This window comes from Eptatretus burgeri, chromosome 9, assembly GCF_056783735.1.
Source record: "Eptatretus burgeri isolate ZD-2024b chromosome 9, Ebu_testis_v1, whole genome shotgun sequence".
Taxonomy (NCBI): Eukaryota; Metazoa; Chordata; class Myxini; order Myxiniformes; family Myxinidae; genus Eptatretus; species Eptatretus burgeri.
This window is the reverse complement of record NC_140969.1, coordinates 27,708,971-27,781,059: the sequence shown is the minus strand read 5'-3', so window position 1 is coordinate 27,781,059 and position 72,089 is coordinate 27,708,971. Positions and strand designations below refer to the sequence as shown.

The following is a 72,089-nucleotide window of genomic DNA, read 5'->3' as shown; positions in this document are numbered from 1 at the left end:
TATATATATTATTATTACACATATTATTATTACATTACATTATATTATTATATATATATACATACATATACATATATTATCAGCCATTACGTCATTACATATCAATATCATATACATATGACATATATACATATTATTATATATATATATATATACATATATATACATATATATATATAACACACACACACACATTACTATATACACACACAATATCATATACACACACATATATATATTATTATATATATATATATACATATACGTATATATTATATTGGTATATCATACATATACTATATAATATATATATATATACACACATATATATATTATTATACATATATATTACGATTACACAACACACACATTGCATGACATCAACATATACATATATATATATCAACATCATATATACATACATTATTGACACACACACAACATCAATATTATTAATACCGTCATACATTATTGTTATACATACATACATTATTACTACATATATATATACATATAATATTATTATTACATATAATATACAACATCATTATGCCAATTATTATACACACAACATCATATATTGCCATCATCATTATACACAACATCATATACATATATCATATACACATATATATATATTCACACAACACCACACACATATACATATATATTGATATATACACATACTATATATATATATATCATATATATATACATATATACACACACACACATATATACATATATACCATATATTGACACACACACACACACACACATTATTACAACACACATACACGTCATCATTACATATACATATCACACATATATATTATTATCATTGCCACGCACACACACACACACGCACGTTATTATACATATATCATTATATTATTATTACATATACACACACACGCACGCACACACGCACACACACACACACGCACGCACACACACACACACACGCCATCATATAATACGCACACACACATATATATATATATATATATATATATAACACATATATCATATATATATATATATATATACTATATATATATATACATACACATATATATACACATATATATACTATATATACGTCAATATATATATCCATACATACACACACACATATATATAACACACACATAACACATATATGTATTACCATATATATGTATATGTATGTATATATGTATTACACATATATGTATGTAATATCAATACATATATCATATATCAACATCATATATAACACATATACGACACACACACATGTATATATATATATATTATCATATATCGATATACATCGATATATACATTATATATATATTTATCATATATCATATACATATCATACATTATATATATACAACATCATATATATATATGACACACATATATACATTATATATACATTAATATACATATATATATCATATATATGACATACACACACATATATTACTATTATTATTATTATTATTGACGTAATATCATTACACACACACACACACACACACACACACACATTAATATCATCATTATCATACATCGGTCATCAATATATACATATTATTACCATTAATATCACATATCATTGTTATATTACCATCATACATATACATATTACACACATACATCATTATTATTACATATCATCATATTACACATACATTACCACACACATATATTAATATCATCATCATTATAATATATAATATCATACATTACCACACACACATATATTATCACATACATATTATTATTACACACACACATACATTACATATATTGATACGTCATATGATATATACATATATACATACATATTATATAATGTTATGATTATTATATATATCATCACATTACGTCAATATTACATATTATACCATTAATACGGTCATCAATACATTACACATATTATTATATATTATACATTACATATATATTATTACATACACATATTACACACACAATAATATTATATATATAACATTACACACATTATTATCATCATTATTATATACTATATACATATACCAATATATATTACATTACCATTATTGACACACAATATTGGTTGTTATATATATATACATATTATACATTACATATATATATATATATATGACATATCATATATACATATATACCATATATATATATTATTATTAATAATACATATACATACATCAATATCATTACTGACACACACATATACCACACAATATACTATACAACATCATATATTATTATATACATTATAATATCAACACACATATATATATGACAATATCATATACATATTGACAACACATATACATTACCGACATTACCACATATATATAACACACACACATACACACATTATCATCAACACCATATACACACACGACACATATATACACACACAATATCATATATATATATCATATATATATCAACACACATTATCATATATATATATAATATTATTACACATATCATTATATATATAACATATACACACATACACATATTATTACCATTATTATATATCATCAACATATATTATTATATATATATTGAGTCGGTCATACATACACACACATATACACACATTACACACACACATTATCATCATCATTAATACATACACATTATTATACCGTCACATATATATACACATACACACACACACACACACACACAACAATATTATATACATTATTACCACACATCATTAATATATACATACACAACACACACACACACATATTATTATCATCATTACGACACACACACATTACACACATTATATATTATCAACATCATTACATTATCAATTATTACACATTACACATTACATATACATACATTATTATTATCATTATATATATTAATAACATATTATTATATATATATATATTGACACACACACATTATTATTACTATTATTATTAATATTATTATCATTACATTATTATTACCATTATTATTGATATCATCAATATTATTACAATACATATATATATCATATACATTATTACATATATATATACACACATTACATACATATTACACAACACATATTATTACATATACCATCATTACATATTATTATTATCATACATTATACACATACACATCATACATATACATATTACATATTATTATCATCATCATTACATTATTACTACAACACATATTATTATATTATCATATATTATTACATTACATAATACATTATTATATACGATTATTATATATTATTATTACGTCATATGATACATATTATTATTATTATTATATATTATTACCACATATTATTAATTATTGACATTGGTACATTACACATTATTATATATTACATAATATTGACATATATTACACATATATATATATATCATACACATATATATCAATATTACATACACACATATACAACATTGTACATCATGTCAATACCACACACATTATATATATATATATACAATATCATCTATCATTACGATTACCATCGACATTATATATATATAATATTATATTACATTATATATATTATATACTGGTCATTATCATATATATACATATGATGATACATCATCATATAGCTATATAATACCATATATATATCAACATCATATACATATACATTGATATACATACACACATTATTATTATTGATTATTACACACTATATATACGTCATCATACACACATATACACACATATATCATTACTATTATTATATATATATCATATATATAACATTATTACGTCATTGCATGATATATATTATTATATACATTACACACATTACATCAACTTATTACTATATATATATACACACACGTATCAATACATACACATATCATTATTAATATCATATTGAATACATTACACACACACACACATATTATCATTAATAATACATATTGCACAAATACACATTACATACACACACATTAATACACACACACACACATATTATTATTACATATCATACATATATATATACTACACACACATTACATTATTATTATTATACATATTAACACATACATTATATAATATCATATATATATCATTATTATTATTAATACACATATACATTATCATTAATTATTATTATTACCATACACATATTATATATATACTACATTATTATATATATATTACGCAACATCATTTTCACATTACACATATTATTATCAATACACATATTGATATACACATATGATATTACATTGTTGACACACGATATGATATACATTATTATCATTGATTATTACATATTATTATTATTAACACATACATTATTATTATTATACATACACATTACATATTACATATACGCTGATACACACGTATATTACATATACGTTGACATATATATATATATGCACATTATTATTATTATTATTATTATTACACACATACACATTATTACGCCACATTATTATTATTATTAAGTTATATATCATCATCATTATATATATTATTATTATACCACATTATACATACACACATACACACATTACATATATAAAAAAAAAAGATATATACATATATATATATTGACATATAATACACACACATTATTAATATCATTACCACATTGATATATTACATCATCATCATTGTCATATATCATTATTATATATTAATATATACGTCAATACATATTATTATTACGTCATTACGTCATACATATACATATATACATTATTACATTACATTACATATTATTGTTATATATATACTACATATTATTATTATTATTATTATCATATTACGATATTATTATTATTACCATATATTATATATATAATAACACACACATTAATACCATTACATATATAACACATTACACAACACATTACATTATCAATATTATTGTTATATATCGGTACATATATATATTGATTGACACACATACACAATACGTACATTATCATTATTATTACCACATTATTAACATAATATTACACACATATTATTATTACATTAATATGCACATACAATATCACACATATTATTATTATTACACACACACACATACACACACACACATATATTACATTATGTATACATATCATCATTATTATTAATATCATCACATTATATATATATAATACACACATACACATACACACACATTATTATTATTACATCAACGACATTAATATTATTATATATTAATATATATACATCATACACATACATTAATACCATTATTACATTATTATCCACACACATTACCACACACACATTATTATTATATACACGTACATCATTATTACACAACACACACACATTATATATACGTATACACATATATATATTATATATCATATATACACACATATATTATATACATATATATATTATTACATTATACATGACATTATATATCATATATCATCATACATTATCATTATATATATGATATAATAATACATATATATATTACTACACATATATATACACACACACATTAATATTATCATTATTACTGATATTACCACATTACACATCATTATATATATATATATCGTACAATATATATATATTATTACCACATTAGCTATTGATTGTAGTCATTATTATTATATAATAATATCATTACTATTATCAACACACACATATATCATATATACATATATATATATCATATATATACATCAATATTACACACACACACACACTACACACACACAATATCACACACATACCACGAATATATACATATATATACATATATACATTATTATTATTGACATATTACGTCATCATTATTGATAATATATATTATTACATACACATACATACCATACACAATATATATATACACGTCATCATATATATATACATATTATTAATTACACACACACATATATTAATATCATTAATATATATATATATATATATATATATATATATATTACCGACACATATACATACATATATATATACCATATACATATACATTATTACACACACACATATACATATAATATAACATATACGTTGATGTTGAGATATTACCATATACATATATATTACAATATTATTAGCCAACATATATATATTTACAACATATACGATTACACATTACACATTACACATATTACATACACACATACACATTATATACATTATCATACACATACATTATTATACACACATACACATATACATACATTACACATTACATACACATTACATATTACATATCACATTACTACACACATTACACACATATTGACACACATTACGTACAATATTATTACACACATATCATCATCATTACACATTGATACATTAATATTACATATACATATATTAATATTACACATAATATCATCATTATTAATACAATTACACAATACACAATACATACCACATTAACATATCATTATTACCACATACATATTATTACACATATATACTACATTATTACATACATACACATACATATATACACATATATATTACGTACATACATTATACATATCATATGATACATATATTACCACATTATTACATACACACACACATATATTATACATATATACATATTATCATTATCATACATATTATTATTATTGACAACACACACACACACAACAATATTACACATACACATATATATACATACATACATATACATATTACATATATATCACACATTATCATATTATATACATATTGATATATATCGGTCATCAATGTTATTACTATCATACACACATATATATATATATATATTATATATATATATATATACGGCCATTATTACATATATACATATTATAGTGTTGTATCACAATATCACATATATATATATAATAACATATATATATTATTACCATATACCACATTACATTACATTACACACACACACATATATTATCGTCATTACACATTACATATATAATATTACGTCATTACATTGAGCCATTATTATTATTATTATTATCATATTACATAATATTATATATCATTACATATATATCATTATTAATATTATTACCATTATCATACATTAATATATATATACATATACATCATTAATATTACACATACATATATCATTATTGACAATTATTATTATTATAATATCAACACACACATACATATGGATATATATATAACATCAATATTATTATACATATACATATTATATTAATACCACATACATATTATTATTATTATTATTACCACACATGACACACAACACATTATTATCATTACACAACACACACATACACACACACATACATACATACATTATCATCATCATTATTACAACATTACATATTATTACACATACATACATAACACACATACACATACACATTATTATCATTACTATTATTGTCATCATTACACAATACCACATATTACGTTATCATTATTAATTATACACACATACATATACATCATTGATTATATATATATACATATAATATTACACACATTATTATTATATACATTATTATATATTACCATTACATACATAATATATTATTATTATTACGTCATTAATATGTTGACAATATACATTACATACATATACACACATTATATATATACATTACACATCATTATTACATTATCATCAATATTATACATATTACATTATTATTATTATTACATTACATATATACATTGAAAGACATAACACATATATACATATATATATATCAACACACATATATACATATATATTAAAATACATTATTAATACACACATATATACACACACACATATACACACATATATTAATATCGGTCATATCATATATACGCACATATCATTACATGTATTATATATTATTACATTATCATCATTACACATTGGCTTATTATTAAGTTGATACATATATATATTATATATTATTATCAACACACAACACACATATATGACATATTATTATGTCATCAATCATTATATACATATTAATATTACACATACATACATTATTATTATCATTAATTCATCATCAATACATTACATATTATTACTACACATTACCATACATTACATATATACATATATATATATATATACCACACATATATATGATATATACCATATACACACATATACATATATTATATATATATATATATACGATATTATCATATATACATACATATACATACATATTATATATATATATACATACACACACATATATATATATATATATCATGATACACACATTACTGTATCATCATTATATATACATATACACATATTATATATATATATACATACACATTACGTCATCACATATTATATATATACATACACATATTACATTATTACACAATATTATAACACATCGACACACATATACACATATACATATTATTATATATCGACACATATTATCATCTATTATTATTACGACATTATTATTATATACATATATATATACACATTAATATCATTATCAATATATATCATATGTCATCATCATCAATAATATATACCACAAATACATTATTATTACGACACACATTGAATATCATTACATAATATCATTATCAATATTGACATACAACACACATATATATATTATTTCACACACATATTATTACCACACATTACACACATATATCATTACATATTATTATATATTATTGATACAATTATCATTATTATCATATATATATATATATATTATTATTATATATTACACACGTCATCAATATTAATACGACACACATTAATACACATATTATCATTAATACATACGTCATCAATACCATATATACATATATACATATACACACACAATGGTTATCATCATCATTACACACACATTAATTATTACGCCACACATTACATATATACATAATACAATATATACATATATTATATATACATACATATACACACACATACGTACACATAATATATATATACTATATACATATATATATATACATATATTACACACACACATTATTACTGACACACATATATATACACACACATTATATACATATACATATACATATATAACATATACACATACACATACACACACATACACACAACATTGATCCCACATATATACATATACTACATATTAATATTATTATACATTATTATATATTGTCATCGACATACATATTACATACATACATATATATATATATATATATCATCATATACATATATATATTACATATTACTACACACATATATATATATATACATATATACATACATATATATCATATATCATATATCAACATTCACACATATATATATATATATATATATACATATACATATACACACATATATATATATATATATATATATATATACATATACACATATATATATATATATACACATATACACATTATTACACATACATTATTATTATTATTGATTACATCATCATTATTATATATATATACACATATACACATACACATATATATTATTACATACATACATACGCATGCATTGCCGATATTATCAATATCATTATTACACATTACATATATATACATTATTATTACATTACATACCATTACATTATTATATATTATTACATATTATTATTACACACATGTTATCATACATATACATTATACATTATTATTACACACACATTAATGCTAATACATATATATTATTATTATTATCAATTACTTCATACATATTAATATTACACACACATTATTATTATTGATCAACACACATACACATTAATATTATATATTATTATCACATATTTATCATCATTTATATATATAATATTGACACACACACACACACACACGTCAATTATTCATATACATACATTATACATATTAATATTACATATTATTATATATATATATATATATATATTTACTATACACACACATACATCATATACCATCATTGAGCCATATATTATTGATTACGACATTATTACATTATTATCATTATCATCATCAACACACACACACACACACACACACACCATTATTACCACATATATACCATTATATACACAATATCATACGATATTACTGACACACACACATATATTATCACGAGCCACCATCATATCATTACATATTTCACATTACACACACACATATACCATCATACATTATTATATACATACACATTGATTATTACCACATTATTGGCCACATATATCATATATACATATACATCATTGATATTACACATACATATTATATATATATATATCATCATCAATACATATTATATATATATATGGCCACATATACACACATTACCAGAAACATCATCATATAATATTAGACACACACACATTATTACATCATTGTTGTTGCCACACACACATATATTATCATACACACATATATATATTATATATATATACCATTGACATTATTACGACATTACGTCATCATTGATATAGTATGATATATACATATATTATATACATATATATATATATATACGATACGATGATACGCATATATATCATATATACACACACACATATATATATATATCGGTCATCATTATATGATATATATATATATCATCATATATCATATACTACTATTATATATATATATATATATACTATATATATATATATACACATATATCATCATATATATCATATACAATATTACTATCAATATTACATACAATATATACATATATACCACACACACACAACATACGTCATCAATATATGACACATATATATACAATAACATATACATATATTATATACATATATACATATTATATACAATATTACGGATACATATACGCGCATTATCGGTCATATATATATATATATATATATATATATACAACATATACATATTATATATACATAATACCACACATACACACACAATAAACATATATTACACACATACACATATACATACAATATTGCCACATATATATATACATACACATATACATATATATACATACATACATATATACATACATATACATACATATATACATGTATATATATATATATACACATATACATGTACACACATATTACAGCTATATATTTCATATATATATATATATACATATATATATATATATATACACACACACACACACACACACACACACACACACACACACACACACACACACACACACAAATAATAACACACACAGATACACACACAGAGACACACACACGTGTATATGTATGTGTAATATATGGACATTGTATGTCGCTCCACGGGACTTTGAACAGTCCCGCCTAACCTAGGGATCATGGAGCCGAAACGATGGAGGCGGTTTATTTATTTATAACCCAAACATGGCGGTTCGATTCGGCTCTTCCTTCCGCAAAACGGGACGAGGAAGGTGGCACGAGTCACTTTTCACTGAGTTGATGATGTTTATTTGTTTTTATTATTACCAGAAATAACAAGACTCGCAAGAAGAGGGATCCGGGGCCATTTTTCCGACGGGGATGGTGTGGGATCGGGCGTGGGGAAAAACACAGACAATTCCAATGAATATACAGTTCTCAATCCCCTCTAAGGCGCTGGCAAGCACACACACACACACACACGCACACACACACACACACACACACACACACACACACACACACACACACACACACACACACACACACACACACACACACACACACACACACACACACAACGTAGCTATTTCTGGTGGTCAGGCTGGACCGTGGTGTGGACGTAACTGTCCCTGGATCGGCGACGGACGAGCTGGCCTTGCTCTCGTCAGGGGGGGCAGGAGAAACCGTGGTGCTGTCGACCTCCTGGTCTTGGCCCAAGTCCGCTCACAGCCGCCAGGGAACCAGTTCTGGCACCAAGTTGCGAGCAGGAGAGGGAGGCAGGTCCGCCCGCCGTTCGACCCCGTACTCCGAGTCAGCAGAACCCCAGAGCCAACCAAGGTGAGGCACGAGGCTCAGCAAGGCTCCAAGACACGATCAAGAACACGATCGAATCAGCACAACAAGGATGCTCCCCGCGCAACATGCTCCCCGCGCAACAGCCTCCCCACCAAAAAAACACGATATTTTCGGTTGTAATCTTCTTCCTCTTCCTTTTCGACCCCGAACAGAACCTTTTTATCCTCCTGCCCTCGTCACCTCCAATCGAGCCGTTTATTGGCCCACCGCCGTTGCCTTCTGCCAATCGTGATCACGGGGCGGAGCCATCCGCTGCACTGTCCTGTGACGTCACGGCCAGTCTCCAGAGAATACCAAAAAGGGGTTTACGCAGACACACTTACCCTATCCCGTGTCCCTATCTAATTACGTTACAATTATCATTTCCCCCCTTGAAGAAATGAACATTTACTAGACAACTTATCACCACTGAATTTCTACTTATTACATTGAGATCCTGGTAAACTCGAACAGCATGGCATACCTAATTAAACATCCTAATTACCCTTTGAATGCATACCCCCCCTCAAACGTAACACTGCCCCCTCCTCTGGTACCGCAGCTCCTGCAAGGTATATCACAGGCGCTACCGTACCAGCCTTAACACTTACTGACTCACACCTAATTAACCTCACGAAATAAAGTAGGAGGGGCAATGGGCAGCAAGTCGCAGCTAACTTACCTATCCTGATTAATGTACTACCCCCTCATGGCCTTATCCTCGCCTGAACAATCATTCGTTTTTTTATTTTTATTTTATCACATGAGAGCACTGAGCGAAGTTGCACTCCATCTTCTGGGTCATCGCTCTTGCCCAACACTCTCCAGTGATCTGGGGAGGGGAAACAAAAGGTTCCACAAAACACAACACTTATACTTTACATTCCTACTCTAAGCCTTAACGACACTATTCACAGGATATTTACACTTGACCGCCTCCCCCAGTGGATGCTAATAGACCCAGCGTTACCTGGGGAGCCAATTTTCAAATTTGCTTGCCCCAAAATTATGCGGACATCATGCCCTTGCTGCACCTGTCAAGTTGTGCGGGATCGGGTGGGACTCACACATCTTCACAACACTCACACCATGGTCATCATCACATTTCTAGGTCATGGTCCTCATTTTAATCATGCAGGCTGAATCCCGTCGTGGCCGTGGGGTGGGTTACCACAAGATGATGGGGGCATCTCAGGTGCAACCATGCCCACAGGTAAGCTTTAGTCCAACCCGGACGCTTCTCCGCCCTGCTCCCTTTGATTCCCTCCCCCCTGGTAGCCATCAGCTCTAATCCCGTACAACACTCTGGAAGAGGTCTCACTGGCTCCTCTGGCCTTGCTGGGTCGCCAAGGTCCTACCCGCCTTGGTCGCCCAACCAGACCCTCTCCCAGTTGCCTCCAGACACTGTCACCATTAGCCACCAGGTGGTGAATCTCCTTGAAGGGGGTCGCAATTCACGCTCACCGTGAGCCTCAGCAATCCCTGTGGACAAGCACATCATCCCCACCCACAAAACCCACATGACTCCCCCACCCCATCGGCCTTACATGTGACACCTGCATTTCAAACACTTCACCAACCATGACCTTCCCTGTCACCACACCATGCCCAATAAAAAAACAATGTGTGCAACATACATTTCACTTCTTCACTTCAAACAACTCACACAGCACTTCTCACACGATCCACGCACCAGCCATTGGACAGCCACTCGTGCCCGCTTTGTTTCCAATTACCCACTGTCCCGATTGTCACTCTAAAACCCAGCAGAACTTACAAACCCATGCCAATTTTCCCACAATTCATTTTTTTCCACCAAAGGAGGGCACTTCGCCACAATCTCAGCAGCCGAGCATGGCCGTATATGCTCAGCCCAATCTAGTCTCCCCGACCCATGAAAGGGCATCTCGGATAGACCTGGTGGTTCAGCAGGAGGATTCACCCTCTCCGAGTCTAAAAGTCTATTGGAGGGTCCCTCCATCGCCGGGTACCGGCAATATCGTTGCATATGTCCTCTTCGCCCGCACCGGAAACAACTCCCCATAAAAGGCCCCCGTGAGTATCGGTGAAATGTCTCTTCCGGTTCCGGACCCCCTCGGCCATAATCGAATTGCTCTATTGGCTGGGCTGGACCCCGCCGCTTTGGCGCACTAACTACCGGATTACCCTTTATCAAACTCGACAGTTTCTGGCAAATTTCCTGAAACATTTGGGTAATGCCAATTTCTCCCAGCCCCCCTCCCTGATCCTGAATCTCTGCCTGTCGGATCGTCACCGATGGCCTCTCGGGCACCCGACCCGGCCGACTCCACGAGGCCAGCCTGGCCGCGCACTCGGCCGCTCGGTGCATGGTGGGTGGATCCTGTAACTCCACTAGCGCTCGGACCTCAGGGTCAGGAAGAGCAGCTAAAAATTTCTCAAGTGCCAGTCTGTCCCATGCCTCCACTGTAAGGTCCCGATACGCGATCCTGACTGATTGGTAAATGTCCTGTGCCAGCTCCTGCACTGTCTCACCCGGCTTTAATCTGCGGTGCTGGAGCTGGGCCCGCACCAGATCACAGTTTGCCGCGAACCCAAACCGACGGCTCAACACCTCGCAAATGTGGGAGCTGGTCAACATTCCTCCGCGATCACGTTTAACACATCTGCGGCTGGTCCCCGCAACGTTGCCACCAAATTCCCTGTACGTTCCCGCTCATTCCACCCGTTTAGTCGGGAAATGGACTCAAGTTGCGTCAGAAAAGCTTCAACGCTCCCTGACCCGTCAAAATTTACCAGGGGGATCACTTTTACGGTGGCCCGCTTCTCAGTTTCTCCCTTGTCCGAATCCAGCCCAGGGATCAAACACCCTTGTGGCTGCGTATCCAATTTCGGAGCCCACTGTGGCCAAAGATGTTTTGTTGTGAGGGTCTCATGGGTCAATTTTGCCTCCTGTTCCAAACGTTGAATGGACCGATTCACCTCTTCCCGCAGGATCTTCTGGGCCTGCACAACCTCCTCCAAGGCTCCGTCGCGAGTTTGTAGCTGCTCCTCAACCAACCCGGACACTCTACTTACAAAAGACGGCTCTACCAGGCCTTTATCCAAGACTTCATCTTGGCTCATAATTTTATCTTGTTCATCCAAACGAGCCTCCAATCCTTTTACCTCCTCCGCCAAATTCATCCCTTGCTTCCTCAGCTCTCCCCACTCTTCAACTTGCAGCTGCATACGAGCATCCACACAGGCACGATGACGTTCCAGGCTTTCATCCACTTTATCAACCCGAATGTTCGTTGCATCAATTTTATCTACCAATTTTTTTCGTATATTTTTTCCCCCTCCAATGTAATTTCTACCTTTGTTTCCTCCAATCTATCCTCGAATTTGCTTTGTATTTCTCCCAATTTAACATCCACACACTCCTGCATCTCAGTTTTCATTTTCTCCATCTTTTTCCCCAATTCATCCCTCATTAAATCAAACCGTGCACCCAACTGTTCCCCCATTACCCACAATTGATCTGTCATTTCTGCCCTCTGTGCCGTCATTTCTGCCCTCTGTGTCACGAATTGATTTTCCATTTGTGCCGTCATTTCTGCCATTTGTGCTCCCTGTGCCGTCATTTTTGCCCCCTGTGCTGTAATTGCACTCATTAAACGTTCCAACATTGTCCAGATCGTCATCGTGCCGGTTTCCGGCGCTGCCGGCTCCGTTACGGGCGATGAAGCACGGTCCACGCTCGGAATGGGGGAGGTTCCAACCCTACCCCCGTCTCTCCCTTCTTCCCCCGACTCGCTGCCAGACACGTGGCCTTCCTCCTCAAACATCTGCACATCCGCCATGGTGCAGAAGTCCCGTTTGCCGCCAATTAATTTAAATTTGAAAAATCCCGCCAAAATTTTCCCGCGCTCGCGTGCTTTTCTGTAGTAATTTTATATTCCAATTCGTGGCGAGATTTTAATCTTGGTTATATTCTCCCGATACCAAATATAATTTAGAGGGGTTCGAACATCCAACACCCTGACACCAATGTGACGTCCACGGGACTTGAACAGTCCCGCCAACGTAGAATGAGACGAAACGATGGAGGCGGTTTATTTGTTTATAACCCAAACATGGCGGTTCTAATCGCTCTACCGCAAACGGGACGAGGAAGGTGGCACGAGTCACTTTTCACTGAGTTGATGATGTTTATTTGTGTTTATTATTAACCAGAAATAACAAGACTCGGCAAGAAAAGGGATCCGGGGCGATTCGACGGGATGGTGTGGGATCGGGCGTGGGGAAAAAGACAATTCCAATGAATATACAGTTCTCAATCCCTCTAAGGGGCCAAGCACACACACACACACACACACACACACACACACACACACACACACACACACATACACACACACACACACACACACACACACAACGTAGCTATTTCTGGTGGTCAGGCTGGACCGTGGTGTGGACGTAACTGTCCCTGGATCGGCGACGGACGAGCTGGCCTTGCTCTCGTCAGGGGGGGCAGGAGAAACCGTGGTGCTGTCGACCTCCTGGTCTTGGCCCAAGTCCGCTCACAGCCGCCAGGGAACCAGTTCTGGCGCAAAGTTGCGAGCAGGAGAGGGAGGCAGGTCCGCCCGCCGTTCGACCCCGTACTCCGAGTCAGCAGAACCCCAGAGCCAACCAAGGTGAGGCACGAGGCTCAGCAAGGCTCCAAGACACGATCAAGAACACGATCGAATCAGCACAACAACAAGGATGCTCCCCGCGCAACAGCCTCCCCACCAAAAAAACACGATCTTTTCGGTTGTAATCTTCTTCCTCTTCCTTTTCGACCCCGAACAGAACCTTTTTATCCTCCTGCCCTCGTCACCTCCAATCGAGCCGTTTATTGGCCCACCGCCATCGCCTTCTGCCAATCGTGATCACGGGGTGGAGCCATCCGCTGCACTGTCCTGTGACGTCACGGCCAGTCTCCAGAGAATACCAAAAAGGGGTTTACGCAGACACACTTACCCTATCCCGTGTCCCTATCTAATTATGTGACAATTATCATTTCCCCCCTTGAAGAAATGAACATTTACTGGACAACTTATCACCACTGAATTGCTACTTATTACATCGAGATCCTGGTAAACTCGAACAGCATGGCATACCTAATTAAACACCCTAATTACCCTTTGAATGCATACCCCCCCCTCAAACGTAACAATATGTAATCCCTCCCAAAGGTGCTTCGACAAAGAATTGACCGAGGGGGTAAAATACTTATTGATGCAAGATATTTTAGCTTTTCATTTTTTATTAATTTGTAAAATTTTCTGAAAACATGTTTTTACTTTGCCATTATGGGATATTTTGCGTCGATCGGTGACAAAAAATTTCAGTTGAATCCATTTTAAATTCAGGCTGTAACAACAAAATGTGAAAAAGTAAAGGTGTGAATACTTTTGGAAGGCACTGTGTGTGTGTGTGTGTGTATATATATATATATATATATATATATATATATATATATATATATATATATATATATATATATATATATTCAGTCTGAAACCTGGTCATCATTTTAAAGAAATGAACTTTTCTTTCCTTTTTTTGTGGGGGCCTAAATCACTTTCCTACACCCACTAAGAAATGGGGTCGGGAATCATTTAATATTACCTTTCACGTAGCTACAAATGCTTAGGCATGATAGAACGATTTAAAAATTTTTTTCTTTGCCTAATATCTTCCCCGGCACCGACTGATGAACCTCTGAAAGTTTGTCGAAGATCTGTTTGGCCATCTCTGAGAAAAATGGTTACACACAGACAGACAAACATCTCTCTTGTAGTATAGATTGTGTTTTATATGATCGAAAAGACTAGTCAGACTTGCATATCACATTTGAATAGAGACAAATTATTCTGGATCATTTAAGAATGATGAGCAAAGAGGTGGTACCAGTGGGACAAAACATTTGATGGAAAAACAGAGAAGCAGGTCAAACACAAACAGGCTTCCCCATGTTAAAGTATGGAATCGTTCAGATGAGACCTCACACCTTGCAGGACGGTGCTTCCGCTACATCCCGGTTGAGGAGCCTGAAAAAAAAAATCAAAAGGAAAAGCATTTCTAAGAGAATTAATGCATTTTATACTGTGTAATGTGGAGTTCAAATCAACACAAGCAGGGGCTATATCATGTTGCTTTTTATTCAAGAATAAATAAAGGATAGTGTATGGTATATTTCTAATCAACAACCATTTTTGCTTTATTCTTATAAATAAAACTTTTGACATTATGTACAGCAATTATAACTGCACTTATCATTCTTCAAAATAATTCTGGAATTTTGCATGTGTCGAAACGTGAGAAACCAAACCGCAGTAGGTAGTTCCAGTGTTACCAATGCTTGGAATTTTACCAAGATCATGGAAAATTGAATCCCATTTATCAAGATTTCTTGATGATTTGATGCAAATTATTGAGTGAACAAGGGACGTGTAATGATGTACACAGACTTGGAAAATTTCAGATGGTCAACCTTGCTGGAAGCTGAAAAAAAAAAAACAAACAAACAAAAAAAACACAAATAATGTTGGAAAAATAGCAACTTCTGGAGCGCAATGCAAATGTGCCCAAGTCAAAGGAAGCAATACTAGAAAAGAGAAAGGAACAAAACACAGGATGTGATCTCACAGAAAGCATGCATGAAACATAAGAAGTGATACCAGACAGAAACCATGCATGAAACATAGGAAGTGATACCAGACAGAAACCATGCACAACACTAAGGACGTGATACCAGACAAAGCAAGTACAAAACCAAGGAACTGACAAACCATGCACGAAGCATCGGAAGCAATACCACACAGAAAGCATGCACGAAACATAGGAAGTGATACCAAAAAAGAAACCATGCACAACACTAAGGACGTGATACCAGACAAAGCAAGTACAAAACCAAGTAAGTGACAAACCATGCACGAAGCATCGGAAGCAATACCACACAGAAAGCATGCACGAAACATAGGAAGTGATACCAAAAAAGAAACCATGCACAACACTAAGGACGTGATACCAGACAAAGCAAGTACAAAACCAAGGAAGTGACAAACCATGCACAAAGCAATACCAGACAGAAACCATGCACAAAACATAGGAAGTGATACCAGAGAGAAACCATGCACAACACGAAAGACATGATATCAGACAAAGCATGTGCGAAACCAAGGAAGTGACAGGAACCATGCAAGAAAAACTTAAGAAAGTGATATCAGACAGAAACCATGCAGGACACATAAGAAGTGATATCAGGCAGGAACCATGCATGAAATTAAGGAAGTGATAAACAGGAAATATGCATGAAATTAGGAAAGTGATACCAGACAGAAACCATGTACGAAACATAGGAAGTGATATCAGGCAGGAATCATGCAGGAAACAAAGGAAGTGATATCAGACAGGAACAATGCATGGAACTCATAGCATAGAGAGAGGACGTGTGGGAAACAAAGGAATTGACACAAGATAAATCAAGACTATACTGGAGAAATCAATGGGGTGGGGGCAGGGGGCATTGGATGGGCATAAAATGATAGCTGTGGTTGAAATACATTGTGTACATCTATCAGAAAACCATAGCTGATGACCATAATCCAAATGAAAGCTGCAAATAAACTTTCCTCATGAATTGCACAAAGTCACTCCAACAGGGAGGTTTTCCAAGGATAAAATGGCCATGATATACTGCAGCATAGATCAAGTTGAAAAGGTGTGTTTAGGTGAGGAGAAAAAAAAAGGCAACACAACCATGGCCTTCCATTGCACAAGCAATACGTTAAAAAACATTCGCCTTTCGAACAGCCTGTTTGGCATGAGAGTGAACATGTCGTTCATTTTTGGAGTAAACCATTGAGATTTGATTATTTTGCATCGCTAATAGCAACTAAAGAAATGTGAGCCCCACCCCTAACACCCTTTGTGAGAGACTCCAGGGAGGCCCAACTGATGGTCCCCCAAAAGGACAATAAATTCTTACATGCTACATTCATGCATTCATCATGATAAAAGGTCAACTTTTACAGTTTAAAAATAAAATAACATTATCGATCTAATTGCACAGATTGCTGAACACGAACGAGAGTACAGAATTCAGCATTCATCATCAAGGGGAAAGAAATACCGTGATCGATTAACAAAATGCTGAATGTATGATTAATTTAAATTAAAAAAGAAAGAAAGAAGTTAAACAAACACAAGTGCGTCGTTCCCAACAACTGCTTTCAGAGAACAGTAAGTGGCCAATTTGTTTAGCCATGGGGTGACGGTCAGTGCGGTAGAGCTGCCAGGCACAATGTAATGCACACGCAGACTGAAGGATCAGTCGCCAACATCAGTATCCCGGTCACCGATGAGCCAGAGTACACGAAAGGTGAGGGCCAATAGGCCCGTACCCAGAAGATCACCCAGCGCCGTTAGATAAGGAATGGCATAATTGTCTGGGTCGATCTGACGTTTCCACATCCACGGCACCATCCAGTCAGCCACGTAGAGCAGCAGCAACACCTGGATAGATTAGTAATGGTTATGTTTATAAGGGATTTGTTCAAAATGTTATTTGTTTACACCATATTAAGGTAAACTTCCCAACTGAATTAGTGTATTCAAAGTAAATTTGGTCAAAGTATAAATGTGTACGGAATGTCATACTTTACATTTCAGAATAAGGTCTCAAAGTGATTTACAGTGCAGGAATAACTTGATAGAAAAATGTTCACAAAAACAATGGTTAGAAGATACTGGATATTTTGAAAAGAAAAGAGATTAACAAAACCAACTTAAAAGATGGATTTTAAAAGATTTTAAACCCCAATTGAGGAATCTCTGAATCATAAAAGGAAATTTCATTACCTCTGCCACCGAAGATGAAGGAGGTTATGTTTTCACCCCTCTCTGTCTGTTTGTTTGTTTGTCTGTTTGTGTGCAGGATATCTCTAAAAGTTGTGGACGGATCCGTTTGAAATTTGGTGGGCAAGTTGGGTGTGTGACAAGGATGAACTGATTAGATTTTGGTGAAGATCTGAATCCGGATCCGATAATGTTTTAAGTGATTCTTCACCATTGAGAGATGGGGCCAAAAAAGATATATAGGACGATATTTCGAAAATGTATTGGGCCCGATATGTTCTCGTGGATCAGGCATTACATGGCAGAGCTACGTGCTCTACCGAGTGTCCTAGTCCATGTTGTAACACACTGCTTGTTGCTAAAAGGAATACATCTGATAATTCTGATCAGATACGCATGTTCTTTGTTGGAGGTCACCCTGGATTGTCTAGATTGAGGCCTGAGGTAAACATCATTGGTTTGTTGATGTTTATGGACCAATCTGCTGATAACAGTCCAATATAAGCCAAGATGACATCCAGTTTCATTGTAGGACTCCCCACCATTGTTCACCCCAATAATTTGCCATCTTTGGGCTTCACAAAGTCTTCTACGGACCACTATAACAAAGCCTGCCAATGGAAGTACGTAATGATATTGCTACCTTCTCCTATCATCGAACAGGTGAAAGTGTTTTTTCAAGTGGATGCCCCTACAAGACTGTTCATGGTGTGTTTGCAAAATTGCTTGATCAAGTGATGAATGGAAAAATACAGCCTGTGCATGGAGAGTTCTTTTAGTTTTTAGAAAATACAGCCTCTTCATGGAGAGAGGATTGAAGGTGGGGGGGGGGGGAGGCAGGGTTCCAGACGGTCCTTTCGGAGAGACATAGTGAGAGTGTGAGATTTGTCAGGGTTGAAAAATATGTTCCACATGATGGACCAGCTTGTGATTTTATCCAGATCTGCAGACAGCGAAGAAGCTGCTGCTTGCCGGTCTGAGGGATGACAGATGATATGGCAAAGGGTAGAGTCATCAGCAAAGAGATAAAGAAGATTTTCCAGACAGTTAGATCATTGATGAAAACCAGAAATATAACAGGGCCCAGAACACTGCCTTGAGGAACACCAGGTCAGGTCAGGTCAGGTATGGGAGCATGCGCCAGAGCAGCGCGTCGCTTAGTCCACTTTCTGCCGGTACTCCAGGAGCCTCCGTCTGGCCATCACCCAGGCAGATGCCTGGCCAATCCCAATCTCCTTGAGATGCCGATCAACCTGCTGCAATCAGGAGGCACATGGTCAGCCCATTGGCCTCCTCCACTCATGCGACTCCCTCGCTGAGAGAATCTGGTGAGCAGGATCAGCGTCAAGAAAACGAGCCACATATCCATACAGCCACAGCTGACACTCACTGACTATGCAGGTAACAAATCTCATTTGAGTCTCTCAGCAACCGCTCGTTGGACACAAAGTCCGACCAGCGATAGCCAAGGATTCTCCGAAGAGACCTGGTACCAAAGGAATTAAGTCTCCATCTCAGATCCTCAGGAACACCAGCCTGGACAGGAAGAGGGGATGAGAAAACTCCATTAAGGGCTACCCTTTGGCTACGACAGGAGAGGAAGTCCGAGAGCCATGAGTGGAGATGTCCTTGGATACCATAGGAAGAGAGTTTGGTGAGCAGGGCAGAGTGCCAGACCGTATTGAAGGCACACGATATGTCTTGGGATATGGCTCTAATTTCTTGTCTGGCATTGAGTACCTCCATCCATTGTTGGGAGAGCAGAAGCAGCATATCCAGGGTAGAGTGACCTTGTCTGAAACCAAATTGATGATCGGAAATCAAGCCATTGGAGAAGAGGAAGGATTTAATGTCTGAAGCGATGATGGATTCCATAACCTTGCTGATGATTGGGAGAAGGCTGATTGGTCTGTCGTTGCAGGGATCTCTTTTTACACCTTTTTAATGCAGAGTGTAAAACACAAGATTTCAACTTGGCAAGTTAGAGGCGACGAAATGTGGGATGGAAGGAATCAAAATCAGGTTTTATTTTATATATTTATTTTTCCCAAACGTGGTTAAAACGCAATAATTCACTGTGGGGGACGCCAAGTACACCAGAATACCGAGATAATCGTTTATTGACTCGTCATGATAAGGAGGTTCCAAATAATATAATTTCAAACTCTGTGATTGTGGTGACAATATTAAATATATAATGACCGATATAAGAATGCCCTTTCACTTTTATCAGCAGGAGGAGGGGAGGACAGAGAGCTTGGGTTCAGAGGGAGGGAAGAGAGCAAAGATGGGTGGAAGATGGAGGTTGAGATTTTGGGGCAGGGGGAGGAAGGGGTTGGGAATGTTGGTGGGGCTGGGGGGGGGTTAGGTTGAGGAGTTATGGTGAGCGTTAAGGAGTTGTGGTGGGTGGGCACTGGGGGAGAGGGTTTGCAGGCTTGGAGTGGGGAGGGCATTGAAGCTTTTAGGTTGGAGTAGAGGTTGAAACTTGGGGTTTGGGAGTGGGGCTTGATGACCTGGGGTTTGGGAGTGGGGCTTGATGACTTGGGGTTTGGGAGGAGAGGGGTTGAGGACTTGATGTTATATTTTACACAAGCGCGGCTGTTCCGCACATACCTGCGAGTATTATTATTATGAGTAATCCAGTTCACAACTGGCTCCATGACTCAGGGTGTGGTTAGTACCTTCTGGGGCATGGTCATCTGAATATACCCTTTGCGTGGTCGTGACTCCACCACCCAAGCGTGTGACAATATTTATAACATACTGTACATATCAAGCAAATCCCAATTAAATTCTCAAGCCTGTGTTTATTGAAACACCGAATATTTTTTGTTCGCAACACAGAACTTCACAGCTCATCCCTCCGCTAATCTTTCACAAGAGTGAGGCCTCCGTTAACATCCGTCCAAAAAGCCACAATGAGGGGGTGGGCCTAAATGTGACAACAAATGAACAATTCCCCTCTTCCGACCCACACCAAAGATCCCTCTTCAGGCTTGTAACATTGACGAGTCACAGAGTCAGGCTTAATGGCAGAGCTGAGCTGTTCAGGGAGTTGAGGCATAAAACTGTATGTGCGCTAAGGGTGGACAAAGAGGCCTATGTGCGAGGAATCTGTGAGGGGGTAGAGCATCACCTGTGGTCAAGTGATTCTCATCCTGCTTACAGGGGAATTTGTGCATTGCGTTCCTCAAAGCCCATCCCTGTATACTGCAGTGTACTGCAGTTCGAGCAGAGGGTGGTGGGCTCTTGACAAAGGAGTCCGAAGTGAAGGCCCGCTGGGCCGGTACTTTGAGCGGCTGTACCAGGCTGATCCACCAGCTGTCAAGTTGGATGTCAGGTTTGTTACTATTCCAATTGCTGCCCACCCTCCAATCAACTGTGGTCCACCTTCGTTTGTGGAGACATAGGCTGCAATGAACCGGTTGAAATGGAGTAAAGCTCCTGGGATCTGCAGCATCCATGTTGAACATCTCAAGGCTGGTGGAAATGCTGCACTCACGTCGTTACATGCAGTTCTGTGCTCTGCCTGGAACACAGGCATCATCCCAACTGACTGGAAGCAGAGCGTTGTTGTCCGTCTCTGGAAAGGGAAGGGTGATCCCCAGAACTGCAACAACTACCGAGGGGTGACGTTGCTCTCAGTGCCGGGCAAGATCTTTGCTCGGATAATTATTGATAGGGTTCACCACCATCTGCTTGAGCACCAGCGTCCAGAGCAGACAGGCTTTACACCAAAGAGTTCAACGATTGACCGTATCCTTGCTCTTCGGATTTTCACTGAACGCAGATGAGAGTTTCAGCAGGGCTGCTTGCAGCCTTTGTTTACCTCTGCAAAGCATTTGATTCAGTGAATCGGGATGCCGTCTGGAGGATTCTTGGTTTTCGTGGGGTGCCACCAAAACTGATCGATCTGATGGCTGAACTATACTCTGGTACTGAGAGTGCTGTGAGGTGTGTTGGTTCCATCTCTGACTTATTTACAGTTGTGACTAGAGTTCATCAGGGGTGTATGCTGGCCCCCACACATTTCAGCGCTTATCTGGAATGTATTCTGGGGAGGATGTCAGAAAGATCAAGCCGTGGTGCATCGTTTGGGAGTATAAAGTTCTCTGACCTTGATTTCACAGATGATGCAGTCATCTTTGCTGAGACTCTGGATATCCTTTTGGGGATCCTCGAAGAGCTGAATGAGGAGTCAGAGCTGCTGGGATTATGGGTTTCCTGGGTCAAAACTAAGATCCAGGCTTTCAATGACATCTTGGATGCTGCTATCTTGTCTGTATCTGTTTGTGGTGAAGAGGTTGAGGTCACAGAGAGATTCACTTACCTTGGCAGTGATATTCATTTCTCTGCTGGCTGTGAGTGAGCCAGAGGTCAATAGACATCTGTGTTTGGCCTGGGGAGTCATGGATTCAATGGATAATGGGGTGTGGTGCTGCCGGTACCTGTGCAGGAGGATGAAAGTCTGATTCTTCAGGTCCTTTGTGTTTCCAGAATTGCTCTACGGATGTGAGACTTGGACTCTGACCAAGGAGCTGAGACTGAGACTTAACTCCTTTGGTACCAGGTCTCTTCGGAGAATCCTTGGCTACCGCTGGTCGGAGTTTGTGTCCAATAAGTGGTTGCTGAGGGAGACTCAGATGAGATTTGTTCGCCCTATAGTCCATAAGCATCAGCTGCGGCTGCATGGACATGTGGCTCATTTTCCTAATGCTGATCTTGCTCATCAGATTCTCTCAGCGAGGGAGCCTCATGAGTGGAGGAGGCCAACGGGCTGACCATGTACCTCCTGGTTGCAGCAGGTTGATCGGCATCTCAAGGAGATGGGGATGGGCCAGGCATCTTCCTGGGGAATGGCCAGACGGAGGCCCTGGAGTACCGGCGGAAAGTGGATGCAGTGACGCGCTGCTCCAGCCCATACTCCCGTACCTGACCTGACCTGACCAAGATCCCTCCCTCCCCTTCCCATATCCAGCCCCCATTCCATGCCCTTCCCCCTTATGCTAACCATTATCTTTTCTTTTTCTGTTCACACTATAGTTGTTCTTGGTCTTGGTTATTCCCTTACCTTATCATTGATATTATCTTGATAATCTATGTATTGGGGTATGCAGTGTTCTTTTGATTATGGTATTCCTTTATATTTTTTGTTGGTGGTGGTAATTGTTATGGGATTGCAAGGAATGGGGCTTTGAAATATAAAAATGTTACAGTTTAATCACCAAATTGTTTGTGGCAACACAAGTTGTTCATTGGTCATCAGACTTCGGCACTTGAGGCTTTTGAGGCAGATGTAGACCGAGTGGTCTCACTTCTGAAAGGTCCGCAGAGGCATGGCTGTGAGGTGTTGTATTGCCAACTAAAATGTCGAGCATTTTAATAAGTCAGGTTGGAAAGCTTAAAGTGGATTTGTTTGTCAATATTCCCAACTGAAAAGCCATGTATACAGACAAGCATACCAATACAGAGAGAGGCTTGCTCTCCCAGAAGGACAAAACCACATAATGCAGAGGGGTTTGCTAACCTGTAAGAGTGCTGCGGTCAAGTAGAAAATTATGAAGATAGGTGTGAGGGTTGTATGGCCACCTTGCATAAAATTGATGGTGTACAAGAACACCAAATGACCAGGTACAACCAACAGGAAAAGGACCCGTGCAGAACACGAATTCACACCTGCCATCACACACAAACATTCGTAAATTAATAAACGTTTTATAATGCAAGCTTTACTGTACAGTGGATGTCAAGATGAGGATAACTATACATTTTAAAAGGTTTATGGCCCACACGAAACAAATCAATGGTATCCACAAATGGCATGTACAATGGCAACCCCATCAATTTAATGCTTGATTAAAAACCAACTTAGAACTTACCTGCCACCTCTTTCAAATATCTAGAATGCAGGGATTTTAAATTGTTGGCTACAAATTCATATCTTCAATTTGGAAACAAATCAAACAAAGAAGCATCTGAACAAAATTCAATCATAATCAAGGCTTCCTCAGTGATGCGCGTTTCTGTCTACGCTGTTGATGACTCGCCAATAAGCCATGAAACCAGTCCAGCAGCTGATGGTGGCATGTAGCACTGGGATTCTCATGTACGTGCTACTTGTGAATGTCTACAGCTGTAGAGGAACTTGGGTTGGGTTTGAAACAGTAAAGGGTTTACCTTGTGTAGCTTTCTTGGTTGCTTTATACAGCTTTCTTTGGCTGGAAGCAAGGGGTTCATTTTAGAAAATCCAAGCCGAAGCTGGGCACAATTGATTAGGTGAGAGCTGATTGGTTGTTCCCTCCAATTACGGGTGAGATGCGATTGGGACTTCGATATATAATGTATTACACACTGCTGTGCAAAGGCATGAGACATTTTGCATTTTTCTACTCTGATACATGAGGAAATTTAAACTGTTCAATGCAAATACACCTTCATCAAAAAGAAAATATTCAAATAACGAAATTTATTCACAATATACCGATATAAAACACAATATGTGTTTGTGTGTTTCTTAACAGTTATGGTGGTGGGCTTGGGATCCTGGGCTACTGAGTTCAAATCCCACTCAGCTGTTGAATTAATATCAGGTGGGGTTGACTCTGCTTGTCATTGTTCTGAGGTCAGCAAAATGAGTGCCAGCTTGCTGGTATCCTGTGTCGGAGTGGCGACCCGTCCAGGATTTTGTCCAATAGCCAAGGAGACTGCTTCGGCAGCAACAACGCTCTGCACAGAGACTCAGATGTCTCTGATACCAGGTCCCAATAGATGGATGGATTTGTCTGTCCCCCTTCATAAGGACAATTTAAGAATGGTTTTAAAGGCCAATCTTTTAACATGACTGTGTTCACTACGGTCTACTTTTCAGGATAAAAGAACTCTAAAAACATTTTTCATTTTAAAAAAACAAAAGATTTTAAAAAAAAGAAGAGTAATTTCATCTTCTATTGGAATTGTAGATGGTGGCATGGAACCGGGCCTCATGGATGGTGTACAGAAGCGTTTTCTTAAATAACAATAAATACATGGCGCAGGGAGATGAAATTCGCTGCGTGTGATGTGCAATGCGCGCAAAGTAAAGCAAGTGTTCATTTACATCCGCAGGATGTCTATTAAATAAATAAGATACAAGCACACCTGACGCTAGGCCGAGGCTTTAGACTTTGGTATGCTCGTGAGGCTGTTCCGTCAAAATGAAACGTCCCAGTAGATAAAGAAAACGGGATCACATTTCTGTTTTAAAATAACGTTTTTTTTTTTTGCTACAAAACATATCCTCCAATCTCCTTGAATATTTTGAATAAAATAATTCCAACCCATCCTTTTTTACGGGCTTTTATACTAGTATGCAAATTGTGGACAAAAAGTAGAAATACCAAGGCACACAGGCAGCACAACATATTATCTGCAAAGTATGGGGCCGCCACACGTACGTGATCGACGCGTGAAATATGCAAATTTCTTCCCGGCAGTCCTGTCATGTGAATATAAAAGCGGGCTGCGGCTCGTCCGGTATCAAGAGTCAGCTTGGTCGCAAGAGACCAGAGTGACTTTGAACGGGATGTAATTGTTGGTGCATGTTTGGCAGGCACTTCGGTGACAAAGGCAACCGGTGGAGAGGGGAGCGAGCGAGCAACCGCACGACATGAAATGCAAGTATTTTTTTAACCTTAATTGCACCCAATTCCTCAAATCATATTAATAGGTGCTTTACACTACTTTCCGTTAAGGAAAAGGAGATGCTGTGCCGTCACAACTGTGCCCGCTCAAAGTAATCCGATGTTAATAAGTTCGGACGTCTGTTTCTCCCTGTTATTGTGTTGTCCAATCCTTCCATTTGTTGTCTGGTTCTCATTCTTTATCCTTTATATGCTTGTTAAGATATTTTTCTTCTGACATTCCTCTTCTATCTATCAAAACTTACATAATGCCTTGTCATATGTAATATCCTTGTGTTTTTGAAGGGAAGAAAATCATTGTTTTTATTACTTCGCTCCAATAGAAATATATTGGTGTCGCCACACGGGTTATTCCTGTTGCCTGGCACGAGTGCGGCGAGTCACCTAAACGTGACCGTAACGGTCAACCGATGAAGTGGCCCTGGCTGGATCATGTGCCCACTGTCATGATACCGTGCGGTTGAGACCACCGAATCAGCCGAGCACTACGTTAATTAGTACCACACGTCTCGTCTCTAATTAGACTGAGCGAAGCTAGAGATGTGTGGCGTAAATTGCCGCAGCCAAGTAACCCTCAATGTACTCCATAATTACCAATGAGATCACAACGATCCGCATTCACCAAGAGACGAGGTATATTTATTCACAATAATGATGGTGACAGGGAAAGAATATATAGAAAGAAGAAATACACAAATAAATGATGCAACCAACAACCCCCTTACCCCGAATTGTCATATGCGCCCACAGTACCAATGACAAACAGGAACCTTAATTATCTATGCCTTCGCCTGGGCCTACAATCACACCACGATAGAGAAAACAATAGATACAGGCAGACAAGACTGAATATCGCAGGCAGCGTCCGGCAGGACATGAAAAAGGACATTACAGAGGTAGCTAGAGAGTTCATAGAACACAATACCACACGCAGTGATTGGGTATATACTTCAATTTTAATACAATAATGATTTTGAAGATCGGTTCATAAAAATCCGGAAGCTTAACACGATTGAACCAGTCTTATACATCACCCTATAGAACATGTCCAAGTACTGCAAAACTAGACGTTCTTGTAAGTATTTAGAAGGCGATTTGTGTTGCACAGTGCTCGAATACTGCATATAATTCAATTTATATAACGGTTTAAAGAGGTAAGGCGAATAAATAAATAAATTCCGAGTTTTACTACAATTTTACATAGTGTCTATTACACCACCCGATCTAACATGTAACATTAGTTCTTCGTGCCTGTTGTTTATGTCCCTCATAATGTCCTTATAAACAGTAACTTTCCGATATGGAATGATTTTCAATTTGGTTTGACTTCCAGACACGCAGATAGAATAAAAAAAACATTGCCTCGCTCGTCTCTGCGCATGTGTGCAGAGACGCACTCATCTCGGGACAAATTCAGAGCCAAAGTACGGTAAAAGGAAAGACTTGTCTTCCTATTCATGTTCAAAATATAACATTCAATTTAAATACATTGTTCCTCGATCATGAAATAGCGATCATAAACTAATAACACAGCGAGACAGACAGACAGACAGGACGGATGCATGTGAACAAATTGCTTAACCCTGCTTTTTTGCTTTGGTGCGTGGGGTAAAAACATTAAAAAGGGGTTCAGAAGGATGGCGGTTTTCAGATATGCACATTAGGAGGGGTAGACGTCATCTATCATAAGCGACGCATGTCTAATATTATTATATTAATACGCTAAGCCATATTTTGTGGACGTGTCTCCTCCGAAACTGCCAGACGGATTGTCGCCACTTTCGGCATGCGGGTTCTCCGTGGTCTAATGTACAGCACATGCTATGTGAGATCGTGCCAGATGGACAGGTTTGGGAATTTTTGGCACTTTTCTAATTTTTACATTCGTTTGCATGGTGACGTGTGACATCACCGCTGAGAGGCGTAATGACGTCATGACATCATCGGTCATTCACCGACGTCATTACGTCTGTCGGCGACACACCGTCACCGCTGAGAGGCGTAACGCCACTCCGAGAAAACAGCGTCTGCAATGTAAAACCCTCTTCTGCACATGCTGACTACCTCACAAGGTGCATTTGACACAGAAAATGTAACAAGAAACATTGTATCTAAAGAAATTCTATAAATCACATTGTGAACACGGGATATATTGACGTCCTAACGAACCCCCACTTTAGAAACTTCGCGCTGAGCGTGGGTTTGGCTCGTCACAATTAATTACTTCACGCTTGTATTATTACTTTCATTAAGGAGCTAATTAAACAATACGAAGCAATGTTAACCCCGAGGAGCCATTTCCACAACAATATTATATAACTCTAGTAGTTACCTTCGCCACCGAAGGTGGACGGAGGTTATGTTGTCACACTTATCTGTTTGCTTGTCTGTGAGTAAGATATCTCAAAACGTTGTGGATGGAGGTTGGTGTGTAACAAGGACGAATTGATTAGATTTTGGTGAAATCCCAATCTGGATATGAGAGGTTTTTAATTTTTTTTATTTATTTTTCAAGCGATTCTTCATCATTGAGAGATGGGGTCAAAAACAATATACAAGTAGAGCACAATATTTCAACAAGTTGTGGACGAGTTATGACCAAACCAGGTGGACGAGTTGGTTAGGTGACAAGAACAAGCAGATTCGATTTTGGTTCATGTCCGGATGCAGATCCAGCCCATCAGTGGGATACAAGACAATCTGTTCAGCCTGGCCAGAGGTATGCACTCCACCGAGTGCCGTTCTAGTTTTGTCATATTTTTGTTGTAGTGTATTCCGATTTCTTATGATTAATCGTAATTTTTTTTATTTTACGATGTAATTTGGCATGCTGTCATGATACGTGTTATTGTATCAACTCTTTTGGATTTAATTTAATTCATCATTAAAAGTTAAGATTGAAGTGCATCTGATTCTCTGAAGGGTAATGGGAGGTATAAAATCTGTCATGTTTGCAGACAGAATTAATAAATTGCCACTTTTTTTTCCTCAACAACAGCAAGACTCAGAGAAGTTGAAGTTTAAATTGACAGTGGGGGAGTGGAGCAACAACTACGCACAACCAGGAAAGGAATAAATGGACAGGAGAAAGAGAGAAAGAAAGAGAGAAAGAGAGAAAGAGAGAAAGAGAGAAAGAGAGAAAGAGAGAAAGAGAGAAAGAGAGAAAGAGAGAAAGAGAGAAAGAGAGAAAGAGAGAAAGAGAGAAAGAGAGAAAGAGAGAAAGAGAGAAAGAGAGAAAGAGAGAACACTGTAATCAAGATGTATGAGGGTTGAGTTAGGAAGGGTTAATGGGGGTAATGAAAATCATGGGTCAAGATGGGGGGTGGTACAATGCTTGCTGGAAACCCAAGACGGAAGATTGGGAAAGAACAGCTTCTGGAAGGCAGTTTCATAGACATGAGAAGCGAGGAACAAAGGAGTCACAATGAAAATATTTTTGAAAAATGGAGCACATAATTAAACATCCTGCCTGTCAAGAAAGGTTAAAGGATAAAAGATACATGTGCACATCGTGTACTGTTAAAAAAAAGAAAAACAAATAAACCAACCAGAGGAGCAAAAGGTACGGCAAGGTGTGGGGCAGGTGCTTTGGATGCTTTGCAAAGGTTTGGCCAAAAGATTCTGGAAGTGCAGGAAAGTGGAGATGCGGCTCGCCTGTACAGCGACCAGGTTCCCACCCACACCTGTTGCAAAGATACACTAGACTGTAGAAACAAGCTCAAAGTCTGAAATGTAATAATAAACCTGAAACACACTGCAGACTAGAATATTCCACATTCCATTGTGTACCAGGTGAAATCCGAGCCATGAAACACGTTACACATTTTGATTGGCTCTCCGTCATCGTCCTCGAGAATTTCTAGCACACTGTGTGTGATAATGCAGTTTTCTCTCTGCTATTACACAACACTTGCCAAATTATTTGCCATACCATTGATGACTGGTGTGAACACAGCCATTCCAGCAAAGTTTGGATCAGAAACCGTCTTATCCAGAATCAAACCACCAATGCTGGGGAATGGAGTCAGGATGAGAGCATACCATTCAAAGATGAGTGGTGGTAATGAAGAAAGTGAATTAATCAAAGAAACCTATGAATCTGCATTTTAAAGCAAGGTTTATAACATACACAAGGTGATTATTATACATTTCTTATGGTTTCCCTCGCAACAAGCAACAGCAATGGAGTACTTCATGGGGTACTTGCACAAATACATGCAATGAATCCTTGGTATAATCCAAGTGGTCCTTACCTGCTGATGCACATGGCAACAATTACTGGCTCCCAACCAGTGGAGAGAACTTTAAGAGTCTGAGGGTTCCTCCATGCCACCACCACCCACAGGGGCGTCAAAGTAACGAAGAAACCACACACGAGCGGAGATGCGACCTGACTATGAGCTGCAAAAAGACCACGGGGGAAATTGCATGAAATTCCATGCATGCCGTAAATGTCACCACTCGGTAAGGTAAGGTAAGTTAAGTTAATGCCATGCATGACAATCTGACCATTAACAATGTACAATTTGCAAGTCACACGCGTATGTATACACATGCAAAAAGAGCATGCACGGGTCACAGACACCTGGCCAATTCCAACCGCACCAAACAATTTGTTTCACGACTCGCAGCGCGAACAGCTTCCAAAAACGAATACCAGTAACCAAGCAAGGCAGCCTTCAGTCAGCCACCCAAGTTCCCCAACGTACACATTTCAAGATGCAGGCCAGAGCTGATACCAGCCAGCAATGACAAGGTGATGAGGTCTCCCAGGCTTGCAGCGATGGGAGTCGCCACATTGTCAGGGTTTATGCCCAACCTCTTTGAACACATGATGACTCCGACCATGATGATGCCTGCTTCAAACATGATAAATTAAAGCACCGTCTCCACTCCCTACTACTACCATCACCACCACCACCACCACCACCACCACATTCTGATCACTCTCAAACATTCCTTTCTCCGTTACCAAATGAAAACTATGAGCAAACTTTGCCACATCTCTTAAATCCAATTCATGACAACATCGACAATTTGCCTCCACACGTAACTATCAAACTGATATCCTGGCTGTGACAACATGTGAAGTAAACTTAGAGGATATGAAAAACTCGCAAAGAAACGATAGACCAGGGTCATGTGCAAACAGCTTGTATTTCTGATGCTAACACCCATTAGCTTTTTCAGAAAGACGTCATTAGAAAAAGCTTAAGTCATCACTAAACTACTAATAAACACAGATAGGAAGCATTTGGAGCAATTCCCATACCGAGAACGAAGGAGGCGATAAACGCTGTGGCAACGCTCGAAGCACAAAGCATTAGAGCCTGGTTCAGGTCAAAGTGTCCCTCTGGGATCCATCCCATGATGACAGCAAAAACAGCAGCCAGAAAACCGACTACTGTCGCCTGAACCTGCAGTGCAACAGCACGAGCAGACAAGGTTTATGAATGAGGAAGATGATCAGAATAAAACTTTCAAACAATACGAGGGTAGATATTGTTAAAGACTAAAGATGCAATGGTCCTTACAGCCGTTGGACCAAATGATACCAATGACATCACTTACAAATATTACTAAAACAAGACTAATTTGTACCACAAAAAAAACGAAAACCCACCCCTGGCTCCAATAATGAATCCTGCTCCCCCCCCCACCACCACCACGAGATGAATCCTGCCCCCGGGCCACAAGAGGAATCCTGCTCCCAGGCCACAAGATGAATCCTGCCCCCGGGCCACAAGACGAATCCTGCTCCCCGACCAAAAACGAATCCTGCCCCTAGGCCATGAGACAAATCCCACCCCCCTGGCCACGAGACAAATCCTGCCCCCCAACCAAAAACGAATCCTGCTCCCCGACCACGAGTCAAATCCCGCCCTCCGACCACGAGTCAAATCCCACCCCCTGGCCATGAGACGAATACTGCCCCCTGGCCACGAGACAAATCCCACCCTCCGACCACGAGTCAAATCCCACCCCCTGGCCATGAGACGAATACTGCCCCCTGGCCACGAGACAAATCCCACCCCCCTGCCATAAGACGAATCCCGCCCACTGGCGACAAAACAAATTCCATCCCTAACCACAAAATCTCATCTTTAACCACAAAATCCTAACCCTTACCACAAAAATCAAAAGTCTGCTCTCCCTCCAATCTCAACCCCAATGAACATGAGTTCTAAACATACCAATGCACATTGAATAATTACCTATCACCTACCAAGAATGAGATTACTACCGATCACCCCACCTATTGAAAAATGTAGTTCAAGAATGAAAACAGCCCCGGTTAAATGAGGAAGGGAAAACATCAACCTGAATAAGCGCGAGGTTTCCAGTCACCATGGCCCACTGTTCAGATGCAGAATTCATCAATCCAATGTTAGCCTGCGGAGACACACACATTGGATTAAAAACAGCAAGCTCGAGTAAGTTCGGCCTGTGTGCTTCACCTGTATCAGACCCGAAATGGAACTGGAGTTACAGGAATAAAGCCCGGCATCCTACATTTCCTCATGATCGCTTTAAGTACAAAGGAACACATTTTCTTTTGTATACAGGGTGTTTCAAAAAGATTGATACAACTTTGACCTCCTGCCATTTCCTTGTTTTTTGACCTATACCGTTTTCCTTTTCAGGGTTTGGTGGTGTAATCATGATAGTTCTTTCCTGGGATTTCTATCTCCGTAGCTCAACTATGCCATTGACAGTGAAGCAGAAGACAAAGTGGTGGCTCTGATTTAGTGTCTGTGGAATGAGACAAAATCATATGTGGACACCCGCCGAAGGTTCTGCTGGGAATACGACCTCAGAACATGTGATGGACCCACAAATTGTGCCATTCAACGTATTGTGAAACATCTTGAGCACAAGGGTACAGTGCACAACCAAAGCAAGGGCAACAGTGGCAGACCAGCATCAGTAACCAAGAGCCAAGCCAACATCAACGCCGTGCGGGATTCTGCAGTGGACAGTCCCAAGAAGTCCCACTGCTGGCGCTCCCGGAAGCTCGGCATCAAACCAACATCAGTCTGGCATATCCTCACTAAGGAACTGAAGCTTTTCCCATACATAATCTCTATTAGGCATAAACTGAGTCAAGATGACATGAGAAGGAGACTTGATATGTGCAATTGGCTCAGTGACAGGATGGATCGGTACCCAAACTTGATCAACCCGATCTGGTTCAGTGATAAAGCCCATTTCCACTTAAACGATGCCATCAACAACCACTGCAACATTTTATGGGGGGGGGGGGCAGAACCACCTGAGGAGATCACCGAGAGGTACCTGAAAGGGCCTCAGGTCACATGCTTCTGCGCCTTCAATGCCAGATGGGGAACGCTAGGGCCTTACTGGTTTGACAATGACAACAGCAAGACGGTGACAATCAATAGTGAGCGCTATCGGGCAGTGCTCCAGAACTTCTATAATGATCTAGCCCAAAAGGTCACCCCAAACCAGCTCAGCATGACCTGGTTTATGCAGGATGGTGCACCCTCACATACAGCTGGTGACACCATCACTCTCCTGTGGCAGCTCTTCAGAAACTGCCTCGTTGCCCTGAGTACCACTCAGGACTGGGCACCCCATAACCCAGACTTGAACCCTCTGGATTCCTGGTTCTGGGGGGCTGCCAAGGGCTGTCTATACCAACCACCCTGCCACACTGGATGATCTGAAGCAGGAGCTGTCAGACAACCTCCAGGCAGTGCCATGTGAGACCTACAGGAAAGTTGGACAGAACTTTGGAGTCAGGATCAATGCCTGTCTGAACCGCGGAGGGGCACACATTGAGAACGTCAATTACAAGGATTTTGCGTAAATGCTAATTTCAGACCTTGGGCTCTCACTTACTCCAGCAGTAACTTACAGCAATAGCAATCAGTGATAGAAAATACCATGTCATAAGCTTTCAAAAAATGTTTGGTTCACATTCCTGAGGTTTCTGTTTCTTTGTAAATAAACATTTAAAGTTGCATCACTCTTTTTGAAACATCCTATAATTATATAGTCGAGGGTCGTGGACGAGCGAGCAAATTGAATGGATCAGGACAGAACAGACAAAAACAGGACTCAAACATGCATGCATGGAGAAGGAAACTCTAACTGGAAATATCGGAGGGATTTGGCTGGGGTTAACGAGGGTAAAAAAAAGATCATGGTTTTGAATTGGGGACAATCTGAAATGGTGGTGAACAGCTATCTTGAAAATCTGGAGGGAGGAATGAGATTGAAGAGGATATGGAAATTGATCCCACATGTGTGGAAAGAGAGGAATAAATGAGTGGAAGTGAGCAGTGATCCTGGATTTCAGACCTTTCTGCTTGTGTTGCCTCAACATTGAATTAACTTATTATTAAACGTATGCAAGGAATCATGCTTCCCTCTTTATAACGTAATAACTGTGAAGAAGAACCGAGACAGACTGTCATCAATAGAAAAAGCAGAGGGTCTTTTCTCACCGCAGTGGAAAGTCGAGAGGCGAGGGTCATCTCCAAGTTACCCTTGAGGCCGAGCAGGGCAGGTACCAGAATGAATACCTGTGTGACGTCTTTGAATACATCCCAATGCTGTGGAATTTGTGGAGAAAAGTGAATAAGTCAAGGAGGGATTGAGCAGTTAAAGGGTATATGATATGCCCTCTGGGATATAACACAAACAATGATAGAAAGCAATATATTATTGAAATAAAAGGGCTGGCAGGATGACCAAGAGGTATGCACACTCGCCTCGAAGTCGTCTCACCTGGGTTTGAATCCCGACCCATCTATAAACTGGCATCCCGGTGTTTCACAAGCAGGGTGATTCATCAATGTGTGTGCCGTCCCTCGGATGGACGTTAAACTGGGCATCCCATCTGACAACATTCGTTGGTGGACATTAAATATCCCACGGCGTTCTTCGCGAAGAGTCGGTAAGTTATCGCCGGCACCCTGAACAAATTTAAAATTCCTGCCTCAACTACTGTTAGGAAGGCAATGGAAAACCACCCAGCATAACCCTTGCCAATAAACTGCTTCTGTAATTGAGTATGGTCGATCAGAATCAGAATAAAAAGGAGTTTTAAAAACTTTGCAACGAGAAAGCAGCTCCAGGTACATCAAAACAAAATATGAGAGAGAAACAAAGAGAAAAAGAGAAAAAGAGAGAAAGAGAAAGAGAAAGAGACAAAGAGAGAGACAAAGAGAGAGACAAAGAGAGAGACAAAGAGAGAGACAAAGAGAGAGACAAAGAGAGAGAAACAAAGAGAGAGAGAAAGAAACAAAGAGAAAGAAAGAGAAAGAAAGAAACAAAGAGAAAGAAACAAAGAGAAAGAAACAAAGAGAAAGAAACAAACAAAGAGAAAGAAACAAAGAGAAAGAAACAAAGAGAGGGAAACAAAGAGAGAAAGAGAGAGAGAAAGAGAGAGAGAAACAAAGAGAGAAAGAGAGATAGAAACAAAGAGAAAGAAACAAAGAGAGAGAAACAAAGAGAGAGAGAAAGAGACAAAGACAAAGACAGACAGAGAGAGAGACAGAGACAGAGAGACAGAGAGAGAGAGATAGATCAGATGATTATTGATTGGCCAGAATCTTAAAGGCAGTGCACCATTGGAATGTGCTTTTCACAACAACATATAGAATCAACAAACAATATACCCAGGAAGCAGGAGAGGAAACAGACAAAAGATAAATGGAAAAATAATTACTTACTACGATACAAAATGAATAAGTTATATTGTAATCTTTGAGGGGTTGACAAATTACAGGAGGTATACAAAAATAGAAAATTTGGATCACCCTCATTCCCCGACTGCCAGCACTGCCATTTTGTTTGCCTCCTCTCTTCCAAAATCATTCCCTCTGCCCCCCCCCCCCATTCGTCTATTTAACCCACTGTACAAGTCATATGTAGACAGCCCCCAAGTCAGTGCACAGTTTTGGTAAAACAGCACATGACGAGGTAACAACTTGTGGAATCGGAGTTAACCAATCACAAATAGTAGAGATAATCAGAATCGTGAGCCAATCACAGGGCATGCTCTCCATCCTATTCAAGACAAAAAAAAGACAATTCTGTACAAATGGTATGTGAGGGCCGAGCACGTGCACACAGCTAAAAATGTTTGCACAAAGGTGATTGATTTATCAGTGGAGATACCCATTTATGTTCCATGATCGGAGCAATAACGACCACAGAGAGGGAGAGGAGTGGGGAGGGACTATAAATACAAAGATGATACAAGTATGGTGAGAACCAGCCACCTGCCTACAATCTATCAGCACGATGTGCCTCCGTGTCGCCCACAGACCAACAAATAAAGAGAGAGTTTTCTATAGTAGCATGCGATTGTAAAACCTCGAATAAAGAAGCATCTTGTTTTGGGGCTTGAACCCTGTTTGATATCTGTGGGATGGGAAAACTATTCATCAAGTTTGCACACCTGCTTCATCCTCCCAAGTGGATCCCTTACTGCCATGCGAACTATGAGGAAGTGTTGAAAAATAATGCCTCCTTGTCTTTTTCTCAAAAAACAGGTAAAGGTATTCAAATGAAACAAAGAGAGATACCAACATCAATCTCCAGTCAACCATGGTGCAGATTTATTTCTCAACATAATCACCACTGTGGTCCACACATTTCCACCAACATTCAAGTGGTGTTGTGATGCCGTCACGATAGACCTGTGCTCCTGCTGAATTTATTGGCACTTCAGAGCGGCCTTGACATCATCGTTGGAAGAAACGTGTTCTCCATGAAGGTGTTCCTTAATTTGGGGAAAGAGATGAAAATTTGCATGCCTGATGTTGGCTTAATGGTTAGGGTGGTGGGTTTGGGATCTTCGGATCCTGAGTTCAAATCCACCTCGGCTGTTGAATTAGTACCAGGTGGGGTTGACTCTGCCTGTCATCCTTCCGAGGTCGGCGAAATGAGTGCCAGCTTGCTGGTATCCTGTGTCGGAGTGGCGACCAGTCCAGGATTCTACTCAATAGCCAAGGAGACTGTTTTGGCAGCACCAACGCTCTGCACAGAGTATGGACCCAACGGATGGATGGAGGGATGAAAATTTGATGGTGTTACCCCATTGGCCGTCTCTTACTCTCAGGGTAGTAATGGTGTACCCAACTCTTATCTCCAGTGCTTCACAGGACTAACAATGTCATGCTACCGTGTCATCTTGACTAACGTAGCACTGAGACGTCTAGTGTAAGAATCATGAAACTTCGCACTCAGTGAAAGGAAGAACTAATGTGCAGCGTTTGTTTCATTCGAATATCTTCACCTGTTTTGGAGAAAAACAATAGGAGGCATTACTTTTCAACACGCCTTCGTATGTTACCTTCACTTGTTTCTGATGTATTGGACAGCAATTATTTGTTCATCTTCTAAAACCATCTTGATATTTTTATTTAATTCATTTATTTTTCATGAGTGCATTCCTAAAAGACCCCTTGCTTGACCACACAGAATCCGACATACCTGATCATGATGTAAAAGACAGCTCTGGTCATTCTTGGATCAACTGTCGTTTAAAATTCTGGGAAGTGCATGCCAATGGGTTCTCCATATGTGTTACAATTGCAAGTTCCTGATTACGTTCCTTGAGAATCGTCTGGAGGTACACCGATTTTTCTATCATTAATGGAACATCGTATTCCTCCTTCGGCAACATGATAACCCGCTTGTGAGCACTGGCATGTCTCGTGCTGTTTCGCCAGAGACAGATCGACTTGCCTTCATAGAATTTGAAAGGTGTTTTTTTTGTGGTGGTGGTACCTGGCAGCTCACTGCTGGGTACTCTGTCTGGTCCAACATCATGCAGTCTTTTAAGTAGCTCAGTAACTCCACAGCATCTGGAACCTTTGTGTAGACATTGTCACTTGGATTGCCAAATGACTGCTCATACCGACAACCAGTTTACCCATTACTTGGATATCTGGAGGATGGGAAACAGCACAAGCCAAATAGAAAAGTTGTTGTTCTTCCAGTCACATTTTGAAAAATAATCCATTTCAAGGGGCATAACTATGGGCACAGCTGACCGCTACAGGCTTGTCGGCATGAACATATAGCCGTATGTATGCAAGACGGGCCATTTCAGGTCTGTTTCCAAGGGTGCCATTGAGTTGTCTGAAGTATCCACTTGATTTTTGTGCTTCCCCCAACCGTTCATATTATGGTCCTTCATTTGCTTGTACAAAAATTACACCTTTCACTATTTATCATGACCTTTCTTGGCACAACAACGATAAAATGAAGTTGGCATAATGGTGCTTTGGCATAACCCCTGGATTACCATCCCACATCCGATTGAACATTTTTCCATTCCTCAAATTTGATGCTACTTTAGCCTGTGTATTCTCCTCTTCCAGAAATGCCAGCAACTCTTCGATCTTCGAAGAGAGTCAAAACAGTGGGCTTTGCTGAATCGACCTCATCTTCGTCAGTGAGTGAAACGAAAGGGCTGGGAATGCGACGAAATTTGACCCACTGGAATCAGATAAGGAAAGCATCCAGCAGGGCCACTACACGAGACCGGTTCTTCTCTCATATGCACCACAAGACTGCGGGCTGGCATCATTGGCTGAAGGCATGACTGCCGCCGATGCAGTGCCTTCTGTAGGTTCAGACAGGAATTTGTAATTTGTTCAGGGTGCCGGAGAAATCTCGCCTACTCTTCGCAAAAGGACACCGTGGGATCTTTAACGTCCACCATCTAATGTTGGCAGACAGGACAGCCGTTTAACGTCCATCCGAAAGACCTCACACTCATCGATTGATCACCCTCCCTGTGAAACACCAGGATGACAGTTTACGGCTGGGTCGGGATTCAAGCGCAGGCTAGGCAGCTTGGAGGCGTGTGCACGTACCTCAAGGCCATCGTGTCAGCACAGTAGACTTGTTGAAGGCAGGGTTTAATTGCAGAAAGGGACATTTAGGTGCACGAAGGTGGCAGTTTATCTGGTTCGGCACAGGACAGTTCACCATACGAATGAGGAAATAGTGGCCTAAGAGAGGTTGTGGCTAAAGACACAGTCAAGAAATGTCAAAGACTGCACCTCTGTCGGAGGTCGATGACACGAATCAATTGCAGGTTTAGTATAAAGTTAAGTCCCAATGACAGCAAAACCTATATTTTCCAGAAAATCCAAAAATGGCAAAATTTTAAATGGCAACATCCACATTATAACATCAGGATCATTTTGTTTTGGGAAAAGGCAAATAAAAACCCTCTCCACATTCAGGTGTGTTTCAAACCGATCGTTTTTAAGCGCAGGTGGAGGGCGAAAGCATTATTCTCAACGTCTCTGTCAAGATACCACTCTTCGCTTCTTGTTTTTGCTCTGTTGATGTTTCATATGCAGCCTGTGGCTGCATCATTTCTGGAAGCATGGCAGTGCCCCGTCACCAGTAAACTGGTACTCATTTTGCTGACCTCTGCAGGATGACGGGCTCAGTCAACCCACCTGTTGTTATTTCAACGGCATGGCAGAGGCTCGAACTCAAGACCCTATGATCTCAAGCCAGCCACCTGAACCGTTAAGCCAACAGCAGGCTTGTTTTTGCTGTGATAATACTGCTGAAGAGTGAAGTCTCACAAGGAAAACGTAATCTCATGTTGAAACATCTGACTTCCATGGCGGCAGAACAACTTAAACCGATTTCATTTGAAAGGATGGGTGGGATGGTCAGAAAGATAAGAGTAGAGAACTTCGCTCTACTTTAAGAGATGTACAGGGTGGCCTGAAAGTCGTTTTACCCCTCTCCGGTGAAACATTCATTCTTAAAAACTCTTTCAATATATCGGTGTTATTGTGTAGTACTTCGAGACGTAATTTGATGTCGTGACGTCGACCGATATGCCTCGGCCCACATTATTACATCATTATAAGACTTGCACCAAGTTTGATTTAAATCCTTTCAGTTGTTCTCAAACATCACGTTTTTACCTAACATGACCTCTGACATTTGACCACTTGATGCCAAAATCTAATCAGTTCATCTTATACTCGCTGTATACTTACATCGTATACTTGCTGCATCATGCTGCATACTTACAACAAGTTTGGTCAAAATCCCATCACTGGTTCACAAGTTAGCGTGGTAACTGAATTTTTACCTCTGACTTTACACCTCTTAACATCATTATACATACTTGTACCAAGTTTGAGTTTGATCCCTTCAGCCGTTTTTAGGTTATCGCGGTAACGCAAATCTGTCACGGACGGACAACCCGAAAACATAATGCCTCCAGTGACTTCATCAGCAGAGGCATGAAAATTGCAAATCAGTAACACAAAGGTGCACATTACATCGGGGATCAAGCAAACAAGGAATCCCAAGGAGAATAGAATAAATGTTTCGGCTCACCTGGACGATGTCCAGGACCATCCCTGCCGCGACAGTGCCAAAACCCGCCAGCAAGAATGGCACTAACACTTGCAGTCCAATCGAGAATGCTGTCTCACTGTTCTTGTGCACTCCAGCATCCTCACTGCCACTTTCTGCAGATTCTTCGCTGAATTGGCTGACACAGCTGCCATTTTCAAGCAGGAATGCATCCTCGCCGTCATCTTTGTGCTCTCTCTTGCTTGGTGCAACCACAGCTTTCAGTTCACGGTCGTGAGTATCACGTACGACGTCACCATTCAAAACCAAACTTCCTGAGCCCTGATTAATCTGTGTTTGAAGTATCTGTGCGGGCACGTCGTAAAGGGAAGGTGTCACACCATTACCCATGTGTGACCCAAGATCCACTTCCTCATCCGTTGTGGATTGTTTTCGTACCATGCTTACATGCCTGTGCACAGGTCAGAATCACTTCCCTAAAGTTCAGTCCTTCGAGTTCAATACAAGTCAAGCAACTAGCCGATGAGGCAGGCTCTTCTGCAGAATAACAACTGTGTACACATGAGGTCTAAATGATGATGATGAGGAGGTTTGAGAAAGGGAACAGAAATCGAAGCCAGGCAGAGGATGGAAAGCCAATTTGATGAGGGCTTGGATTACGTTGTCTCCAATCAACTCCGATGCAGTTGTCTTGCTTCTTTGGCTTAGAATTGCCTGTCAAGGGAACGGGGAAGGTGACGAACAAGACAAAGAAAAAGCAAGGGGTTACTGAGTGTGATTGAGGCCAAAATAAATGATCAAATCAACTATAGCTGATGGCAGTGGCTTCTCATCTACATTGACAGTGAAGGCCACGTTAGATCATTTGTTATGCTTCAATTCCTTTCCTTTTGTATGTCGCACAAGGCTGCGGTTTGCATCATTTGCTGGGGGCATGGCTGTGCACCGATGCAGTGCCCCCTGTAGGTTACAGCAGGAATTTGTAAATTGTTCAGGGTGCCGGCGATAGGTCGCCCACACTTCACGGACAACGTGCGTCCTTTAATGTCCACAAACAACCAGTTTAACATCCATCAGAGGGAACACGCACACATTGATGCCTTGCTCTGTATTTGAGACACCAGAATGACAACTTATAGCTGGGCAGAGATGCAAACTCAGGCTCGACAGCTCAGAGGGGAGTGTGCGTACCTCTTGGGTATCCTACCGTCCCGGAATGTATTATCTGGCTCAAAAAGAGGAAACGACACCATCTTTGGTGCAATTTATAATGCAATACTAGTATAGAAATTATTTATTTATTCTAGGAAAACGTTTAAAGGATGTCGGGAAGGCTCACAATGCCAGGAGTTAAAGAAACAAGGTGAGGATGTTGGCATGGGATGTTCTCTTACAAGGAACTGAAACACAGGAGGCTATTTGGCTCATCAAGTCTGTGCAATGTTTTCCAACCAGGTAAGGTGTTGTATGGAAATGGTGTTTGATCGTATCATTAAGCAAGCATCCCTTGCTTAGTCTTTTGGAATTGTGAGCCCTCTCGATGCAAGAATAAAAATACAACAATATTGCCATTCATCTGAGTATCTCATTCCTACAACGTTTTGAACACCACACTTGTATCACACTAAACACAGCGCAACCACATTTTAAGAAGACGGTTAAATGGTTGTGCTTCTCACCAAATGCTGACCTGTTTGATGTGAGTTACGGTTCATTTATGAGGAGATTCATGCAAGAAAGGACCTATTAAGCCAAATATTTATTACGCAAGCAGATATACAGGGTGTTCACAAATTACCATTCCAAATTCAAACCAGAACTAGAATGGCACTCAGTGGAGTGCATACCTCCACCAGGCTGAACAGATTGTTTTGCATCCCACTGAAATTCCGGATCTGGAGCCACACCTTCACCAAAATCTAATCGCCTTGTTCTTGTCAACGACCCAACTCATCCACTTCGTTTTGTCATAATCCGTCCACAACATTTTGAGATATCATGCGATATATCATTTTTGGCCCCATCTCTCAATTGGCATCTCTCACTGTTTAGGGAGAAGTTAATTATTGCAGAAAGTTTTCTGTAAGACTCCCTTGGCTGCACTTGGGTGGGCGAGTTTCTTCTTCTTACGTGTAGCAGCTTGGCTGCCAGGTAGCTATCATTTTGTTGGGGCGCGATTATGCTGGTGATGCTGTGCCCCTCTTACCAGTACACTGGTACTCATTTTGCCAACCTCAGAAGGATGACAGGCTGTGTCAACCCCACCTGGTGTTAATTCAGTGGACAGCAGGGCTCAAACTCAGGACTCTAAAATCCCAAGTCAGCCACCCTGACTTTGGATGGGTTTGAGGGAAGACTAGCAACAGCTGAAACCCGAATCCTATCTAGGTCCCTCCTGATGACTTCATCTTTGCTCTTTACTTATCTGGGTTCCTTCTGAGGACTCTATTGTGATGCAGTGTTTGGTCTTCCATTTGATGGTGAAGAATTACTTTTTTAAAATCTCGTATCTGGATCCGGATCCTCACCAAAATCAAAATACTTGGTCCTTGTCACACGCCCAACCCGTACACCAAATTTCGTCCAAATCCATCCATAACTTTTTGAGATATCCTGCTCATAAACAAACAAACAAACAAACAGGGTCAGGTATGGGAGCATGTGCCAGAACAGCACGTCGCTGCGTCCACTTTCCGCCGGTACTCCAGGGGCCTCCGTATGGCCATCCCCCAGGCAGATGCCAGGCCCATCCCCATCTCCTTGAGATGATGGTCAACCTGCTGCAACCACGAGGCATGTAATCGGCCCACTGGCCTCTTCCACTCATGAGACTCCCTCGCTGAGAGAATCTGGTGAGCAGGATCAGCGTCAGGAAAACGAGCCACATGTCCATACAGCCGCAACTGACGCTTACGGACGATGCAGGTAACAAATCTCATCCGAGTCTCTCTCAGCAACCGCTCGTTGGACACAAAATCCGACCAGCGATAGCCAAGGATTCTCCAAAGAGACCTGGTACCAAAGGAATTAAGTCTCCATCTCAGATCCTTGGTCAGAGTCCAAGTCTCGCATCCATAGAGCAAGACTGGAAGTACCAAGGACCTGAAGACTCGGACTTTTGTCCTCCCGCACAGGTACCGGCAGTGCCACACCCCATGATCCAGTGAATCCATGACTCCCCAGGCCCGACCCAGACGTCTATTGACATCTGACTCGCAGCCTGCAGAGACATGAACATCACTGCCAAGGTAAGTGAATCTCTCCACGACCTCAACATCCTCGCCACAAACAGACACAGACAGGACAGCAGCATCCAAGATGTCACCGAAAGCCTGGATCTTAGTTTTGACCCAAGAAACCCGTAATCCCAGCGGCTCCGACTCCTCATTCAGCACCTCGAGGGCCACCAAAAGGATATCTAAAGTCTCCGCAAAGATGACTGCATCATCTGCAAAATCAAGGTCCGAGATCTTGACATTCCCAAACGATGCACCGCAGCTTTATCTCTCCGACATCCTCCCTAAAATCCAGTCCATACAAGTGCTGAAAAGTGTGTGGGCCAGTACACACCCCTGACGAACTCCAGTAACAACTGGAAATAAGTCAGAGATGGTACCACCACACTTCACAGCACTCTCAGTACCAGAGTAGAGTTCAGACATCAGATCGATCAGTTTTGGTGGCACCCCACGAAGACCAAGAATCCTCCAGAGGACATCCCGATTCACTGAATCGAACACTTTACAGAGATCAACATAGGCTGCAAGCAGCCCCTGCCGAAACTCTCGTCTGCGTTCGGTGAGGACACGAAGAGCAAGGATACGGTCAATCGTTGACCTCTTTGGTGTAAAGCCTGAATGCTCCGGACGCACGTGATTTTGTGAAGGTCTGAGAGAGGGAAGAGGCTGCAGCCTGCCTGTCTTAACGATGAGGGATGTCACAGCAGGGGGTGGAGTATTCACAAAATAGACAGTGGTGCAGGAGGAAGCCATTCGGCCCTTCACACCTGTGCTGCGCCAACCTCAGTATCCATCACCCATCCACAAACAAGTTACCTCCAAGTCCAACAAATATCCCCAATGGATCCATGTACCCATCTAGTTTCAATTTAAATATATCTACCCCTTCCCTGCCTTTGTGCATCATAAAGTGTGTGTGTGTGTGTGTGTGTGTGTGTGTGTGTGTGTGTGTGTGTGTGTGTGTGTGTGTGTGTGTGTGTGTGTGTGTGTGTGTGTGTGTGTGTGTGTGTGTGTGTGTGTGTGTGTGTGTTTTAATGAACCCATCCATAAGGACGGGTTATTTGTTAGTGGGATAAAATTTGACTTTATGAAGCAGGACAGCAAGGGGAAAATGTATTGAAGCTAAAAAAAAAAACTTTTCCATGTTCTCTAAAAGCAGCAATGAGGAAGAAAACTGAGTGTAGTTAGATTCCTGACTTGGGCATAATGATTGGTAATAAATAACGAACAAATATCATCTGAAATAAATTGTATTTGCAATTTAGTAACGAGTCATGCCGACCATCCCAATAACAGGTCATGACGACCATCCCAACAACAGGTCATGATGATGAAGTGAACCAGGTTGAGGGGTTTACAAATACTAATCCCCCAAAATACCACATCACCATGGCTGACAATGAAAAAGTGGGTAAAGGTAAAGAAATAAAATGAAGACAATATTTTTTGTAAACGGCAATAGAACAGAAACAGAATGGTGGAACTCGCAATGAACTAAATAAATGCACATGATGAGCACCTTTAAAAAGAGTACATCAACACAATGGATGTGGACAAGTCAGAATGGATATGGCCAAGCTTTTCCATGAGCCTCGACTTTGTAAAGGTCTTAATAAAAATAAAAAATGAAGCAACAAAAAAAATTACATTTTATTTTCGTCAACAACAAGAATTGAGCAACAGTGCTATTTCAATACCAGCAATGACATACGTAGACTTGCAAAGAGGAAACGAGAACAGGCACTCGGTAGAACACATACCTCGGTCAGATCTGGATCCAGATCTGAAGCAAAATCTAATCCGCTTGTTCTTGTCACTTAACCAACTCATCCACCAAGTTTTATCATAACTCGACCACAAGTTTTTGAAATATCAGGATATGTTTTTATTTTTGGACCCATCTCTCAATGGTAAAACAGGAGAGAGGAGATTGGGACCATACTCTGTGCAGAGCGTTGGTGATGCCTAAGCAGCCTCCTTGGCTAGTTGGTACAATCCTGGACGGGTCGCCACTCCGACACAGGATACCAGCAAGCTGGTACTCATTTTGCCGACCTCGGAAGGATGACAGGCAGTCAACCTCACCTGGTATTAATTCAACAGCTGAGCGGGATCCATAGCACACCACCCTAACCATTAAGCCAACACCAGGTATAATGGTGAAGAATCACTTAAAAAATTAAAAAAAAATCATCGTATCGTATTGAGGTGACTCGTATTGAACCGAAAAATGGGAAGGAGCAAGAAGATCGAGAAAGACTCAAACGATCAAAGCACATTGCTTGTCTTCCACCTGGTAACCAATCACGAGAACAAGCAGGTTATACAAGTGGATGCTCAACGGTGGGTCAACTTCAAACAATAAATCTGCTTCTGGAGGAAAAAAAAAACATATCAAGGGAATAAATGTTGTCCTTGTGTTTAAAATGTATTGAATACGATAAAACTTCTCCAGCATGAAAACAAATACAGTCATCGAAGAGCGACATCGTCTAAGCATCAAGTCCGTCCAACTCTAAATGAACATCTTAAGCCGAGTCCACACTGGTGGAATGGCGAGACCTTGAAACCGGGTGACTAAAGCGACGCAGAAGAGCCGTCAGGAAAGGGCAGCCAACACCAACTTGTTAAAAAATGTTCACTGTGTGCCAAAACCGGTTCAAACAACTAAACAGAAACAAAAGGAAGAAAAGTTAACAGAGAAAGACTAAAGGACGACTTCGCTCACAGAGGGCATTGTTGTGGTTCCAAAGTACAGTGAAGAATTGAAAAATCACTGAGGAAGAATACAATGAGGACTGAGGGTTGGAATATCAGATTGAAACTTATATGATGAAGATCAAAAAGATCACGTTCACCTTTGCTCGGTAAAAATCAAGAAATCAGAACTGATGATTGTGAGATAATAAACCAGCAATTACCTTTACTGAGGCCAAGAATTTGGGGAAGGGGATCAAGAGTTGAAGAATGGTGGGGGGGGTATGAAGTGGGGGAACGAGTGGCTAACAAACTGGGGGAACGAGTGGGTTAAGAATCGTGGAGGTCGAGGGTTAAGAATTGGAGGAATGCAGTGAAATAATTGGTGGGGGGGGGGTAAATTGGGAGAGTTATTCGTGGTAATGGACATATTTATGAGTATAGGGGCTAATTAGGGGAATGGAGAAGTGAATTTAGGGGAATGGGGAAGTTTATTGGGGGAAATGGGGAAGTTTATTTGGGGGAAGGTGGGTTATTTGGGGGAATGGGGGAGTTGATCGGGAGAATGGGGGAGTTGATCGGGAGAATGGGGGAGTTAATCGGGAGAATTGATCGGGAGAATGGGGGGTTGATCGGGAGAATGGGGGAGTTAATCAGGAGAATGGGGGAGTTGATCGGGAGAATGGGGGAGTTGATCGGGAGAATGGGGGAGTTGATCGGGAGAATGGGGGAGTTGATCGGGAGAATGGGGGGTTGATCGGGAGAATGGGGGGGTTGATCGGGAGAATGGGGGGGGTTGATCGGGAGAATGGGGGAGTTAATCGGGAGAATGGGGGAGTTGATCGGGAGAATGGGGGAGTTGATCGGGAGAATGGGGGAGTTGATCGGGAGAATGGGGGAGTTGATCGGGAGAATGGGGGAGTTGATCGGGAGAATGGGGGGTTGATCGGGAGAATGGGGGGTTGATCGGGAGAATGGGGGGGTTGATCGGGAGAATGGGGGGGTTGATCGGGAGAATGGGGGAGTTAATCGGGAGAATGGGGGAGTTGATCGGGAGAATGGGGGAGTTAATCGGGAGAATGGGGAGTTGATCGGGAGAATGGGGGAGTTGATCGGGAGAATGGGGAGTTGATCGGGAGAATGGGGAGTTGATCGGGAGAATGGGGGAGTTGATCGGGAGAATGGGGGAGTTGATCGGGAGAATGGGGGAGTTGATCGGGAGAATGGGGGAGTTGATCGGGAGAATGGGGGAGTTGATCGGGAGAATGGGGAGTTAATCGGGAGAATGGGGGAGTTGATCGGGAGAATGGGGGAGTTGATCGGGAGAATGGGGGAGTTGATCGGGAGAATGGAGGAGTTGATCGGGAGAATGGGGGAGTTGATCGGGAGAATGGGGGAGTTGATCGGGAGAATGGGGGAGTTGATCGGGAGAATGGGGGAGTTGATCGGGAGAATGGAGGAGTTGATCGGGAGAATGGGGGAGTTGATCGGGAGAATGGGGGAGTTGATCGGGAGAATGGGGGAGTTGATCGGGAGAATGGGGGTTGATCGGGAGAATGGGGGGTTGATCGGGAGAATGGGGGGGTTGATCGGGAGAATGGGGGGTTGATCGGGAGAATGGGGGAGTTAATCGGGAGAATGGGGAGTTGATCGGGAGAATGGGGGAGTTTATCGGGAGAATGGGGGAGTTGATCGGGAGAATGGGGGAGTTGATCGGGAGAATGGGGGAGTTGATCGGGAGAATGGGGGAGTTGATCGCGAGAATGGGCGAGTTTATCGGGAGAATGGGGGAGTTGATCGGGAGAATGGGGGAGTTGATCGGGAGAATGGGGGAGTTGATCGGGAGAATGGGGAGTTGATCGGGAGAATGGGGAGTTGATCGGGAGAATGGGGGAGTTGATCGGGAGAATGGGGGAGTTTATCGGGAGAATGGGGGAGTTGATCGGGAGAATGGGGGAGTTGATCGGGAGAATGGGGGAGTTGATCGGGAGAATGGGGGAGTTGATCGGGAGAATGGGGGAGTTGATCGGGAGAATGGGGGAGTTTATCGGGAGAATGGGGAGTTGATCGGGAGAATGGGGGAGTTGATCGGGAGAATGGGGGAGTGGATCGGGAGAATGGGGGAGTTGATGGGAAGAATGGAGGAGTGGACCGGGAGAATGGGGGAGTTGATCGGGAGAATGGGGGAGTTGATCAGGGGAATGTGGGAGTTAACTGAGGTAATTAGAAAGTTATAATTGGGGGAAGGGGGAAGTTTAAAGTAAAGTTATAATTGGGGGAAGGGGAAGTTTAAAGTAAAGTTATAATTGGGGGAAGGGGGAAGTTTCAAGTAAAGTTATAATTGGGGAAAGTCTTAAGTAAAGTTATAATTGGGGGGAAGGGGCAAGTTTAAAAGTAAAGTTATAATTGGGGAAAGTTTAAAGTGAAGTTATAATTAGGGGAAGGGGGAAGTTTAAAGTAAAGTTATAATTGGGGAAAGTTGAAAGTAAAGTGAAATTCTGGGAAGGGGGAAAGTTTAAAGTAAAGTTATAATTTCGGAAAGTTTAAAGTAAAGTTATAATTGGGGGGAAGGGGGAAGTTTAAAAGTATGGTGATCGTTAATAGGGGAGCTAATTGGGGGAATGATGTGTAGTGTGCCAAAGGTTTTCGCTCAATAAGATATATTTGTACGAGTAGTTCAAAAGTGATAACAAAGGGGAAAGTCAGAAAGACCTTGATGTCACATCAACCGGGAACAAACCAACAGGACCATATCGAACCCTCATAACCCGGAATCCTCTCCAGCCGTCAAAAGGAGAACCGGTAGGAGCCTCAGAGCAATAAACAACACCTTGTTGGAGAGGAATCCCACCACCACTACCACCACGATTACACCACTGCCGGCATTCGGCCACGACGTGCACTGCGGGTAGCTGGGGATTCCTGGGGTGGGGGGTACCATACGTACCCATCAGCCTGTGCCGGGCTCCCGATCCCACCGACACAAACATCGGCATCGCATTGTCCGTGCCTGCCGTACCAGAGCAAAGCAGACTCCACCGTGGCACACCACCGAGCCCTCGCTGACAAGCGGAAATCCGGATTCGGGAGGGGGTGGAGCGTGTTCGTGACGGGTTGTATTCAGAGGCGGGGGAATTACGTCACGTCTTACGTCACACATTACATCCCGAAGGCGTTAATCCTCCCACCGCCGGCATCCCACGTCACGTGGCCCGCTTTGTTGGACCACGTGATCCGAGTGAGGAGTCGACGTTTCGGAGGTTCACACCGCGTGGTGATCAAGCTTCCCGCACCCTGAACCTGAAGTTACACTGAAAATCCCAAAAGGGAGTTCATACCCACCACGGGCCTGACGGTCTCCTGCGTTCACTAATTTATATATTTATCTCTGAACTCCTATTAAATAATTAGTTTTTACGTCCTCGTGGAGGATCTCTTAGTCTGACTCACGTTGTTGTTCTTGTGGACTTTTTTATTTCACAGCCGACAGTTTTCATCGAAACTTCCTGAAACTTGGTGTATATATGTAAAAATACCCTGCGCAGACAGTAACCATCTCCGATTTTGAAAATTCCTCCGAGAAAAAAAGTTATGACGTCAAAATATCTCCGCTAATGGAAATCGCCTAAAAAAATATCTCCGAAACTTGGCAAGCTTTTTGAATTCTGTTTGCGGGAATCGAACAGGGTATTAACAGATTAATTACCGCACATATGATACATCACTATGACGTCATATCAATTTTTATGACGTCATTCCTACTTTTTGACATTTTTTGTTTCACAACCCAGAGTTTTCATCGGATCTTCGTGAAACTTGCCATGTATATGCAGAAAGCCCACGCGCAGGCGGTAACCATCTCCGATTTTGGAAATTCTTCCGAGAAAAAAAGTTGACGTCATAATATCGCCGCTAATGGAAAATCGCCTATACCATTATCTCCGAAACTCGGCAAGCTGTTTGAATTTTTGTTTGCGGGAATCAAGCCGGGCATTAGCACAGATAATTATTTATCGCAAACCTGATACATCACAATGACGTCATATCGTTTTTATGACGTCATTATTAAAAAGACGAGGATCTTAGCTCATTTGAGCTTGTTTTTCATTCGCCTCCATTTCCAAACTGAACACCACGACCAATAAACACCAGTGTTGTACCGACGGGTGATAAATCGACTGAATTCGCACGTCACCGAGAACAGGCAAACCCATGCCCCTTCCCGGTCCCGGTTCTGCCCCCGCACGGTAACCCGGTGCCGCCTGTATTCACTCCACCCTCACCACCGCCTGTATTCACTCTACCCTCACCTCTGCCTGAACTTGCTCAAACCTCACCACCGCCTGCACTCGCTGCATCCTCACTACTCTCACCTCACCCTGCACTCACTTCACCCTCACCACCGCCTGCATTCACTCCACCCTCACCACTCACTCCACCATCACCACTCACGCCACCCTCACCACTCACTCCACCCTCACCACTCACGCCATCCTCACCACTCACTCCACCATCACCACTCACTCCACCCTCTCCACTCACTCCACCATCACCACTCACTCCACCCTCTCCACTCGCTCCACCCAACATGCTGTTTACTTTCCACTCTTTCCAAACTCAACCCGACCGGTGATGCCAAATTCAACTAAAAAAATACACCGCTTGAAAAAAGCGAATTCCTCAATGAGAAACATCATTAAAACTTCAAAGGACCCGTCATGAATTTTGGGAATCGTTTTATTGCAATAAAATAAAATAAAATAAAATAAAATGAATTAATTCGCAAATTCTGTCGAGTTCAATTGAAGTTCCAGGTGCTGTGAGGGGTCAAAGGTCGAGGAGGAAATGGCGGCGCCCAGTGAGAGTGGTTGTTGTGAACATCGTGGTGTTGTTTCCACATCGACTCCTCCACCCACAAACTCTACCGCCCTTTTAAACGTGGGAAACATCCCGAGTGAGTTACCGGTTCCTTTCCTGGAGTTTGTTTCCCTCCTCCGTGTTTATTTCCGCGACCCGAATATCTCTGGTATTTATTTAATTATACATGATGTTTCACAGCGCCCGTTAATAAGGGCGGGAAACTCATTACCTCATCCGGTAAACACTACTTTGGTACCAAGTACTCGGTTTGTGTGTGTTTCAGCGTCATGGGGGGTAACGTAGTCGGTACAACCTTTGTTTTATGATCCTCAGTCGTTGAAGTGTACACAAGACTGGAAAGATTATATGTGGTGCGAATTTGTCGCCACCAAGCGCCATCTTGGTCGGCTCACTCGGAGCAGATGTATTTCGACTCGCGCGATAAATTATCGGGAAACCTTGAACGTTGAATGTTAATTTTGAGTTGAAAGTCAAAGTCGATGTGAACACTTTTTCTCGCATAAACATAACGCAACGTGGGATGCGGTGAATCGTGCACTGGGCTTAGCAACATGGCGGCGTGTGCGTGAAGAAGAAGAAGAAGAAGATGAATTATAAGAAGAAGAAGCTTGCGGTGGCGACACAAAGGTACGTGTAACGTGAACAGCCATGAGCGTTCCAGTCTTGTACACAGTTTTATTATTATTTTTTAAAGTCTACACATCGCGATACATTTCAATCAAGAATATGGAAATAATTTAATGCTACTTTTACCAAACAAACTATGCATTTGAGTTTTAAAAAAGTAATCTTTAACAGTAGTCTTGTCGATCTGTATTTTGTAATGGTTCTCCAAATGGGGCCCACTCTAATTTGTTTTGCGCCAGGCCCAACACTGCCCCGAGCCTACAACCCCCACCCCTCCCCCAACAACCACCTAAACCAGCCCCGAGTCTACAACCCCCACCACCCCTCCCAACCACCGAAACCAGCCCCGAGTCTACAACCCCCACCCTCCCCAACCACATAAACCAGCCCCGAGCCTACAACCCCACCCCTCCCCCAACAACCACCTAAACCAGCCCCGAGTCTACAACCCCCACCTCCCCCCCAACCACCGAAACCAGCCCCGAGTCTACAACCCCCACCCTCCCCAACCACATAAACCAGCCCCGAGCCTACAACCCCCACCCTCCCCCAACAACCACCTAAACCAGCCCCGAGCCTACAACCCCCACCCCTCCCCAACAACCACCTAAACCAGCCCCAAGTCTACAACCCCCACCCCCCAACCACATAAACCAGCCCCGAGTCTACAACCCCCCAACCACCTAAACCAGCCCCGAGTCTACAACCCCACCCCTCCAACCACCTAAACCAGCCCCAAGTCTACAACCCCACCCCCCAACCACCTAAACCAGCCCCAAGTCTACAACCCCCACCCCCCAACCACCTAAACCAGCCCCGAGTCTACAACCCCCACCCCCGACCACCTAAACCAGCCCCGAGTCTACAACCCCCCCAACCACCTAAACCAGCCCCGAGTCTACAACCCCCACCCCCAACCACCTAAACCAGCCCCGAGTCTACAACCCCCACCTCCCCCCCCAAACCACCTAAACCAGCCCCGAGTCTACAACCCCCACCCCCCAACCACCTAAACCAGCCCCGAGTCTACAACCCCCACCCCCGACCACCTAAACCAGCCCCGAGTCTACAACCCCCCAACCACCTAAACCAGCCCCGAGTCTACAACCCCCACCCCCAACCACCTAAACCAGCCCCGAGTCTACAACCCCCACCCCCCCGCCCAACCACCTAAACCAGCCCTGAGTCTACAAACCCCCACCGCTCCCCCCCAAACCACTGGCAATTATGGTTTGGTTGAGATTGGACAAGTAACGACTGAATGTATTTGCCACAGACAGACAAGACACCAAATTGCATGTTTTAGTATGATTAGAAACATCAGCTCCTTGTGGTTATAATTATAATTGACAAACCTTAATAACATGTCTCCATTTCGCCAGACCCAGGTGTCTTGAGTCAAGGTGTTTGAGTCTCCCCAGTTCCTCATGAAGGTGAAACCACATTCACCCCAGAATGATATTGATCTTTTTGAAATTGATAAATCAAACTAGAAATCGTTGCAAAATGCAAAGCCCATCCAAGTCCGTTTTTGTACTCGAACTAAACTTAACGGAAACAACAACTAAAAGAAGTGTATAATTTAATAATTAGTTTTCTCCACGTTCTCATGAAAAAAGAGTTGTTGAAAATTTGAGAAAAGCTCAAATGGTTAAACGAGAAAGATGGCGTGCATTGCACTAGACTTGCAAAGTCCATAAAACAAATTAGACCTTCAAAATAATTGGTGGTTGAATTAAATGACCAAACATCTAACTCCTCTTCAAATTTCAGATCATACATACATGCATAAATACATATCCATTTAGCGTCCATTGTTCCCACACAGTGGGGTGGGACGTTGCTTTCTCTTAATGGCCTTATTCCACTCGGCCCGATTCTAACATCCACGTTGGTGAGATCTGACAGCCTGCGGTCCTCCGCCAGCGTCTCACCCCAAGTCTTCCGTGGCCTGCCTCGTGGTCTCGGACCCTCTACCTCAAACCTCCATGCCCCCCTCAATCTGATGAATATTGACAATTTTAGAAATACAGTCTTTTGTCGACTTTTTGGCCTACGTTGACCTCAAAAATACTTGTTCGTTGAATTCAGTGACCTGATATGCAAATCCTCCTTCAAATTTCAAGTCAATCGGATGAAAATTGAGGATTTTAGAAATTTGACAAAGTTGTTGACCTTTGGCCTATGTTGTTTGATCTTTTGACCTCAAAAACAATAAGCTTATTGCTGATGACGTACTCTATGAGTTTGTGAAGTTTCGTGAAGATTGGTTAAAAAATTGTGACCTGAAGGAAATTGACAGACAGACAGACAGACAGACATGCACAGCAGAACCTGCTCATCATCGCCCATTCATTGAAAGCTGTTCACACAATGCACTGCAAGTGGGTGCAAGCTGCTTGGTCATTTGAATCTTGATTTGAAGGTGGCGACTCTTTTTCTGTGTTCTTCGTTGGTGGCCAAGGTGTCTTTTAACATGTGGTTTCTCTTTTTATATTTTCTTGATGCATTCTGGAATGTGTAGCATGTGTGGTGTCATCCCAGGTGGCTCTCTTTTGGAGATGTAGACCTTGTAGTTATGTTTGACCTTACTTTCTGAAAGCAATATTATGCTTACGAGATCATGAGGACAGGATCCTCTTCGATTGATAAGCTGGATAATGACTGAAATGCAGAAGCTAGGTGAACCACCTAACCGTCCACCTTCAATCCACATCAATAACCAATAAGTGGCCTTGAATCGATGTTCACTTGTCTTAGCTCAGTCATTCCAGAAGATTGCAAACTTCTATCTTGATATAAGACTGATATGTCTCACCTCCAGTCTTTTTACATCCATCGAACAATGATGTCTGGGTAAACATGCTCAGCTGCAAAAGAAACCAAAACAACTAAACAATGAAATTGTAAAATAGTCTGGTCTGGTGAATACAATTCCTTGGACCCTACATCAGCTCTCATCATCATCATCAACAAACTTGATTACGTCATTGCCAGCTTCCTCAGAGCCATCAAACAAGTCCGCTGGAATGAACTCATCTCCAACAATGAACTGTACAGACAGATGAAACTCCCTCCAGCATTATCCTGAAACATAAACGTTGTCTTTTTTCCAATACTGCCATTTTTTTTTTACCTCCTTCCAAAGGCAAGCAAATCCTACAAGCCAGAGTCACGCAGCAATGGAAGCGCTTTCATGACCAACGATGATTCGTCTGGATCTATTCCATCACCACGTGATGTGCAGTCCAAAGTTTGCCTTCTGAAAGAAAGCTATCGACAGGTCGAAGTGGAGGAACATCACGTTGGCAAAAACACAGCAGCCATGTCAGCACATGTCTCAAGTGGAATTCAAAGTCTAACGACATGACTGACTGACACAACAATGTCTCCCGATGCATTCATATCTTCACCTTTAGCCATTTTGGGTAGACAATCTGTATATAATGGAACAAGTGTATCTATGTCCAGCCACTTATGACACCTTTTTATGACGTGATGAACCATTTATCCGTGTTTGTTTGTGTTGCTGTTGGAGCAGAATAAAACTAGAACAGTGCACACCTCCACCACGTAATGCCGGATCCACCGGAACATATCCGGCTTAATACATTTTTGAAATATGATGCTACACACTACCGTATCGTTTTTAACCCCAGCCCTCAATGGTGAAGAATCACTATAAAAGTGAAATAATTCTCGAATCCAGATCCGGATTCAAATCTTCACCAAAACCAAATTTAATTGGTTCTTGTCACACACCCAACCTGTCCACCAAGTTGCATCCAAATCCATCCATAACTTTTTGAGGGTTAAAACCTAACCTCCTTCACCTTTGATGGCGGAGGTAATAAATTGCATAAGTGTTGATAGTATCCGGGATCAGGTCGTGGGTACAAAAACAAATTCCCAGCAGGGGAGGGGAGACGACTTACAATTTTCACCTGTACATGTGCTGCAGTGCAAGTGGTTTACTGACCCCTGCTGTAGACAAGAGGGATTATTAGCCACATCACAAAATATATTTACCCCACCTCCCCCATTACTCCCACCACCCCTTCTGCACTCCCCAGGCTGCTTTCAAAAGGAGTGGGGGTTTCTAGTTTCTATTTTAACTGAGCTACTCATGCATCATTCTGTATCTTTCATTTGACCTTGCAAGATAAAGCCATTTTGCAATTCTCGTTCAGGACATTGTCAAGGTTGTCAAAACGGGGTACCTAATACTGAATGTCAATACACGGTTTGTACCAGTAACGGTTAGCACTTTGTTTCAATAATGAGTGCTAACTGCTGCGTTCACCTCATCATGTGCCGCTCTTCATCGGCGATGCTTAAAGGACCGATTCCACGTGAGAATTTGAAATGCTTTCGATTTCAAAACGAGTGATTCATTCTTGGATGTGTTTAGCAGATTGGAGCAAGTTTAATTTTGTAAACTGGGCAAAGCGATTCAGAGATATTACAAATTGAATTAATCTGAATTGGAGTAAGTTGGAAGGGTGGCTCCATTTTTTTTTTTTTATTTTTCTTAAACGAAACAAAAACATTTGCTGACTTTTTATGACATCTCTTGTTGAAAGATTGATGTATTCTCATCAAGTTTACCAGGAAAGTTATTTTTACACAAGCCACATCTGATGGAAGTTTCAATTTTAAATAGTGACTTGTAACCATCTAGTAATTATGAGATTAATGGTGTAGATTGTTCCCCCCTGGAAGCGTCTTGTATCATAGGCAACAGCTGCTATGTATACATATAATCATTGTTTATTTATTTATTTATTTATTTAGATGTACTTTGGCTATGATTTTTATAAGGTGAGATCCCAAGTCCTGAGTACACATGAAACACAATTATTGTAGACTTCAACATTCCATATCATGTTCAAATTAGAACTGCAGCCGGTAGAGAGCATACCTCCACCAGACTGAACATTTTATGTTTTGTATCCCACTGAAAGGTGGATCTGCATTCGGACCTGAACCAAAATCTAATCGGCTTATTCTTGTCACCGACCCAACTCATCCACCGAGTTTTGTCACAACCCATCCACAACTTTTTGAAATGAAACATCACAATCTCTCAATTGTGAAGAATCACTGTAAAAATTCTCATTTTAGATCTTCACCAACATCTAATGAATTTGGCATTGTCACACATCCAACCTGTCCACCAAGTTTTGTCCATATCCATCCATAACTTTTTGAGATATCCTGTTAAAGGACCTCAGTCCACCTTTGTTGGTGGAGGTTTTGTGTATGGTGGGTGCAATGGTTTTTCTCATCCAAATGAAGGCCATTAAGATTATTTGATTGATGTGAACAAGGAAAAAAGGGTTAGGGGAGTGGTGTTGGTGTGGGAATGGGTACGAGTATGGGTATGAAAACACCAGTTGATCAAAAGACCAGGGTGACCTGCTGTGGTTTTGACGGTTTTGTAATTGAGTTTTTCCCCTCTCGTTATTATTACTAGTGAAAAACCCCTCCTTATGGATGGGTTCATACCCCCCAGAATTACGGACGAGGTTATTTATAATACTCACCTCCACCGCAAACCGCACTCTGTGATGTACATTTGCATAGAAGCAATTGGGGTCCTTCCCCTCCCTGGGACTTTTCATTGTTAATTTTTTTATTCTTGCTACCTAAAACCTTCCTGGGCACATCCTGAGTACAACAACCAGTTTTGAACCCATTCCATGTAGAAGTCAAACAAAGACGCAACGCAACGATTCCCCCGGCCCAGTTGTCGTGGACGGGTGGTTAACACCGACCAGGCCAGATCACCGAGCAGTTTTCCTTGGAGGCGAATACGTGATCCTCAGAGATTATGGCGCGCGGCAGGGGAATGGGTGGCAAATGCTCGTACACAACGGCAGCACAGTACAAGGGGTTTATCTCAAATCCATGACAAATAGACAACACCAGCTACTTCAAATAAACACAGGGGTTTAATGTAAATAAATCAAATATTTACAATGACAATAATTCAAAATGTAGTAATATAACGTGAGGTAAATTAAAGCCTAAAGTCGAGGCACCTCCACACACGGACTTTAATACAGACAAGGGGGAAAACGAAATAAACGAAAGTCCTCCTGTTATTCTGGCACTTAGCTTTGTTCAGATGGTCTTTTATGAACTTGGCGATCGCACCGCGTCGTCCTGCGTGGGAATATGGGCCCAACATGGCGTCGAGCCGCTCTCTGCGGTCAAGTACATGACCGAGAGACATTGGAACCGAGAAATTCAGGAGACAGTATTCAACGCCAGGGCACACCAACCACCGTGTGGCTTCTTCTCATGAACGAATATGCCGAATGTTCCTCTCTTACACGAGGTCCGCTCACAACAATTGCCCACCTTCCTCCTCGACCATACGACGAGACAATCCCTTAGGCCCCGTGATAAGGTCACGAGGAATGCTCTCCTTCGCTCCTCAGAAACGTACACTTCACGGCTCAGGAATGGCTAGCATCTTGCTCCGTCACACAGGAAAATTCATAGCAAAACAGGAGAATTGCGCAGCCACTTCGTCGTGCCGAGAGGAGAGCAAAAACGAGACCCCCAGTCTCAGCCACGGTCCTCTCACAACTGTCCTTCCCGTTCTGCTCCGAACCTCACTTTCCTTCTCCCGGTTCTCCGACGTTTCAGGTTTTTAATTCATGTGAATAACCATAACCCTTTTATCTTTTTGTTTTCAGCTTTTCCGCAGTCCCTGTTGATCACTTCAAAGTGTTTGAAACGCCATAGCAAGACAATAATTCACAAACCACCACCAAATGAAGGTGATTTTGCTTTACTGTGCCTCCAGAATGCTTTGTTTGTATTGGAACGTATGTGGACTGATCATGATGTTTTGGGGTTAGTGGAGCTTTGTTTTGGGGCAATTTATATCTGATATATATATATATATGTGTGCAGTGGGGGTAAGACATACTGGGACTTGTGGCCATTGGGGGAAGGAGGGGAAAGGATTTGGTCAGAACTGAATTATTATTTTTTTAAATCTGTTTCGTGAGGATTCTGGCGAAAGCTGTGTGAGCGTGCGAAAACCTGTACAATGTGGATTCTTGTGTGTTGTGTGCAGTGCTGACGAGGCTGAAGAGCTTTTTACCCAAGTTGGCAAATGCTAATGAGTTATTGAGTCGGAAGATAGAAAATGCTTCTTCGGATGATTTTGACATAGAGAATGTGCGGGAAGATACAGAAGTCATTGAGATGGTATGTCCCTTGTGAGGCCTTCAACTTTGTTAAAACGAATCGGTTGTGATGCAATAGCCATAATTCCTGTTTGAACCTTCAGAGCTTTTTGGGATGGCAAACACTGCTGCCTCCTACTGGGTAGTGTGACATCTGTAGAAAGTCCCCATTTTAAAAATTTAAATGTTCTGATGTGCCATACTCTGTGGTACAGGGTGCTGATTCTGCCAAAGCATTTTCTAGGCAAAGATCATGCAGGACGGTTTGCCATCCCTCTCCCAGCAGTCGTTAGAGCAGAAATGTGTAACTTGGGCGTGTTGCCGGCAATATCTCGCCTACTCTTCGCAAAGAACACCGTGGTATCTTTAATGTCAGCAGACGGGACACCAGTTTAATGTCTTGCCGTGATACTGCACACACATTGCTTCTCCCTGCCTATGAAACACCATGGTGACGGTTTGTAGCTGGGTTGGGACTCAAACTCAAACTCGGGCTAGAGGGCTTAGAGGCGACTGTGCATACCCCTATTCCATCCTGTCGGCCTTTTAAGTGTTACCTAAGTTTTTAATGTACCTTGTTTATTTACTCACCCAACCCATAGAACATTGCTTTGTTTCCTGCTGTCGATGAGGGTGAGGAAGAGGAGGTGAAGGACGAAGAAGAAGAAGAAGAAGAAGAAGAGGAAGATGAGGATGAAGACGACAGCTTTACTGATGATCTCTCATTTCACGGACTAAAAGAAGCAGACGAGACTGTGTTTGACAAAGTCACAAAAACGAACTTGAGGTTAAGTCTGCCTTCCGCCTGCAGTCTGAAACGTGGGATTGTTGAGATGACAGAGTACACTCCCTAAATACCAAACTTGGGGGCATGTATTATTAAGTCATCTCAGTGGAGATGACCTAATAAAGCCAGTCTCGAAGTCTGTCCGCCCGTCCGTACGTCCGTCCGTCCACAATCAAACCGAGTGGAGACAAATAACCAATAGTGGAATGGATAGAGGTCGATGAGACGTGCACAACGATATAACCTTCAAGGTCGTCCAAGGTCGAGGTCAAGGTCACGAGGCTGTCAAAGTTGCGAAAATCGTCGATTTCAAATCGTATCTCCTCCCTCATTTATCAAGAGAGATCAAATGTTTTCTTGATTCAGATACTATGGACTATTATCTAGAACAACACGAGCCATTTTTTTTTGAAATTTGCTCTCGTTCCGATTTTATAGCCCTTCAAACTTCGCTCTGATTCTTATATGTCCAGTGCTAATTTGAAGTGGTCATCCGGAGGCTGGTGCCAATCTCTGAAGATGCTCCGGGTCCTGCACAAATTTTTACAAACTAAAACGCTTGTAATATCATGCCCCCTTGTTGGTGTCACAATTTTGTGCTGTTTAACGTGGATTACACAATCCCAGTGATGTCCCAAACCAGTTGACTCGTTCTGATGGCATAGTTTGTGGGATGTGTTGGAAAACCAATTTGGGGCTTGACAAAACAACCACAAAACATGAAAACCATTGGAACCGAGAAATATCGGAAAGTGAATCTGGTTCAAACTGGGTTCCTTCAACCTCAAAAACATGGCACAGATGAATCAGGTTCTAGGTTATTATTTCTCCTCAAGGAGGCATTCATTAATATAGGTGGGTACACACCTTGTTGAATTATGCATCACCAATAAGTGTCGCACGAGTTTTTGTTGGATATCGTACATCTTGGACTGGTAAGAATCTCACTTTGGTGATGTCATCTGAGCACTGTCCTCATGATGCTGTAAACCCAGTTTCCAAGGTTGACCATTGCAGTTGATTTTTCAAACGATCTGAAGTGAAAGTGGTCATGTCCAAATGGTGCATATAAAAGTTTTGGTTATCACATCCAGCCCAAAGTCCTGCATTCCCTTGCCCCAACTGCTGCTTCCCCCATAGTCCTCCATTTACCCCATCCCAACCACAGTTTCCCCCTCAGCTCCCCAATCCCATAACTGTGTAACATGGTGCACACACATACACAGTAAATAACCATATATTTATAATTGTGTTATTTTTGTGTTGTACAGGGTGTAACAAAGTTCTGGAATCATAGGTTAATTTTTTTTTCCAGGCTAGAACCTGTGAAAATGGATTACACTATACAAGACAAAGCTGAACTGGTCCTCTTACATGCCAGAGGTTTAAGCCAGAGAGAAACTTGTCAAGCATTCCATCACCGACATCCAACGAAGCCCATGCCTCAACAAGGAACAGTGTCGAAGTTAATGAAACGATTTCGTGAAACTGGAAGTGTGGCAGATAAACGAAGGAGTGGTCGTCCGCGCTCAAGTACAGATCCTGATCACACCATAGATGTTTTAGCAAATGTTGTTGTGAGCCCCGATAGATCAACACGAAAAATTGGTGAAGAATCAGGAATAAGTCACATGTCTGTTGCACGCATTCTAAAGAGAAACAAATGCCACCCTTAGAGTCCAATGTATGCAAGAGCTTCACGGGGATGATTGCTACAGACTTGAAAAGTTGTGACTGGATAACACAACAGGAATTAGTTCACCCTTCAATTTATTGTGATGATACATTTAGCGATGAGGCTATTTGCCATATCGTTGGAATGGTAAACCGTCATAACTGCCGTTACTGGGCATGAGAACCTCCATTGGTCGGAAGAGACCCATGTTCAGAATGATCCGAGGGTAATGGTCTGGTGTGGCATCCGTGGAACAACCTTACTCGGACCATAATTTTTTGAAGCGACTGTAACTGGAGAAACACATGTAACAATGTTAAATGACATCTCAGAGCCTAACTTAGGTGATTATGCCATGTGCAACGTTTCGACATTTCTGGTTTCAGCAGGATGGGGCACCTCCACATTTTGCCTTGGTTACTCGGCACCGGTTGGATGCCATGATACCAGTCGATGTGGACCAGTGGAATGGCCCCCTCGATAACCAGACTTGATTCCTCTAGACCTTTACTTCTGGGGCCATTTCAAATCTGTTGTGTGTGCGAACCATCCGCGAACAATAGAGGCGTTGAAAGAACGTATTTGAGAGGAATGGAACAAGATCAATATGGATTACAATTTGTACATTTACTGGAATAAAAGCCTTTGAATCCAGAATTTGGTTCCACAAAAAAAAAAAGAAAATTAACCAATGATTCCAGAATTTTGTAACATCCTGTATATTATTTGTGCAAACTTTGAGCGATGTGTTGAATGTTTTAATAAAAAAAATCTTGAATCCTATTATTCATTTAGAATCCTACTCGTAATATGTCATTGGCCACTGGCTTCAATACCAACACAAATTTTTATTGCGGACCCTAGGCGTCAAAAAGCTCCATATATCGAACAGTTTTAAATGGAGTACCTCACCACCATCGGAGCATTTAAATTGCATCACATGTGGCAATAAATGTGAATTGTTGCTCCCAGTTTGCCGGCTCAATGACAGAAGACGCCATTTGCATTTTTGTCACCTCCATCCCAACCCCGTTTAGAATCCCGTGTGGGCAACTTGCTCGTATTCAGAAAACGATTGTAACACAGTTGTTCCGACAGTCTGTCACCATCTTTTTGGCTTTCCATTGTGGAGATGTTTTTTTTTTTGTCAAATGTTTTGTTTTGAAAGTGTCATGATGATGGGTTTGACTCGTATATTTAATTTTCATACACAATATAGGTCATGGGTTACAAGGGGTCACTGTGTACACCCCAATCCCCAACTCTACTTCTTTGGTAAGTATATGTTCCTCGAGATCAACTGAGTGAGTAAAATGATAACATTTATTTCATAATCAATTTCACATTATGGAAGTACACATTCAAGCTGTCTGCCAAAGCAATAACGTCAAAGAACTTTGACACAGGGTGGTAACGGGGCCGGTGGACAAACGGCAGCGATATTGTCCCCAGCTTGAGTTCTCTATTCTCAAAGAACTTTATTATTACAGATGCACCAGTTCACCATATTCAACCAATGTACAATTTCACCGAGTTAGTTAAGGTTAGAGGCTCATGTGAACCCATGTTCATTCTTAACTGGTTAGTCAGGATTAGATGCTAATGTAAAGCCATGTTCATTCTCACCTGGTTAATTTGGCTTTGATGCGCATGTAAACCGATGTTCCATCTCACCTGGTTGGTTTGTGTTAGATGCCAATGTCAACCCATGTTCACCTAGTGAGTTGGGCTTTGATGCTCATGTAAACCGATATTCCATCTCACCTGGATAGTTGGGGTTAGATACTCATGTAAACTCATGTTACCTCTTTGGTAAGTTGCAGTTGGATGTTCATGTGAACCCCTGTTCATTCTCATCTGGTTAGTAGTTCGGGTTAGATGATTTAGTATATCCACGTTAATTCTCACCTGGTTAGTTGAGGTTAGATGCTCATGTAAACCTATGTTCATTTTCACCTGGTTAGTTGAGGTGGTATTCTCATGTCAACCCATGTTTCCTCTCATCTGGTTAGATGCCATGTTAAACCCATGTTCATTCTCATCTGGTTAGTTGGGGGTTCGATGCCATGTTAAACCCATGTTCATTCTTCACCTAGTAAGTTGGGCTTTGATGTTCATGTAAACCGATATTCCATCTCACCTGGATAGTTGGGGTTAGATACTCATGTAAACCCATGTTACCTCTTTGGTAAGTTGCGGTTGGATGTTCATGTGAACCCATGTTCATTCTCATCTGATTAGTAGTTAGGGTTAGATGTTTAAGTAAATTCATGTTGATTCTCACCTGATTAGTTGAGGTTAGATGCTCATGTAAAGCTATGTTCATTTTCACCTGGTTAGTTGAGTGGTATTCTCATGTCAACCCATGTTTCCTCTCATCTGGTTCGTTGGGATTTGATGTTCATGTGAACCCATGTTCATTTTCACCTGGTTAGTTGGGGTTAGGTGCTCATGCAAACCAATGTTCCCTCATCTGGTTAGTTGGGGTTGGATGCTAATGTAAACCATGTTCATTCTCACCTGGTTTGTTGGAATTAGATGCTAATGTAAACTTTGCAGGTTCATTCACATTAAGTGTGCAATGACCAACATCAATATGCTAAACAATTAATTCCAAAGGATGGTGATGAACTGCAAATCATGATGGAAGAGCTCAAGTTGAAGGGTCAAAACGAAGAGGATTAAATCGATAATAAGGATCATAGTCATCAGAGAATGATGGCGTGCAGATCCGATGGTGACCCACATGCCTGTGGTACTTTACACCCACTGTGAGGATGCCAGTGCCAATCGGTTTACCTGCAGTTGACACAGTATATGATGATGGTTTCAGGGGGGGGGGAGTGATGGTGGGGGATGTCGAAAGAACACAGTGGTAAAGGAGAGGAGGGACTAAGGAATATAGTACAGGGGTAGGAGAGATGTACGGGGAAGGATCGGGATATATGTTATGGCCTAGGGTAGGAACTGGGGAGGGATGATGAAATCATTTATGGTGAGGAAGTATGAACAATGGTAGGAAGAGATGAGGGATGGGATGCATGAGGAACTACTGGGGAAGGATGAGCAAGGGTAGGGATTGTACAGAGAGAGGAATAATAAAAGGGAGGAGGAGAGGGGGATGGAACGGAGGGAAGAGGAAGACGATGTATGGTGAGGGATTAGAAAGGGTGGAGTAGGAGGAAGGATGGAACGGAGGGAGGTGGAGACAATAATGGAGGAAAATAGGGAATGGGTGAGAGGGTGCGGTGTGAGCGAAAGGTGTGAAAAGGGGGTGGTTCAGCGGGGGTGCGGATGAATCGCACAACAGAAATGATGTCTCAACCGAAGGATGAGGATGCTGAACAATCGTGGAAGAAACAAATCGACGATATAACCAAGATATTCACCTTCAAGGAGGTTCTTGGAACGTGAGGACATGTTTTGTTTTTACTTGTTCTATCTCATTGTGCAATTTCCACGCCTTGTCCACAGGATGACATACCTTGCACCGCAATGTCGAGCAGCTCCTCGATTCATCCCTCCATTAATTCATGATGATTATGTACAACGATTGTTATACCTTATAACTGTACATGAATTATGATCATCTAAATCGATTAAAATCATCCCTATTACTGTACATATCATTATATTAATAATGTACATCGATTAAAATCATCCCGATTCCTGTATATCATGATGATAATGTACATCGACTATTAAATATCCTATCACTGAATGTTCCTTTGATAACGTACATCAATAAAAAAATTATAATGTCAGGTCAGGTCAGATTAGATCTGTGGCTTGCTACATGTACCATATAAACCTGTACTAAGCTGTTTGCATGGTCAGGTTGTCGTGACTAAACCGTCTCCCCCCATCAAGCTTCCTGGTGAGGAGTGTTTTTGGATATGGACACCCAGCAGGATTAAAAACAAAACCTGTCAAAGGGCGGAGGAGCTTCTTGTGAGCCAACGGCCATCCATATCTCGTGCCCAACTGTGTCTGTGGACGTCCTCCTGCAGTTGGGTTACCTTTGTTGGAGGACGGTGGCAGGATTTGCACTCCGGCCACCGTAAAACCCTTCACTCTGCAAAAAGCAAATAAAACTGAAAACCCATTTGGTGGGAGTATCCACTGTGCAGCTGCCCATTCGGAGGGCAGCTCACCTGATGACGGGATTGGCGCAAAGTCTTCGGGACCTCCACTCTTTAATGACAGGAGAGAAAACACGGGGTAACCTTCCCGGGTTGGATTGCGGTGGTGTGTGGTGGAGTTCTGCTGAGGTGTCGTCCACCAGACGGCAGTCTCCTTGGGTTAACCTGAGGTGGCCCCTTCGGGTGGATGGCTGGAATGTCCTATCCCAAAGAGGAAGATCACCTGTCTGTTATCATCTGAGCTCAAGCATTTGAACATCGGTATTGCAGCACTACCTGAGGTTCGAGGATCGGATAGTGGTGAGATCATGTGTGGTCTACATTGACTATTGGTCTGGTCACTCTGTTGGTTACCATGCCCAAGGAGATGCTGGAGCAGTGTCCAATAAGCTGACTCCAATGATAATTGAGGTAACACCAGTCCAGTCAACAAGTGTATTATGAGACTAAGGAATCATCACTCCTTTGGTGTCGTTTCCCTGGTCTCTGTATATGCTCCGACTGAGGCGAGTGAAATTACCGTGAAGGGCGCGTTCTATGCCGCGCTCGAGTCTGTGGTTGATCAGTGCACCAGTCGAGATCCTCTTCTCGTCTTGGGGGGTTTCAATGCATCGACTGGAACTGATGGGGATGGTTATGAGACGTGTTGGTCCCCATGTGTCTGGAACTGTAAATCAGAACAGCACCAAGTTCCTTGACTTTGCAATAAGTCATGGACATGGGGTGGCTGGTTCAGGGTTTTAATGCCCACAGTCTCATCGCTGAACTTGGTATTCCAATGCTGGCGGTGTGGCAAAGGTGATTGACCCTTGTGCTCGTTGATGGTCACTGGAGGATGATCCAGAACTGCAGGGTCTACTGGAGTGCTCAGTTCCTAAATACAGACCACACGCTTGTGGTAGCAACTCTGAAGTTGTAGTTTAAATCTGGGAGAATGCTACCATCCCAGCCGAGGCTAGATGTTAGCAAGCTCAAGGATGAGAGGGTAGCTGAGGAGTTTGCAAACAGGCTGAGTGGGGATTTGTGGGGTCTGGGTGCTTTGGGGAATCCTGAAGTTGTGGAGTGCCTTCAACACCACCATTCTTGATGTTGCCGGTGGACCTCTTGGAACTCACCGGAGGGCGAAGAAGAATTTTGTCTCTCAAGGGACACTGAATGCTATTGACCAGAGTCGCAGGGCCAGGCTTGATGGCAGACCTGAGCTCTTCAGGGAGTTTAGGCGTAAAACTGTACGTGTGCTGAGGGTGGACAATGAGGCCTTTGTGCGAGGAATCTGAGAGGGGGTAGAGCATCGCCTGTTGTCAAGTGATTCTCGTCCTGCTTGCAGGGAAATTTGCACATTGCATTCCTCCAAGCCAGTACTTTGGTGTACTGCAGTTAGAGCGGAAGGTCATGGGCTCTTGACAGAGGAGTCCGAAATGAAGAGTCGCTTGGCCTGTTACTTTGAGCGGCTGTACCAGGCTGATCACCTTCAAGGAGGTTCTTGGAACGTGAGGACATGTTTTATTTTTACTTGTTCTATCTCATTGTGCAATTTCCACGCCTTGTCCACTGTTGTCCACAGCTGTTGAGTTGGATCTCAGGGGTGTAACTATTACTCTTGCTGACCCTCCAATCAAGTGTGATCCCCCTTCGTTTGTGGAAACACAGGCTGCAGTAAACTGGTTGAAATGGGGGTGAAGCTCCTGGGATCTGTGGCATCCATGCTGGACCTCTCAAGGCTGGTGGAAATGCTGTACTCATCATTGCATGCAGTTCTGTGCTCTGCCTGGATCACAGGCATCATCCCAACTGATTGGACGAGGGGCCTTGTTGTCCCTCTCTGGAAAGTAGAGGGTGATCACCAGGACTGCAACAACTACCGAGGGATGACGCTCCTATTAGTGCCTGGCAAGGTCTTTGCTCAGATCATTTTTGAGAGGGTTTGCCACCATATGATTGAGCACCAGTGCCCAGAGCAGTCAGACTTTACACCAAGAGGACAACAATTGACCGTATCCTTGCTCTTCGGGTCCTCACCGAATGCAGAGGAGAGTATCAGAAGGGGCTGCTTGCAACCTATGTTGGACTCTGCAAACCATTCAATTCCGTGAATTGGGATGCCCTCTGGAGGATTCTTGGTCTTCGTGGGGTGCCAACAAAACTGAACAATCTGATGTCTGAACTTTCCTCTGGCACTGTGAGTGTTATGAGATGTGGTGGTTCCATCTCTGACCTATTTCCAGTTGCTGCTGGAGTTCGTCAGGGGTGTGTACTGGCTCCCACTCTTTTCAGCACTTGTATTGACTGGATTCTGGGGAGGATGTCGGAGAGATCAAGCTGCGGTGCATTATTTGGGAATGTCAAGATCTCTGCCCTTGATTTCTCAGATGATGCAGTTATCTTTGTGGAGACTGGATATTCTTTTGGGGCCTTCGAGGTGCTGAATGAGGTGTCAGAGCCACTAGGATTACAGGTTTCTTCGATCAAAACTAAGATCCCAGCTTTCAATGATATATTGGATGCTACTATCCTATCTGTACCTGTTTGTGGTTAGGATGTTGAGGTCAATGAGAGATTCACTTATGTTGGCAGTGATATTCATGTCTCTGTTGGCTGTGAGCCAGAGGTCAATCGGCTGTTGGGTCAGGCCTGGGGAGACATGCATTCACTGGATCACGGGGTGTGGCGCTGTCGGTAACTGTGCAGAAGGACGAAATCACAAATTTTGAAATGAAGACGAAATGTCATGGATGAAATGAAGAAGTCCAAGTCTTCAGGTCCTTGGTGCTTCCAGTCTTGCTCCACAGATGTGACCAAGGATCTGAGACTGCGACTTAATTCCTTTGGTACCCGGTCTCTTCGGAGAATCCTTGGCTCTCGCTGGTCGGATTTTATGTCCGAGTGTTTGCTGAGAGAGACTTTACTGAGTTTTGTTACCTGCATAGTCTGTGAGTGTCAGCATTTTCATTATGATCATGTACATCGATTAAAATCATCTCAATTACTGTCTATGAATTAGGATCATGTCCATCAAGTTAAATCATCCATTTTACTGTATAATCATTTTGATAATATACATTGATTTAAATCATCCCTTTTTGCTGAACATGAATCGTGATTATGTGCAATCATGATAATGTACATCAACTTTTAAATACCCAATTACTGTGTATGAATTTTGATTATGTACATCAATTAAAATCATCCTTATCACTGCATCATCATTGTGATAATGTACATCGATTGAAATCAACCCTTTACTGTACAATCATTATGATGATGTACATCGATTTAAATCGTCCACATCATTATGATAATGTACATCGATTAAAATTATCCATATTGCTGTATAATCATTATGATAATGTTAATCGATTTAAATCATCACTGTCATGATAATGTACATCGATTAAAATCATCTCTATTACTGTATGTGAATTATGATTATGTACATCGATTTAAATCATCCCTATTATTGTATATGAATTATGATAATGTACATCAATTTAAATCATCCCTATTACTGTATAATCATTGAAATAATGTACATTTATTTAAATCATCCCTTTCATTATGATAATGTTCATTGATTAAAATCATCCCTAATAACTGGAATGAATTCTGATGATGTACATCGATTTAAATCATCCCTATCACTGTATATGAATTTGATAATGTACATTGATTAAAATTATTCCTATTACACTGTAATCAATATGATAATGTACATCGATTTAAATCATCCCTACAACTGTATATGTGCATGGCTCACAAAGGGGTACACATACTGTTACACAAAGGGCAAAAAAAAGAAGTTAAGGGAAACATGAAATGCAACCCATTATGTTAATCTGCATGTATTCAAATAGCTAAATCTAAATTTTTAGACCTGCAGCATGTCCGGTTTTAAAGTTACCACTGAATATATACAACACTGTATATACACGTTCGAATTTCGAGCTTGGCGTCAGCGTTATGTACGGAATCAGATGAAAAAAACAACGTAAATATTATATTTTGGGATAAGAAACAGATAA

General features: G+C 41.1%; 2 protein-coding genes across 5 annotated transcripts in view; one reads left to right on the top strand and one right to left on the bottom strand.

The window, feature by feature from the left end:
• Window positions 1-18,082: 18,082 nt before the first annotated feature.
• SLC41A1 (solute carrier family 41 member 1) lies at window positions 18,083-51,858 on the bottom strand. Its single transcript, XM_085894516.1, has 11 exons — window positions 51,701-51,858; window positions 42,839-43,531; window positions 36,949-37,056; window positions 34,799-34,870; window positions 33,750-33,894; window positions 33,187-33,333; window positions 32,731-32,878; window positions 32,409-32,488; window positions 32,026-32,160; window positions 26,326-26,474; window positions 18,083-20,456 (listed from the first exon to the last, which is right to left on the bottom strand). The coding sequence occupies exons 2-11, from the start codon at window positions 43,256-43,258 to the stop codon at window positions 20,271-20,273; spliced, it is 1,590 nt and encodes a 529-aa protein (XP_085750642.1). The 5' UTR covers window positions 43,259-43,531; window positions 51,701-51,858; the 3' UTR covers window positions 18,083-20,270.
• A 9,110-nt stretch (window positions 51,859-60,968) lies between these two features.
• LOC147019777 (calcium/calmodulin-dependent protein kinase type 1D-like) overlaps window positions 60,969-72,089 on the top strand; it is a 66,649-nt gene continuing 55,528 nt past the window's right edge. For 3 of the 4 annotated variants that reach the window (XM_085894482.1, XM_085894487.1, XM_085894484.1), the window contains exons 1-3: window positions 60,969-61,052; window positions 61,355-61,488; window positions 63,569-67,338. In XM_085894482.1, the coding sequence (XP_085750608.1) occupies window positions 67,223-67,338 (116 nt within the window). In that variant the 5' untranslated portion in view covers window positions 60,969-61,052; window positions 61,355-61,488; window positions 63,569-67,222. Of the gene's footprint in view, window positions 61,053-61,354; window positions 61,489-62,324; window positions 67,339-72,089 lie in introns of those variants that run through there. The other variant, XM_085894483.1, reaches the window with a different exon arrangement.

Bases quoted from the DNA above. Each gene is read 5' to 3' on its own strand.
- SLC41A1 (XM_085894516.1), bottom strand. From the start codon at position 43,258: ATGGTACGAAAACAATCCACAACGGATGAGGAAGTGGATCTTGGGTCA. The intron at 26,475-32,025 runs GTTGGTTTATTT...GTGTGATGGCAG, and splicing joins CCGTACCTTTTGCTCCTCTG to GTGTGAATTCGTGTTCTGCA. The intron at 20,457-26,325 runs GTTAGCAAACCC...TAATCTATCCAG, and splicing joins TGACCGCAGCACTCTTACAG to GTGTTGCTGCTGCTCTACGT.